Consider the following 72,089-nt stretch of genomic DNA (forward strand, 5'->3'; position numbering starts at 1 on the left):
GAAAGGCTCCCCAAATTTCTATTTAAGGTTACATAAGTCTCATATATTTACTGGATGTTGTGTGTTGTGGGAGTACTATTGAAAAAACATATTAGCAATGTCATCAAATATTTTGATACTAGTAGGCAACCATGAAAACCATTCCATGGCTTGACCACCTAGACTTTGTGGGAATAGATGCATGAGATATGTTTTATTATGCATAAATTCCATGGACAAGGCACTGAACTCTTAGAAATGATCTTGGGGATCAGAAGTTTTGAAATATTTATCATACTTGGGTAACTCAACTCCTTTTGGAAAAGGAGGCATGTCTAAACTCTTATCAAAAGGAAATGGACAAAGAGTGTCTAAGGTGTATGTTTTTTTAGGTCTATCCTTATCACACATCATTTGGGATAACTGTTCTTGCATGATCTTTAGTTTTTTTTGCAACTTAGATGTTTTAGTTTCCTCTTTAGGTGTAATGATTGTTTCAACATTAAAGTGATGAGGTAGCTTGGCTCCCTCTTGAGTGACTTTGAGAAGGTATTTCTCTTTCTCTTCATTAAGAAATATTTTCATAATTTTTTGGAAGTATTTATCCTTATGACATATTTTGACATCATCAAGAAGTATCTCTTTGTTTTCCTCATTCTCATTAGTGAAAGGTTCTTTATGTCTTTCATTCCTTTGGTGATGTTGTTCTCTACTATGTTCTCCATTTTCTTGGTCTTGATCAGCCATGTTAGGAATATGATAAGTTTCAGTGTATGTTGGTTGAAAAGGTTTCTTGAATAAGAATTTAGTTGTGTTCTTTGGAGATGTATGACCTTTTCTAGTTTTAGGGTTTCTTGATACGAGGGATTTCTAGTTTTTTGTAAGTTAATGGAAAATGTTCTTTGAACATGAGGTGGTCTAACAGGTGAGAGAGATTGCAAAGATTCCTCACTAGATTCACTAGATGGAGACCATGTATAAACTAAGAAGTGTCCTCTACCATGATCGAAACCCATAGCTCTACCTCACGTAAGTCTATGGGGATGAAACATATTTCCACTTCTTATTGCTATAGCCATAGACAATGAAAAAAAGCAAAAGCCTAAACAAGGAACACACTAGAACATAGCCTCAAAGTGAGATAAGAGTGTTGTATACTTAGGTATGATTCATCCACATAATGGCTAGAACAACCAAGAGTTATGACTATCATGACATAGAGTATGACAAAAACAAAAGATAGAATAAGATAACTAAGTGAGGAGACTAGTTCACGTGTAGATCACAAGTTGTCAACTGAGTAAGAAGTCATTGTTTGACACTGTTTATAGATAGAGAAGTGATCAAATGTTGTAGACATAGATCAGACTTGGAGTGTAGATAAATCTAACATAATAGCTTGATAGTTTCAAGACAAGATCCCACATTAGGATTCATAGAAAACCATGCAAGAAAGTACCATGAACCAGGCAAAGTTTTAGAACAACAAAAATTGACATATTTTCTTATGTGAAGACTTGCACAGAACCACATGAGGATTTGATAGTTTGACTAAAAAGATAGAATTTTGGAATTAGTATATAGTGTTTAGAAAAATCTCATGTGCAGATTTGTAGATAGCCATTTGAGGAACTACAAAGAACCTTGCAAGGAAGTGCTGATAGAGAGTTTTCTTGCATGAAAATTTGTAGAACTGGGCACAAGAAAAGGGATAAAATAATAGCTTTTGACTAAAATTCAAGATATTTTCAATGGTTTTGATAGTTTTGAATACAAGACTAATTTTTTTTGGAAATTTTAGGTAGCTATCAACATGGTTTTCAGGTTTTGGACATCATTTTGGTTTTCAAGTAGACAACTATTTTTAGACATGGGAAGCAAGTAGTAGTTGTAAAGACTCCAATTGAGGAAAAAAAAACTTGGAGGGATGGGGGAGTATTGACCTTTTGTTTGTTTAAAATATTTGGAAAAGTTTAAAGACTAAAAAAAGACATGATTTATCCTTATAACCAAAAATAGTAGAGGAAGAAAAACCTTTGTCTCACAACTTATGTGCATGCACTTACCTTACACAGCTGTGTCACCCCACTAGAGGGCACCCATGTTCTTGGTGTCTGCTAAATGACCACCTTTGTAGCAGGGGTCAAATGCATATACCACCTTCTAATTTCAAGGTACATGCCTATGGTGAGTATCTAGAGGAGAGATTCTTCCCCCTCCTTACACAAATATTATGCCCCCTTTTAGAGGCAAACTAGGTAGCAACTAACTAAGAGGTTTTTAATTGGTTTCCATTCATATTAACCCCCATTGGCTTAACGAATGAAGTTGATGCCAACAACCCACACTAGTATTTGTAAGTGCACACACTTGACTAGCAAGATTGGGGCCAACACTATCTAGTGCAATATACAAAGCCTCTTCTTGATATATGATATTAGAATGAAGAAGAGGGGATTAACATGGCTTTGGAATCTTTCACTCAATAAAGCTTCTTCATTATAGTGAGTTGGAATCTCCAATGAAAGGAGTGTGCTCACTTGGGTTGTTCTTGGAGGTTGGATCAATTTGGCAGGCCCTTTAAAGGTTGACTCAGACTAGTGTTTTAGATCTAAGGGTCCAAGTTTCTAATCTACCACAAGGGGAAAGAGCATACTCCTCTACCTCATCACCTTGCTCAAACATGTAGAACATGTTCATTAATGAGTTAGCTTATCGATCCCAACTTGTCCATAGCTTATCAATCCCAACTTGTCCTATTCCAAGACTTTGATCATCTCTTCATCAAAGGCTTTTCTTGGGAGAAAAAATAACTCTCTTACCTCTCTTAGGTACCATCTTCCAAAGGCTTCTAGGTTTTTGATTTACTCTTTGGCATCACTTCCAAGTAGAAAAGAGAATACTCCCCTATTCCTTTGTCTAGAGCCCTACAAAGTTCACAAGCCCTATTAAACTATGTGTAAGAAATGAGTAAAGAAGACACGATGTTTTAGTGGGTTTAAATATATTCTTTGGCATGCGTATCTTTGAAAAATATCTTGCAATCAATCCATCAATATTTTTTAAGAGTTTGCAATAAGGTGTCTTTGAAAAGTATTCTGTGAACCACTATTAAGCTGTTGAAAATAAAAAATCAAACATGAAATGCTTTAGAAATAATTGTTAGTTAAACCATCATGATAAAAATAAACCTAAAAGTTGCATTTTGTAATTATTGATGTATAATTTTGTGCAAAATCCTACAAAGGCCCACAATGACATGTACCACATGAAAAACTATGCAATTATACACTTTTTCATGCAAGGAAGTGCAATACAAGGAGAAAAATCTTAGTTTCTTCATGCGAGAATGAGATTTTTTGCATGAGAAAATGTAGTACTATATAGAGGATAGTGACAAAAGAGTAAAACAATGTAGAATAAAAGAACAAATGAGGCTAGCAACTTGATTTCTTGGCCCCATGGTGGGTGCTAGAAATGTATGTGTGAAATATGGGCCTCTTTATTCACACACACTTCAACATGATCATTATATGTAGAATCATCCTAGAATGAACATTGGGTTGTTCATCTAAAATAACTTGGCAAGCTGATCTGTTGTCTCCTAACTAGAATGATTATGCTATTGCTCTCAGATTGAGAAGCTAGAAACCAAACATTTAGAATGAAGGATTTGTAAAGCTATATGATGTGCAAGATTAATCTAGATGAATGCAATATTAATCTAGAAATAAAGGAAACATTTTTAATCTAAATGGATGCATTTAAACTAAAATGAGATCACTATGCAAGACTAGAAAAGCTTATGAGTATAAGAGAAATGAGTATTTAATCCAACATAAGTTCGATACTATCAATTGTTAACCTCTATAATGAGGATTTGAAGGCTTCTTAAATAGAATCCAAGAAGTTGATCAATAGTTGAGATCAAATTGAATGAACAATTGAGATTTGAAGAAGATTCAGTTAGAATGGATAGTTTCCTTATGAAAAGTGACTTAACTAATTTTCTCTTATGTGGAATAAGGAGTTAATTGATTTAATTCATTTTTTGATTTTAGTTCATTCAGAGTTTCCATTGTCTAAACTAAAGAGAAGATTTGGAGAATATATTTAATTTAATAAAATAGAATATGACCTTATAAATGGATATTCTTAATTAATTGAATAATTAAACTCAATAATTAAAATGAGGATATGTCTTATTAAATCAAATACATTTAATTCCTTAATATGTATTTTAGCAAAAGGGGTAGATTTAATTTAGCCAAAGTGCTAGGACTCATAATTAAATTAAATTGATTTATAGGTTTGCCTTTTCTAATCTGATTAGACTTAGGAATTAAATAGATTATGCAATTAATGCAGATTAGGGATTTTTTGCATTTGACACTAATATTGAGTAGAGATTATCAGAATCAGAATTGCCTAGTAAAATAGGACTTAGAATTGATTAAATAGATCATAATTTTTTTAGCATGGCAATGTGCCAATTTTGGGGCATTTCATCTAGAAGGAGACAGATCTAGGCCCTATCCATGAGAGAGGAGGAGAGTGAGGATGAGGAGTAGGAGTAGGAGGAGGAGTATCCATTGAGATGCAAGAGGGTAGAGTGAGCAGAGCCATGATAGGAGAAGTTTCTTGGTAGAGATGGAGAGGATGATCAAGATGCTTAGATTTGGGATTTAGAGGCAAAGATACAAGGGTTGAGGATGACCATAGTGGTTAGAGACTAGTAACTAGTGGATGCCTGAGAAGAGGTGGAAGGGTGAGAGTGGTTGTTAAGAGACTAGGGTGGCCCACTACCACAGGATTTATATTATTGCAATTTCTATCGATAGATGGGTACCTATGTACTCAGAGTGAGATGGTAGGTCATCTTAGCTAATAGTGAAAGAACTAGTGCCTCCTCCTTACGAACATCCTACTGATGAGGGAGGAAGCCAATATTAGGTCTAGGACTAGGTCTAGGATAATGTCCTTGTGACATATTATTGTATCATATGTATTTTGAGACATATTTTATATGTACTTTGACACATTTTATATATATGAGACACTGAATTCATTTGATGTAGTTGTGTACTAATCTCATTTATGCCATTTTATGTTCTTGTGTTTGATGTTGTATATGGATGTTTTAACATTTGAGTTTATGTGATGTTTCAACTTTTTCTCATGTTTATGTATGCTCAAGTTTGTGTTCATGTTTATATGCTCATGGATCTCCCTCATGGATAGTTTAGCTCTCAAGTTTGTGATGTAGAATAATGTTTTGAAAATGTGATACCTGGATAGATTAGGTATGATGTTTTAGATTAACCCCTTGTGATGACATGATAGGAAAGAGGTGATATGAAAAATCAAGAAAATGAAAAGACATGATTGAGAAGAAAGTGAATAAAATATGAAAGTAATTAGTTGACATGTCTGTGAAAGATGAAGAGAGAGCTCTCCCCATATGGAAAATGCAAGACTAAGCTAGAATGAAGCTATAATGCAATCTACTATTCAAAATGGTTTGCTTGCAAGGGACACAAAATATTTAGACTCTAATTTCATCATTGAGCATTTATTAGTAACAATGCAAGATCATACAATCATCATTAGTATAACTATGAGGATATGAATATAATCTATTACAAATAAAAATGTGGGAATCCAACCTAAGAATCAAAGACATGTAAGTCAAGATTACTATTTTAGTTATATTCTCTAAGTTTGATGTAGCAAGATTACACCTGTATCAAAGTATAAGTGCAAGGATAACCTCTAAGTGTGGTCTTGTGAAAATATACAAGGAAAATACATTGTAGGTTTAAAGTGTCAATTAGGACAAGCATGAATGATCAAAACACTTTTAGACTAAAAAAGTATACCCAAAAATAAAAAGAAACTAAAAAATGCCCCATGCCCCTAGTCTTCTAGACCATGACATCCTCAAAAGACTATTAGGGAGGGAACACTCAACAAATAAATCAACAGAGACAATACAAAAAGAAGATAGAGTTGACCATAGCTCAACAAGTTTAATGTTTAAGTACATGTGTGTATGTCACATGGCCATTTTGTTCAAGACTTGAATTTGATGGTGACAAATATTGTAACATCCTAGATTGTAGATAAGGTATGCAAAAAGTGTTGAGAAACACTCGATGTCAAGGGGGTAGTGTTGAGAAATACTATTTTGCATGAGTTGCCAAAGAAACCCTAATGCACAAGGAGACTCAGATAAAGCAAGCATCATTCCCCTAAGACAAGGATTAGAGATAATTCCAAGCTAGGAAATGTGTTGTGGTTTGAATGAGTGAGTCTAATAGATGTAGGTACAAGGGTTTCAAGTAGCGTCTATTTCTAGGTTTTCATTACTTGGCAGATTTTTCAGAACCTTTTTCAAATTTTTTTTTTTGTGTGATACATCAAAGCACCTATTGCTAGGTTTTCACTAAGATGATCATTTTTCAAGACATTTTCTAATTTTTAGGATTTTTTCAAGATCAATAGATACATATAGATAGTTGAGCTATGAAAATTAAGCATATAATTTCTTCGAATGTAGAATGTTGATAGGCTCAACAAGTTCTCTTTTAGGAGTAGAAAGTTGATAGGCACCAAATCCAAATGTTGCTATGAAAATGTAAGGACCCAACTAGTTAGGCTCAAATTTCCCTTTATGTTCCCTATTTTATTGATTTTTGGGGTTTTTTCCAAGCACAAGCTCACCCACTTGGAGTTCATAGGGGTGGACCTTTTTGTTGTAGGTAGTGGATATCATTTTTTGATAAGCCCTAATGTGATCAAAAGTAGTATTGTGGAAGTCATTGAGGGTTTCTAGCTCTTGTATCCTCAGAGCCCTACAATCTTCATCAATTTTCAACCCATGTATGGAGACTCATAGTAAGGGAAGCTCAAATTCTAAGGGTAAGACAACCTTAGAACCATAGACTAATGAAAAAGGTGTAGCCCCTATAGGAGTGCATATAATGGTCCTATAGGCCTAGAGTGTTGGTTTGATTTGCAGGTGCCAATCTCTACTTGATTTATGGACCATTCTATGTAGGATTTTGAGCAATGTCTTATTAGAGGCCTCAACTTGACCATTCCCTTGGGGATAGTATATTTAGGACCAGTGCCATTTGATCTTGAATTTCTTACAAAGTGTTTTTAGGTCCTTATTTTTGAACTATCCTCCAATATTAGTAATGATAGAGGATGCGATGCCATAGTGAAAAATAATGTGGTTGACAATAAATAAGGCATTTTTCTTGCCTATTGCAATAGATAAAGGTACAACTTCAACCCATTTTGTAAATTATTCAGTCATTATAAAAATGAATTTGTGGCCACTAGATGATCTTGGATGAATCTTTACCACCAAATCAAAGGTCCACTTTTAAAAAAGCTAATATATAATGGAGGGTATAAGCTCACATCCAGGAGCATGAATCAAGTTACCATGTAGTTGACATTGCTTACAAAATTTAGCATATCTAACAATGTTAGCCTACATAGTTGGCCAATAGTAACCCACCCTAAGTGTACACTATAAATGTCTCACACTCTAAACCCTTTTATCCAAGTGATTCCATGAGATCAAAATGCTTGGATTAGAGTGCAAGAAAGTATATTTGAGTGTGTGAGGGCTCTTAGTTGAGCCTTAGAATTATGTTTGTTTCTAGTAAACCATGAAAGGTGAGGTTTTCTTAGAGACAAGATGCAAGAATGAAAATGTCCACAAAGAATGCCTCAATAATGTAATAAAAATTTAGACTAAACTAGAATGAATGTGCAAAATGCAGCTATGTTAACAAGAATGAGAGTGTTACAAATCCAACTATTTACAGTATGTGATCTTAGATTATAGTAAAGGAAATTAAGATATCATGCAACTGCACTAAAATTCCATGGTATGAGAGAATGTAGACAGGAAAATGGAAGTTCTCCACAAAAGCTCTTAAGGATTCAAATGGTAAACTTACAACATAATAGTACTCAAGAGTGTGGATCCTTTGAGGGGGAAAGCTCTCTCTTTTAAAGCTATAAAAATGGTGGAGATCAAGATCAAGGTGATGGAAGATCAAGGGTGGAGTTTGAAAATGAGATTGGTCCATGCGCATGCACAAGTCAACCAATAAACAAAGAGTTGACTTTGCATATGAGACAAAAGGAGTCTCTTCTTTTAATTTGCAAAATAGAAATAATGCTTTATGTTTGTACATTGAGTGGGATAGAAGAAAGGGGGATTTTATTTAATTAAAAGAGGAATTTTTCTTTTAATAAAATAACGATCTTAGGATAGTATGGTCAAACTATAGGTTATAATCAAATTAATTAATTTTTAGCAATTTGGTCCGGCAAATGATTAAATAATTTATTCAAAATGTTGAGAAGGGGGTTGATAGTCTAGAAGACCATTTTTAGGTGATTAAATTTTCCCCTCTTTGACTAATATGTGATCGATCTAGGAACACATTATGTCAAAGAAAATAGAAGCTAAGTAGGCATCGATATAGATATCTAATTCTAAAGAACAAAATGCAAAAAGAGATAGAAAATATTTAATGTATAGCCTGATAGCAGTAGAAATGAACAATTAGGAAAGAGACGATTTTAAAAATAAGAATGCTAACACTAAGAAAAGTAGATAGACTGAGAGAAAATGAAAAGATCAAACATATGCTCCTGTGAAATATATAACTATAGTAAGCTATGATAGAGTATTTCTGCCCCCTCAAGATCAAAATTGAATGAGGTATGGGGGATGTAGAAATGAGCTATAAATGAGTAAATTGAGATATATCAAAGTCCATGATGATATATAGATGATTAGAACCAAAGAGTAGCCATAAGGAAATGATAGAATGCCCCAGTTTGACCAAAGTTGACTGTGAAGGATAACATATGAAAATTAGGTTAAATCAAGTAAAAAGGTGATTTAGACATGAACATGTGAATTGAAGTAGATATAAAGTGTAAAAATGATGAAGACATGAAGAAATGAAGATGCCCCAGTGAAGATTCAAGGATTAGATTGCTAGAGGCCAACTAATTGCATAGAAGAAGGTAGAATTTTAATATGCAATTTTGACTATCAAGATGAACTCAAATTTTTATTTTGATCCCAAAAATGTATCCAAGACATCAAAATTAGCTAGGGGTGCAATTTTTGTAGAATTTTGAGGAGTTTGAAAAATGAACTAAAATTAGGTTAGGAGGCTATATAAGGGGTCCAAGTGTCATTTTCAAATCATTTTGTCTTTTGTGAAGTTGGAGAGCTTAGAGTGGTCTAGAGAGAGAAAACATGGCATTATCAAACATTGCAATCCTCAAACACTATTTCAAGCGCAACTAGTTGCATAACTGGCCTCCCAGTTACAAGGCACCGATAAGTCAACAAGATTTTGTCACTTTTCATGCATTTATGAGCTTTTTCACATGTTTTAGGGTTTGAAATACTTAATATCACATGATATTTCAAAAGTATCACATGGGTACTTTAAGAAATATCACACGATATTTCAAATGCAAAATTGTATCACATCCTCTTGAAAACTTTATCGTATGGGCTATACTCAAATCTCATGTGAACCGATGCAAAATATTGCCTAGGAAAAAAATTATTGCTTGGGTACTATAAAATGTATCACACAATATTCAGAAAACAAAAAGTATCACCTGCACATAAGAAAAAGAATCACACGACCTAATTTTTATATTTTTTGGTTGAAGTTTGAAGGTTTGAGCATTGTTTTATCATGTTACTAATGTTTCTTTGTCATTATTTTGTAGATGGTGTTTCCTACATTGCTTATCAAGGCCCCTAAATTTGTGGGGTTTTGTGTCTTAGATTTTCTTATTGATGACAAGAAGGCCATCGTATCAAGTATGGTGCTGAAGTGGGTTACATGGATGCCCTAGATATGGGTGAACTATAGGTTGTTGACTATGCTAGCTAAGTAGTGGCATAGCGAGCATAATACCTTTCACCTTCCTATAGGAGAGGCAATGATCACTTTGGAGGATGTATATCACATCCTTTAAGTACCATGCTATGGTGATTTAATGAGTTCTTTGTTTGATTGCTCTTTTGCATTTTCAGGTGTTGATATCCATGTGAGGAATACTGATGCAAGGTTTGTTATATGTCATAGGTTTATTATGATTAGACCCCAATAGAGGGGCAAGCAACCATATAGGAAATGTTCCATGATGTTACCTTTTTAGATCACCATTTGAGCTAGGAGTGACTTATAGACGAGTATGGTGATGAGTATTCACTATAGTGTCTAATTTTTTCTTTAGCTGCTCAAGCTCTAGTTACCAATAAGGGGCCAAAAGGGATTCCTATTAAGATGGGGGAGCTTAGTAGTAGATTTGATTGGGCAGCATAGAGGATGGCATACGGATTGGTGATCCTCGTAGATATATTTTATCAGCTGTACAAGGTTATATATCATGACATGTATTCTAGGGAATTCGAGGTAGTGCTAGCTCAAACATGGGCATGGGAGCACATTGCTATTATTTGACCATGAGTTCAGCCATGAGAGCATAGCCAACCTTACATATTTAGATATAGAGGTTATGTACCATAGACACATAGTGGATATTTGACATATCATTGGTGGATTTTGGATGAGCTCATATCCTTTGTATAGTGGTCATATCGACAGTTCCATAGATGGTCTCACTCTTGGGAACTAGAGTATATGTGTTACAACTAGCCCCTAGTCGATAGACATGCAAATATTGTTAAGCAATTTATGATCTGTCGAGTATGGTGGTAGTTTTTAGAGTGGCAAGTGGTTTCAATGGAGATGACCACTTATGCGTGGTACCATGGAGAGGAAGCATAGGGTTGGCTTCCTATGATGGACTATCACACAACCCTCTAGGAGATAACAACATTAGTGTGAGAGCTAGAGGATGGCATGGGGATTGGTGATCCTCACAGATATATTTCATGAGCTACACAAGGTTATATATCATGATAGGCATTCTTAGGCATGCAAGGCAGTGATAGCTTAGATATGGGTGTGGGAGAGTATTTTCATTATTTGACTATGAGTTCAGCCATGAGAGCATAACCAACCTTACATATTCAGATATAAAGGTTTTGTACCAAAGACACATAGTGGAGATCTAACATATCATCAGTGGGTTTCATATAAGTTCATATCCTTTGTATGGCTGCCATACCAATAGTGCTATAGATGGTCTGACTCTTGAGAGTTAGAGTATATGCATTATAGCCAACTCCTAGTCAGTGGGCATGCAGATATTGTTGAGAAATTTGTGATCAATCAAGTATGGTGAAAATTTGTGGAGTGATAGGTGGTTTTAGTGGATACAATCACTTATGCATTGTACCATAGAGGAGAGACATAAGGTTAGCTTCCTATGCTAGACTATCACACAATTCTCTAGGAGACAAAAATATTAGTGCAAGAGCCTTAGGATTATAGGCCAGAGATAGAAAATGTAGGTGCAAATCCAACATATCTATATGAGGGGAAAAGGCATCCATTCCCATGATTCACTTAGGTGGATATGGGGGAGATCATGGTGAAGGAAGAGGGAGACAAATGGAGGTTGAGGGCAGTTTCCAAGTGGGGAGGAGGTGGATGTGGGCCTAAGATACAAGGGAGGAGGAGGAGGAGGAGCAACCACTAAGACAACAGAGAGTGGAGTGAGTGGACGTGTAGGTGGAGTAGCCAACTAGATATGATGATGAGTGAGATGCTAGGCTATGGGATATGGAGGTAGAGTTGTAGGAAGCTTGAGTGACTATTACTGTGCAAGACCAATAGCTAGTGGATGCATGGGTACAGGCAAATAGGCAAGGGCAACCTTAGAGAGATGATTTAATAGAGGCTTGGTGAGAGCCTACTACCATGGGGTATACATTGCTACCATTTCTAAAGATTGATGGGTACCTATATACTTGGAGAGGATTGGTAGATCAGATCAACCAACATTGAGGACACCAATGGATCCTCCCCAGGTACAACCAACTCATGAGGGGGGAATTCATTCTTAGGTCTAGGTTGATGTTTTATGACAATTTTTGATTGTACCCCATGTATTTTGAGACTGATATCTAGATTTTGGATCTCACATTGTATTTATATAATGACACATTTTGATATATATATATATATATATATATATATACATATGTACATGAGATACTAGATTTGATCGATAGCATTGTGTACTTGTCTCATTTTGATGGATGTTTCAATACTTTAAGTTTCCATGTGATGTTTTAGTTTCTTGCTTATGTATGTGTTTTTTATGTTCATGAATCTCTATCATGCTCAATGTTTAGCTCTCACATGTATGATGTAGACTTACATTCTTAAAAAATTTAACACTTGGATAAATTAGATGCAATTTTTAGATTAAACCCTTGTGATGAAAGGATAGCAAAGAGGTGAAGCAAAAGATCAAGAAGATGAAAAGACATGATTAAGAAGAAAGAAAAGAAGGAATGAAAGTAGTTAACTGACATGTTTGAAAAATATGAAGAGAGAGCTCTCCCCATGTACAAAAATGCAAAACTGAGCTAGAAAATGAACCTAAAATGCAAACTAATGTGCAAACTGGTTTAGTAAAAAGAGACACCTATCATTTAGACTCTAATTTCATCATTGATTTTTTATTATGGACATCATGAGATCATACAACCATCACTAGTAAAAATTTGAGGATATGAATATGATTGATATTAGATAGCAATGTGGAAATCCAACATAAGCATTGAAGACATTTAAGTCAAGATGGTGATGTGATTAGATTCCCTAAGTTTTAATATAGAAAGGTTACACTTGTATCAAGGCATTAGCATGATAACCCTTGAGTGCGGTCTTGCAAAAACAATCAACAATGATACATTTGTGAGTCAAAGTGTCAAGTAGGACAAACATGAATGCTCTAAACACTGTGGATAAACAAAGTATACTCACAAGTAGAACAAAAGAAAAGATACCCCATGCCCCCACTCTTCTATTCTATCACATCCTTGAAAGACTATTTGGGAGGAAACACATAGCAAAGAAATCATCATAGACAACACACAAAGTAGATAAAGTTTATCGTTTCTTAGCCATTTAAATGTTTAAGTTTGTTCGTGTAAGTGACTTGGCCATTTCTTCAAGACTTGATTATGATAGTGAGAAATATCATGATATTAGAGACTATAGGAAAACTATCTAAAAAGTGTTGAGAAACACTTGATGTCAAGGGGGGTAGTGTTGGGAAACACTATTTTGTGACCTCATGCACAAGGAGACCTCAACAGACTAAGAAGTTGTGGCACCAAGATGGGGACAAGGAACAATTCCAAGCTAGGAAAATATGTTCGAGAGTGGGTGATTGAGATCAATAGACATAGGTGTGAGGGTCTCAAGTAGAACCTATTTCTAGGTTTATTTTTGTATTTTTGTATTTTTTTTGGTGATACATCAAAGTGACTATTGCTAAATTTTCACTAAGATGATCATTTTTTCAGGACATTTTATGATTTTTTCAGGATCAATAAGAATGTACAAAGAACTGATTAGTGAGCCTTTAAGCATAGAAATTTTTTTAGATGTAGGACATTGATAGGCTTTATTGGTTGTTTCCCTTTCAGAGTAGAAAGCTAATAAGCACCAAACCCAAATGTTTCTATGGTAATATAAGGGCCCAACCAATTAGGTTCAAACTTCCCTTTCTATTCTTGATTTTATTGATTTTTAGGGTTTTCTCTAAGCATAAGTTTACCCTTTTGAAACTCATGGGGATAAATTTTCTTATTATACTAAGTAGACATGTGCTTTTGATAAGCCCTCATGTTACCAAAAGTAGCCTTGCAATGTTCATCAAGAGTTTCTAGTTCCTATACTTGCATAGATGTATGGTCTTCATCAGTTATCAACCCATGTAAGGAGACTCACAATGAGGGAATCTCAACTTCTTAGGGAAGGATAACCTTAGAGCCATAGACTAAAGAAAAGGGTGTGGCCCCTATAGGAGTATGCATGGTGGTTTTGTAGGCCCATAGTGCTGGATTTGTCTACAAGTGGTAGTCCTTCTGAGATTTGTGAACTATTTGGAGCAAGATTTTCAGCAATATTTTGTTGTTGGACTCAAATTGGCCATTCCGTTGAGGTTAGTAGATGGAGGACCAATGTTGTTTGATTCTAAATTTCTTGCACATTTGTTTAAGGTCCTTGTTCTTGAATTTTCCTCCATTATTAGTAACAATGGAGGAAGGAATGCCATAATGAAAAATTTTGTGGTTTAATATAAACAAGGCAACATGTTTGCCTATAGCAACAAATAGTGGCACAACCTCAACCCAGTTGGTGAAATACTCAGTTGCTATAATGATGAACTTGTGTCCACTAGATGAATCTGGATGAATTTTTCCTACAAAATCAAAGACCCATTGCTAAAATGGAAAATATGTCACAAAGGGAATAAACTCATATCTAGGAGCATGAATTAAGTTTCCATGAAGTTGACATTTCTTATAGGACTTAGGATAATCAACATTTTTAGCTTGCATGGTTGGCCAGTAATAACCCATCCTAAGTAATTTTAAGCAAGTGTGAGGCCATTGGAATGTGGCCCACAAATGCTATCATGGACTTCAATGAGTACCTTTTTAGACTCTTCTAGCTCTAAACACCTAAGAAACATTCCATCTAAACTCTTCCTATACAAGTCACCAGAGACCAAAGTGTAATGTGAAGCATTGCAGAGGAGTTGGCATTTTTGGTTACATGTGATGGTTTCAAAAATTACCTACTCACATAGGTAAGAGAAGATAGTCACATAGAGGGAGGAATTTTGACCTACAATAGTGCAAATCACATGGTTATCCAAGGAATCTTAAGCAATATGATGTAGTTGTTCTACCAAGAACTCAAATCATAATTTATGTTCTTGCAACTAGAGGATAGATGCTAGAGTAGCCATAGCATTGACAACCTTATCTTTTGCTCTAGGAATTTGTTGGAATGTCACAAAAGTGAAATAGTTCCTTAGAACATCAATCAACTTCTTGTAGGGTATCAAATTCTCATCCCTTATTTGATATGCATTGTTCACTTGATTTATTAAAATTTGGGAATCTCCATAGATATGCAATTTGGTGATTCTCCATTCAAGAGCCATTTTCATGCTATTTGTTAATACATCATATTCTGCAATATTTTTTGTGCAAGGGAATAGGAGTTTGAAGGATTTTGGGATTGTATAATCATGAGGTGAAATAAATAAGACACTTGATCCAACCCCATTCTATGTATGAGAGCTTTCAAGAAATATTTTCCAAGTTCTCTCAGTGATGTACATAATTGAGGCATCTGAAAAGTCAATTTGCATAGGCATTGTATCCTCTATTGGAAAATCAGCCAATATGGTAGCTATAGCCTATCCCTTGATAGATTTTCATTCAACATACTGAATGTCAAATTTTGAAAGAATCATCATCCATTTAGCCAAATGGCCAATAAGTGCAACTTTACTTAACAAGTATTTTGTGGGATCAATTTTAGCAATTAGGTGAACTATATGTGCCAACATGTAATGTCTAAATTTTTGATAAGAAAAGGCCACTACAAGGCAACCCTTATCAATGTTGCTATATTTTATCTCATAAGCCACCAAAGTGCGATTGATGTAGTATATGGCAGATTCTTTTCCAATCTCATCATTCTGTGAAAATAATCCTCCTAGAGAAGAAGTTGTAGTTGAAATAAACAAAATCAAAGGTTTTCCTAGTATAGGTGGCATTAATATGGGAGGTTTATCCAAGTATCCTTTAATTTGGTCTAGACTTTGTTGACAATCTTTGTTCTAGATATGGGTAGAGCCTTTATGCATGTTCTTTTAAAAAGATTGAGCTTTATCAGCCAATTGAGAAATGAATCATCTAATGGATTGCATACATCTTTGTAGACTGTTGAGTTGACTGATATTTCTTGGAGGAGGAATTTCCATGATTGCTTGTACATTTTTAGGATCAACCTCTACCTTTTTTTGATATAATGTAGCCTAGCAATTTTCCAGATGTGACACCAAAGGCACAATTTTTAGATTTAGTCAAAGTTAAAATTGTTCCATGCAATCCAATATCAAAGTAAGGTCCTCAAGATGTGTTTCTCATTTTTTAGATTTTTCTAGTGTGTCATCAACATAATCTTCCTTATTTTTATGCATCGTATCGTGGAAGATGTGTTGAACCCTTGGTATTTGGCCTTTGATTGTTGTCATTGATGTCAATAATGAGCATATTATATGGCTAACATAATGAGTATATGGTATTGTTAACATCATGTAATTATCTTATTTGATGTCCTTTAATATTGTTCAAAACATATTCAAGACAAATACATAAGTGTTATACAATTAACACTTAATGATCACATTGTTTTTGAAAATGGATATAAAAAAAAAGTTTTGGTCTATTAAAAATTTGAAAAGCTTTTTTATCCAATAAATGACAACTATCATACCTTTTTGGAAAGGCCTTGGAGTTAACTAAAATGGGTTTTTGTTAGTTTTTGCATAACATGTGTGGAAAGAGAAAAAAGTCTGTTTATCAGAAACAAGTACCAAATTGTAATGATAGTTTTGGCAATTTTGAGTGGTTTTGGTCTAATGGAAGTTTGGGTTATGTAACTACCTCCAAAATTTTGACTTTCTTAGTTTATAAGTAGAGGATACATTCCTCTAAAACATCCAATAGGTGGTTTTGATAGAAGTTGCAAAATTGGTATGGAATTCCTTATAGACCAAATAGTTTGTAGGTAGATTTTTAACAGCAAAGAAGAGGGTAATGCTTTATGTTTCTATTTTCACATTTGTGATTTTATTTTTATTGAAGAAGTTTATTAGAGGTAGAAAAAGGGTTATATATTGCTACTTCATTCATTCATATCAGTATTTGATCAGATCTTTTAATGGAAAAAGAAAATATATTCGGATATTGGATGTTTTGAGGAGAATAGAAGTATATCATGCATTATGTTTTTAACAAGAAGTTGAAACTAGTGATTCATGATTTGTGTTTTAATTAAGATGAACCTCTAATTCTATATTTCATTTTTTTTATTTTTGAAGTTGGTGCTTCAAGTGTAAGGGATTGGTGTTCCTTGAAATTGGTGTTTCAAAAATAGGGTGTTGGTGCTTCCCAGAGTTGTAGCTCTAAATGATTTTCCCAAGAGGCCAAAAAAATTTCACATTCAAAGTGATTTTTTATCCTAAGGGGTTTTCCATGTTAAAATATTGTCACTTTGTTATTCATTAACTATCCTGCTCATGTGTTAAATTTTTATAACTTGTAATTGTTTCAAGTTTTTAAAAGTATTTTAAACCACTAATTCACCCCCATTCTCAGTGGTGTTTGTATTCTAACAAGTGGTATCAGAGCAAGGTTCCCTATATCAAGTTTAACAACATTGGATAAATTTTTATTGAGTGGAATACTTATCTTTTGTGGCTCAAGATGGTTCTTCAAAGGTTATTATATTTGATGGATCATATTATGCTTTTTGGGAAGTAATGATGCAAACATATTTGTTATCTATTCATGTTGATGTTTGGGATTCAATTGTTAATGTTTATAAAGTTCCTGATATGTTGCCTACAAATCCTAATGAAAAGAGGAAGTCTAAAACTAATATGAAAACTAAATTTGCTATACTTAACAATTTATCTAAAGATGTTTTTGTTAAGGTAATGCATTGTAGTTCTTCTAAAGAAGTATGGGACTAATTGAAAAAAACATATCATGGTAATGATAGAATTAAACAAGCCAAGATGTAACATTTGAAATCAAGATTTGAAGACCTTAAGATGGGTAATGATGAAAAGGTAGAAGACTATATCCTTAAGATAGATGAAATTGTAAATGGCATAAGAGGACTTGGTGAAAAAATTGATGATATTGATGTTGTAAAGAAAGTTTTGAGATCTCTTCCTGATAAAATTGATTCTAAGATATGTTTTATAGAATAAACTAGAGATATTAACAAGTATACAATGGAAGATATTCATAGAGCACTTGTAGCTTATGAAATGAGAAAGTTTGGCAAATAGGAATCCATAAGAAAAGAAGTAGCATTCAAGGTGGAAAAGAAAGTGAAGCAAGTCTCTTTAGAATCATAAGATCTTGACGTTCTTGAAGCACATTTATCAAGGAAATAAAATAAAGGAGTAGGAAAATACAAAGGTAAACTTCCTTTCAAATTCTTTAATTTTGTAAAATAGGACACTTTGCATCTAAATATCCTTATAATAGTCACGATGAAGTAGATGATGAGAAAGAGAAATCAAGTAAAAATAAATTCTATAACAAAAAGAAGTTCTTAAAGAAGAAAGAAGAAGAGTTTGATTGCTGATGTATCAAATAGTGACTTTAGTAGTTTTGAATGTGATGAAAATGAAGTTTCATTCATGGCTATAGAAACTACTTTTCAAGAATCAGATAGTGATGATGATGTTGAACTTGTTGAGGCTGATTTAGAATGTGAATTTCTTTATGCACTTAAAAAGATCAAGAAATTAAAAAGGAATTTAAGTGTTTAAGATTATCAATTCTTAAAAGAAAAAGAGAACTTTGAAAAAGAAACTAAGGACTTAAATCAACAAGTTATAGAATTGAAATTACAAGTTGAGGAACAAAAGAGAATTGTCTTTGTCACTAAGGAAGAGCTAAGTTATAAAGATTGGGAATGTACAAGGTTAATGAATGAAGTAGTATCACATAGAAGAAAGTTAGAAAAATATGAGAATGATACTTTGGATGATATGTTAAGGAAACAAAGAAGAACTAATGATCTAACAAGAATTGGTTTTGAACTTCGACAATGTTCTAGTGATAAGAAAGATAAATCTTTATTTGAGAAATTTAAATATGAAAGTAAGGATACAAATAAAAAATGCTACCACATCAAATGTAGGTAACAATGCAGATTTTGATCAAATTTCTAATTATAAAAATTAGGTTACATCAAGCACTTCATTTATAGGTAAACGATAGTTAAATAGGTTCACTTCTTTCTTTGATGGGTATTACTTCATGTGTCATAAATATGGACATAAAATAAGTAATTGCAGATACATGTGAAGGAGGTATTCAAAGTTTCATTTTGGTTATTCCTTTCCTAAAATGAATAGTCTAAGATGTTACAAATGCAATCTCTTTGGTCATGTTATGAGTAATTGCAAAACTAAGTCTATTCAGAATGATCAATCTTATGCTAGTCTAGAAGTTGATAAAGAATTTGATACTAAAATATCTAAGAGGTGGAGGCCTAAGATTAATAAGTCTATGTTTGTTCAAATGGCTCTACATTACGAAGAAAAGGATTTTTGGATAATTTGATAGTGGTTGTTCTAGACACATGATAGGAGATAGAATGAAGTTTGACAAATTGATTAATGATAAAGGTGGCAATGTTAGTTTCGGTGATGATTCTTCAAGGCAAATTAAAGGTTTAGGTTCTTTGATGCTTAGTGACAAAATGTCCATTAATGATGTGTATTATGTTGATGGATTAAAGTACAATATTCTAAGTGTTATTCAAATTTGTGATCATGGATATGAAGTTGTTTTTGATGACCATGGTTGCCAAATCAAATTAAAATCTAGATAGTTGGTTGCATTAGGTAAAAGATCTAAAGGGAATATATATTATTTAAAAGATATCACAAATACTAACAATCATGGAGATGTTTGTCTTATGGGATAGGTGAATGAAGGTTGGTTATGGCACAAAAGGCTTGGGCACTTGAATTTTGACAACTTGGTAAAAGTTAGTAAGCATCATAAAGTAAGAGGTATGTCATGTATAAGTAAGCAAAAGAATGTTATTTGTGAAGAGTGTCAACATGGTAAACAAACAAAGGCATCTTTTCCTTCAAAAGAATATTTTGCTTCTAAACCATTGCAATTAGTACATATTGATTTATGTGGTCCTACAAGGACAATGCCATTAAATGGTGAAAAGTATTTCATGCTTTTTATAGATGATTGTAAAAGAATGACATGGGTAACATTTTTACAGCATAAATCAAAGGCATTTAAAAAGTTTAAGATTTTTAGGAAAATGGTTGAAAATGAGTCAGACATGAAGATTAAGTGCTTATGATTAGATAAAGGTGGTGAGTTTACTTCAGATGAATTTGTTGATTATTGTGAAAAACATGGCATCAAAAGACAATATGCAAGATCTAGGACACCTCAAAAAAATGGAATTGTTGAGAGAAAGAATCAAATGGTGAAAGAAATGGAAAGGACTATGTTAGATGAATCTAAAGTACCAAATAGGTATTGGAAAGAAGTATTTCAAACAATAATATATATTTTAAATAGGGCACAACTCAGGGTAAAAACTAAGTACACTCCTTATGAGTTATGGTATGGACATCCTACATCTATTAAGAATTTTATAATTTTTAGAAGTAGATGCTTCATTAAGAATTTTGATGATAAAATAGGAAGATTTGATTCAAGATGTGATGAAGGAATATTTTTAGGATATTCTTCTCAAAGTAAAGCTTACAAATGTTTTAATAATAGGTTGAATAAACTTGTTGAAACTATACATGTGAAAGTTGATGAAGTTGTGCAGGCTAAAAAGGATCTAAGAATGGATAATACTTTTCTACAAGATAGTGATAAAGAATTGAAAGAAGCAGATAATAAATTTGTTGAAGTTGAAGAAGAGATAAAAGATCAAATAGAAACACCAGAACCCATAGGTACAGAGGCTATAGGAACAAGATTGAAGAAGTATCATCCTCAAGAATATATTATAGGGGATAAACATGCAAGTATTCAAACAAGAATAAGAACTACATCTAGTGAATGTGCTAATCTCTATTTGTTATCTCAAATCGAACCTAAATCATATAAAGAAGCTAGTATGGACGATTTTTGGGTTAATGCTATGAAAGAGGAACTAAGTCAAATTGAAAAAAATAAAACTTGAGAATTAGTGCTTAGACCTAAAGATAAAAATGTAATAGGTGCTAAATGAGTCTTTAGAAATAAACTTGATGAAAATGGAAAGATATCAAGGAACAAGGCTAAAATGGTTTGTAAGGATTATGCACAAATACAAGGTGTGGACTTTGATGAAACTTTTGCATGGTGGCTATAATTGAAGCAATAAGAATCTTTCTTGCATATTCAACTTTCAAGGGCTTTAGAATATACCAAATGGATGTTAAAACAACATTTCTTAATGGTTATCTTCATGAATAAGTTTATATGGATCAACCTAAAGGATTTGAAAAAACAGACTATCCTAATAATGTCTATATGTTAAAAAAGGCTTTTTATTCTTTGAAACAAGCTTCAAGGGCTTCATATTCTTGGCTGGATCAATATCTTATCAAAAATGGATTTAGAAGAGGTGGTGTTGATAGCAATTTGTACATATATGGTACATGTGATGATGATCTCATTATTCTTGTTTATGTTGATGATATAGTCTTTGGATCCAATGATGATGCTTTAAGTCAAGGTTTTTCAAAGCTTATGCAATCTGAATTTGAAATGTCCATGCTTGGGGAACTATCCTATTTTGTTGGGTTGCAAATTTCTCAGATGGAAAATGGTATATTCTTATCCCAAACTAATTATGCAAAAGAAATGTTAGTGAAATTTCATATGGAAGATTGTAAGCCTATGGGAACACCAATGATAATAGGATGTAAACTTACTAAAAATGATGATTCTCTTGATGTTGATCAAACTACTTATAGATCAATGATTGGTAGTTTACTATATCTCATAGGTTCAATGCCTAATATCATGCATGCTATATGTTTGGTTACAAGATTTCAATATTCACCTAAAGAATATCATGTTGTAGTAGTTAAAATAATTTTTAGATATATTTAGGGTACTTTGGATTATGTGATTTGGTATCTTAAACATGATGATTTCAGATTTGTTGCTTATACTGACTCAAATTGGGTAGGTTGGCTAGATGAAACAAAAAGTACTTTAGGAGCAACATTTTTCTTGGGTAATAGGCTAGTGTATTTGCATAGTAAAAAGAAAGAATCTACTACACTTTCTACTATATAGGTTGAATATATAGCCATATGTTCTTGTTGTCAATAAGTTCTTTGGATAGTTCAAACTTTATCAAATATGAAAGTAATAGTGTGTAAACTAGTTCCTATCTATTGTGATAATCATAGTGTAATCAGTATTTCTAAGAATCTAGTTATGCATTCACACACCAAGAAAATTGATGTTCATTATCATTTCATAAGGGAACATGTCTTGAATGGTAATGTTGAATTAGAATTTGTTCCTTCTTTAGATCAGCTTGCTGACATATTTACAATACCTCTCTCAATAGCCACATTTAAAGGGTTGAGAACAAGATTGGGGGTTTTATTCCTCTGTTTTCTTGCATAAGTTCATAAATGAGTGATATTTTAGGGGGAGCATATTTTGCTTATCTTTTTGTTACACTTAAACCTTGGTATATCTCCTTTGTCATTGATGTCAAAGGGGGAGGGAAATGAAGAAGATGTCTACATGATGGATATACAAGTACAAGTACACATGTATATATAGGTATATAGGTATAGATATAGGATATACAAGTACACATGGATATAAAGGTGAAAGTTGGTATTGACATCAATGCTAAAAGGGGAGTATGTTGAACCCTTGGTATTTGGTCTTTGATTGTTGTTATTGATGTCAATAATTAGCATATCATATGGATAACATAATGAGAAAATGGTATGGCTAACATCATTTAATTATCTCATTTGATGTCCTTCAATATTGTTTAAAACATATTCAAGAAAAATACATAAGCACTATACAATTAAAACTTAATGTTCACATTAATTTTGAAAACAGATTAAAAATAGTTTTGGTCTATTAGAAAGTTCATAAGCTTTTTTTATCAAATAGTCCCCAACTATCATACCTTTTTGGATAACTCTTGGAGTTAAATAAAATGGGTCTTTGTTAGTTTTTCAATAACATGTGTGGAAAGAGAAAAAGTTTATTTATCAAAAATACGTACCAAATTGTTATGATAGTTTTGGCAGTTTTGAGCAGTTTTGGTCTAATGGAAGTTTGGGGTATGTAACTACCTCCAAAATTTTGACTTTCTTGGTTTATAAGTAGAGGATAGATTCCTCTAAAACATCCAACATATGGTTTTGATAGAAGTTGCAGAATTGGTGTAGAATTCCTTATAGACCGAACAGTTTGAAGGCAGATTTTTAACAACAAAGAAGAGGGTAATGCTTTATGTTTCTATTTTCATATTTTTTATTTGATTTTTATTGAAGAAGTTTATCAAAGGTAGAAGAAGGGTTATATATTGCTGCTTCATTCATTCATATCAGTATTTGATCAGATCTTTTAATCGAAAAAGAAAATATATTTGGATATTGGATGTTTTGAGGAGAATAGAAGTATATCATGCATTGTGTTTTCAACAAGAAGTTGAAACTAGTGATTCATGATTTGTTGTAATAGATAGATGATCCTTTAATTTTATATCTCACTTATTCATTTTTGAAGTTGGTGCTTCTTGTATTCATGAGTTGGTGCTTCAGGTGTAAGGGATTGGTGTTCCTTGAAATTGGTGTTTCTAAAGCAAGGTGTTGGTGCTTCCCAGAGTTGTAGCTCTAAAAGATTTTCCCAAGTGGCCAAAATTTTTTCAAATTCAAAGTGGTTTATTACCCTAAGGGGTTTTCCACATTAAAATATTGTGTCACTTTTTTATTCATTAACTATCTTGCTCATGTGTTAAATTTTTATAACTTGTAATTATTTCAAGTTTTTAAAAGTATTTTAAACCACTGATTCACACCCCCCCCTTAGTAATGTTTGTATTACAAAAATATGGTAGTCATTTCTTATTGATATGTGGCACCAACATTTTTGAGCCCAAAGGGCATGACATTCTAGCATAAGGTGCCCCAAGCACATATAAAGGTTGTCTTTTCTTCATCAGCTAGAGCAATCTTAATTTGTATATACCCAAGAAAACCATCCATTAGGGATGAATTTTCATAACCTACTATCATATCCACTATCATGTCTATGTTGGGTAGTGGAAAATCATCCTTATAGAATGATTTATTTAGATCTCTAAAATTAGTACATACTCAAATGGACTTGTCATGTTTAGACACAGGTACAATATTGTAAATCCACTCCACATAATCAATAGCTCTAATAAAGTTTGTATTCAGGAGTTTTTCCAACCTTTCTTTGACCAAGAGGGCTACATGTTGATGCATCTTTCTCAATTTTTGTTTAACTAGTTTTACACTAGGAGAGATAGATAATTGATGCATAATTAGATCTATATCAATTCTTGACATATTTGTGTATGTCCATACACAATTTATCTTCTTGTCTTGAAATAACTTGGCAAAACTCTCCCTTTTGTAGTTGACAATGATTGAGCCACATGGATAATCTTATGAGATTCCTCTATCCCCAATTTGATAGGCTATGTAGGTTCAATGAAAACCAAAGACCTATCTTGAAAATAGTTTGGTAGACTACCAACTACCTCATCTGCAGGTGCCTTGAGGAGGTTTCCACCATTGGACATGTCTTTATTTATAATTTTTAAAGTTTAGATATGCCAACAAGTGGTTTTTTCCATTTGACCACTTTTTTCCTTTTAATTTTATAACTGAGGTACTTGATATATGATTCCATCATGTTAATTGCAAGTTCACTGGTAGAAGAAGTTACGGGTTCAATGGTGTTTAGGTTGCAAGAAATCTCATAGTCATTCTAAAAAGATGGTATTTTAGGTCTTTGATGTTGAATTGACCAATGTATGAGATCAGGGTGAATCAAGGAGATTGATGAAGAAGCTTCGAGGTTATTGATTCGAAAGGACTCATCTCTAGTGACATGCAAAGTTGAGCCTATATTAAATAGTGCAAAGGAATATAGATTAGGATTAGACCTAGAGGGACTAGTGTGGTCCACTAGAGTAGTTTGTGAACCACACTCATCTAACCCTACACTAAACTCTTTGACTACATTTAGTTGGGTTACATAGGTGTGAATGACATCCAACCCTAATTCACAAGATGCATCTAATAGGCTTTCCCATTCATACTCGTGGGAGTCTATACTCTGATCCCTAGCAATTAAGTGAGCTATATTTTGTCTAATCCATCCTCTTTTAAAGTCTTCATGGTTAGATTCATCTTGTTCCTACTCTCAAGAAGTGGAAGCCTCAACATCATTATGGTTAGTTAGCATTTCTTCTCCCCAAAGGAGAGAGGTGAGAGGCATGAAATCCTCATCTTGCAAAGTGGCCACCACAAATGAAGGATCATCCTACTCTAATTCACTAGACATGGGTACTCTTCTATCAAATGTTGGTATCTCATCTTCTAGCCCAAAACCTAGGCCAATAGATCTTGAGTGTCACAACCCTTAGTATAACTTAAAGGTTCTACTAGAGCTTTTTTGTTACCAGTTAAGGACCCATGGCCTTGATAGCCCATGTTTGTAAGAAGTTTATGTCTTTTTTTGTAGCATTTAGGAGAGATGTGAGTAGTGACCATGAATTCTTCCACATTTTCCTCTTCCCTATATATTCAATCTTTGATTTCCTTTTCTTCTTTTTCTACTTCTAGGCGAACTAAGAGTGGAACAAAGGTGCCAAAAAGAATCATTATAGAAGTTGAAGGCTTCTTTTTGGTAGAAGGTTTCCCATAAGACTGAGGGGAAATAGGTAAAGAAACAATAGAGTCCAAAGTTTACTCACCCATGCCTAGGCTCATCATTTTCAGTTTTTGTTTACACTCTATAAAGGATGGTGTTAGCTCATGAGAAGAGCGATTATGTGGAACCAATATTTCTATAGTAGATAGCATATTGATAGACATTACATTGTCACTAAGGATAACTATCATAGTACTATTAAAAGGGAACTTGATACATGAATGATATGTGGAAGGTAACACTTGCATATCATGAATCCATGGTCATCCTAACAACAAATTATATACAAGTGGTATGTTTAGGACTTGGAAAATGACATCTTTCTCAACTGGACTAACTCTAATTGGATCTCAATTAGACCTTTAGAAATCTTTTGACCTTATCATAAGCTTTGATATTGATCTTGTATGTAGGTTCAATGGAATATTTAGACATGCATAATTATTGGATCACATTGAATGAGATGATGTTCAACCTTGCACCATTATCTATCAAGACTTGGTGAACATGAGTACGAAAGATTTGGACTTCAACATAGAGGGAAAGATTATGGGGATGACTAAGAGCTCTATCATCTTCTTCAAAAAAGGTGAGGTAGTGAGGTGAAGAGATATGGCTCACCATAGCTTGGAATCATTCTACGTTGATATCAATGAGAATGTTGGAAGAACATAAAGCTTTTTCTCCTTGTGAAAAGGGGATAATTCCAACAATTTGAAGATGGAGATTTGAGCTAGGGTTCATTGTAGTTGGCTGACAAGGAAATAATTAGAGATCCTTGAGGTAGTTACTTTTTTAGATAATGAAGCATTCTTAGGATCATTAGCAACTTTTAGAATGACTTTAGATTGCCCCCTAGTGACAACATTAAGTGGTTCACTTTGTGAAGAGGAAGATTCAACCACTTAAAGTACCACCTTATGTTGGGTATTCCTATGTTATTAAGGAGCATTTCTCATTTTGAGGACAACCTTGGGTATTTCATCCTCAACATCATAGTTGGGTTGATTGTCAGACTTAGAATTCATCATGCAAATATACTCAACAGGTTCAATCATGTTTATAATGTTTTTGATAAGGTAAACAGGTTTTAAGGGGTCCTGAAACCCATAAGTTTAACAACAAGAAAGGCTAAAAATAAGCAAAAAAATGCCCAGCCAAAACATAAGCCTTACGGCTGAAAATAAGCCCAAAGGCCCAGCCCGAAACAACTGCCCACTAAAAAGGCTAGAGAACCAACCAGAAAAATAGAGACCAGACAAAAAGCCAAAGCCAAGAGAAACAAATGGCCTTGTTCATCGAGTTAAAAAGATAATATGGGAAGGAGATCTTACTGCCATGGCGAAAATGATTCAGAATCACAAAATGGTGAGTCCTAACCCTATCAAACCTGGGGTCTAGGGTTATATATTCAATGACAGCATAGAGAACATACCTCCAGAGCTTCTTTATAGTATCCGTTACAAAAAATGTCTCTTTCTTACCTAGCTTGTTCAGCTCTTCAGTGTTTTTCACAAAATCCTTGATTGCATTAGAAGACATCTTCTTGTCTCTGAAGAATTTATGCCCCTCCATCGGAATCCCCATGACTTCAGCAACCACATCCTCAGTAATTTGAAAGTAGACCCCGTTCACCTTAACCTTACCATTATTCCATGAATTCACCATGCCGTTAGTGATCTCAGGATCTGAGCCATGAAGTTTCTCGAAGAAATTAGTAACCCCACCCTTTTCCAGCTCTCTCTAAACTTTGGCCTTGTTCTTCCACTTCTGAACTTCCCCCACCGGCTCCTTTCTGCTCCTCTCACCCGTCATGTTTACCTGATCAACTTCCACAATTCTCATGAACTCTGAACTGTGCAAGTTATTTGCATTCAAAAAAATGGTGATGTTTCTTTTATGATACCTGTGAATATACCCCTTTCTGAAAATAATGGTATCGTCCTTTTGAACGTGTCAAAATGTCAGAGGAAACCCCTTTTGCTGGTGAAAATCACGATGCCAATAATGGCACTTACCATTGATTAAGCAATCTTTATTATCCATAATTGCATTGGATTTGAGCCGTCCTTCCCAAGATTTTATCTTGGTCGATAAGCAACTTTGCCTCCACCGAAAAATCTTTTCCGGCATGCCAGGTCAGATTATTGGTGGCGTTAACCCCTTTATTAGCAAACCAATCAGCGACTGGGTTTGCCTCTCTGTAAACATGAGTGACGTGGACCTTATCGAACTTTGTGAGAGTGGCACAAGTCTCAGCAATTATGTTCGCAATCATCCACGAGGGAGGGGAAATACCATTAATGGTATTAATAATGTTTTTGGAGTCACCCTCAATCTAGAGTTTAGTAATCCCGGCTTCAAAAGCCAACTTGACCACCTTACTCGCAGCTCTTGCTTCAGCCAGATGAATAGTCTGGATTCCCAGCGGGGAAGCAAAGGCAACTATTCCCTCCCCATAGCTATTTCTTATGATTCCACCGCAACCTGAAGGGCCTGGGTTACCCTTAGAAGCCTCATCAAAGTTGGCTTTTGACCAACCATCTGGGGGGAGAAGCCAGCTAGCATCCTGCCTTTTGAGGTTCCTATCTTTTTCTTTAGCTATCTTTCTATCCCCTTCTTCTTCTTCTTCCTCCTTCAGCACTTGGAGATTTTCCTTTATATTCTTCGAGACCTTCCTGCCAAGGATTATAGCTGGCTCCTCTCTGTCTCTAAATATTCTATTATTCCTTTCCTTCCAAATTCCCTAGCAAAAATGGGGTAAAATCCAGTCCGAGTGATCCTGCCGACTAGCAATCTTACAAAGACCTTTCCACTGATGGAAAAAATCCATGAGATTATTCGGTTTGCACTAGAGGGTTTCATTATCATGTGTGATGACATTCCACACCTCCCTGGCATAGTCACATAAGATGAAAATGTGATTTTCGATCTCAGCCTGATTCTTACACAAGGGACATCTACTGGGCATAACATGTCCTTGCTTCATGAGATTGTCATGAGTAAGGATTTTGTTCTGAAGAGCCAACTAGTAAAAAATGTTGATCTTTGGAGTGAGACCCAGAATCCAAGCCTCTACCCAAGGGGCCTTCTCTTTTAAGCTCCAAAGGGAATTATAGCCTGAGGCAACAGAGTATCTTCCATTGGGATTATCCCTCCAGACCAGCTCATCCCCCAAATTGATAGGAATCATGGAATTTAGCATAAGCATTATAGGAGTCAAGTCCTCAGAGATGAGGGATAGGTCACTCCATTCCTGGCCATTCCAATAATCACAAACTTTGGACCCAATTTGATCAGTACAAGCTTGCATCCATCTCTCAAAAATAGGGTTATTGATAAGTGGATCTTGGGAAAGCCATCTATCCGACCAGAACTAGATGTCCTTCCCATTTCCCAATTTCCATGATATCCTGGCCTTAGCCAAGTCCCTGGCTTTCATGATCCCATTCGAAATGTTTGATCCTTTTGGGATATCTTCATTAAAAAGGGTGAAAAGAAGAGTGGGTCTTCTAAGGTACTTGTTTACCAGGGTGTCCCTCCATTCACCGGTGCTACTGAAGATTCACCATATTTGTTTAGCTAGGAGAGCCTTATTGAGGTGGGTGATCTTTCTAATGCCCAGACCTCCGTACCTCTTAGGGAGGCAAACCTTCTCCCAAGAAACAAGAGGGTATCTTTTCTTCCCTTCATTACCATTCCAAAGGAAGTCTCTCTGGATTTTCTCCATTCTTTCAGCTATTTTCCTCGAAATTCCAAAGAGGCTCAGGGCGTAGATTGGCAGATTCTGAAGAGAAGATTTGACTAAGAGGCATTTCCCCGCTTGACTAAGAGAGACCCCTTTCCAACCAGCCATCTTCCTATTGAATCTGTCCAAAATACCATTCCAAAAAGACTTCGGGGGTGAGGATCCCAAAGGGAGACCAAGATAGGTAGAGGGGAAAGAGCCTACCCCACAACCCAGAATCCTGGCGATTTTTCTTTGTCTAACCTCAGAGGTGTTGATGAAAAAGAGCGAGCTTTTGTTCCAATTAATCAGCTGACCCGTCCCACTGGAGTAAGTATCAAGAATCTTCTTTAGGGCTCTAGCCTCTTTGACAGAAGCTTCCCCCCCCAAGATAGTATCGTCAACAAATTGCTGATGAGTGAAGGGAATGCAATTAGAGGAGGGAAGGATCCCTTTGATACAAGCCTCATGCTTTCTACAGTCTATAAACCTTCCTAAGCATTCAGCTAAAATGATGAACAAAATGGGCGAAAGGGGGTCTCCTTGTTTGAGGCCTCTGGAAGGTTTGAAAAAATTAGAAGGGACTCCATTAACCAGAATAGCCAAGGAGGAGGTGGACACCAATTGAGAGATAATTTTGCAAACTTTACTGTCAAAACCAAAAGTCGAGAGGACCTTCCCAAGGAGAGACCAGTCCACCCTGTCATAAGCTTTAGAAAGATCCAGTTTGAGAAACATACCTTCCCATTTGGATGCCTCAAGAGAGTGGATGACTTCGTGCACCATCTGGACAGAATCCAAAATTTGTCTCCCTGGAACAAAACCCGATTGATGCTGCGAGGTTATCATGGGCAAGATCTTGAGCATTCTTAAAGTGAGAACTTTAGAGATGATCTTGTAGAGTGAGTTGCACAGACTAATAGGTCTAAAGTTGTCCAACGAGTCTGCCCCAGGGGATTTAGGAATGAGAACCACAAAAGTTGAGTTTAGCTCCTTGAGAATAGATTTGGCTCCAAAGAATTCCTGGACAGCCTGAACAACCTCTCCCATGATCACCGGCCAGAACCTTTGGAAGAAAAAAGTGGGAAAACTGTCCGGGCCTGGAGCCTTGTCAGCAGGCAGAGAAAAGAGAGCCTCTCTAACTTCCAAAGCATTAGGAATAGCATAGAGCTGTTTATTATGGATAGGTTGAATGAGCTGAGGGATACAGTGTAACAAATCCTCCTGGTCCAAATTGGAAAGCATTGGGTCCTCAGAGAGAAGGCTAGAGAAAAAGGAAACAACTTCTTCCGAGATGGCAGATTCTTCAGTTAACAGCTCCTGCCCCTTTCTGATACCATAGATCCTATTACTAGCACGGTGCTTGAGGGTGGTTAGGTGAAAAAACTTAGTGTTCCGATCTCCTTCCTTTAGCCAGGTGATCCTCGATCTTTGCCTCCAAAATTTTTCTTCCTTATTAATAATGTTATGAATTTCAGACAGGGTCTTAAGCTCCGAAACCCTGTTGGTCTCAGTGTAACCTTCCTTCTGAATGCAATCTTGGATAATAGTTAGATGATCAAATAACTCTTTCTTTTCATGGAAGATATGACTAAAATTAGACTTGTTCCAAATTTTAATCATCCTCTTCACATTGCTAAGTTTTCTGGTGACTCTGAACATGGCTGAGCCCTCCACCTCTATCCCCCACCATTTCTTGATATTATCCAGGAGGTCAGGGTGAGAGGTCCACATTTTCTCAAACTTGAAAGGATGGTATCTCCTGTGTACCAGAGGGGAAACTAAAAGAGAAATGGAAGAGTGGTCCGAACCAATTTTGGGAAGCAGAGATAGTCTGCAGCTGAAGGATTGAAGCCAGTCCGAAGATATAAGAGCTCTATCCAGCCTAACCTGAATGCAATCATGGCCTTTTCTCTTGTTTGACCAGGTAAAGGATCCGCCCTTAAGCTCTACGTCCATAAGGGCCAGATTATTTATGAAGTTAGAAAGATCCTGTTTACTTTCCCAATCCGGGGGCATACCTCCCTTTTTCTTTTTATCTTCTAGCGGTGTGTTAAAGTCTCCCATGATTATACCTTTCTTAATGTCACAATCTTGCACCATATTACCAACTTTGGTCCAGAAGTTTTTTCTATCTCTCTTATTATTGGGGGCGTAAATATTCACTAAAAACCAGGAATCATTGGTGTGCAAATGTTGAACTCTGCAGAAAAGAATGTTATCTTCATCATACTCAGCTACTATATTGAAATACTTATCATTGAAAAGTAACAGCAGTCCTCCAAACGCTCCTTCAGAGTTAGAGGCTATGCCCTTCATGCTATTGTTGAACTTAATATTTTCCATCCTTTCCTTCTTCATTTTAGTTTCCTAGATTAGAAACACATCAGGCCTTTGGTCCCTTATCATATTTCTAATAACTTCTTGCTTGTGGATTCCATTGAGTCCACGAATATTCCAAGATAAGATCTTCATGATTTAACTACTGAACATGCTTCCTGGATGGTGCGCTGCGTACCATCCTTAATGTTTCTTCTGGCTTCCTCTTTCCTGATTTCATTCTTGTTTTTCCTTTCCATTGGGTTAGATTTGTGGCCGAGATCAGCCTTGGCCATGCTTCTAGTAGAAGGGGGAGATACCAGAGAAGGGTCCCTGCTATTCTTCTTCTTTCTACTCCTGACTTCTGTCTAGGGATTCTCTTCTCCCTCTAGTCCTTTGTCCAGCCAAGCATCAATTCTCGCCAAATCTTCCATTGTCGATGCAGACAACCTCTCTATGATTCTGTTTACTGTTGAAGGGGGGGGACAACACACCAGGTTAGGGTCCTGGGACATGGGTTCTCCCTCCTTTAGTTCTTCCATGGAGTTTGGTACAAAGGATAGTTTCAAGTCATCTTCCTGAGAATCCAGAGGGGGAAGAGTCATATTTTCACCTGTCTCCTCAGGTTTCTTCTCAGATTCCTTTGCATTGGGGAGAGGTGTTGAATCATCTTTCACTCCTTTCTCTTCTCCCCCTCCTACGTTTCCAGTTGCCCGAGGAGGCCCTGATTCCTCTTGGGGCGCATTAGGAGCAGTATTTGTTTTTCCTTCTGCCTCTCCATTTGCCTTGACTTGAGATGCTTTTTTCCTCCATTCTTTTTTGGGATCTAGAGAATCTTTTATCCCCCCTTGTGGACGAGCCTTTCCCACCGTACTCTTCCCTTTGAAAGGTGGGCATGATCCAGCCTTGTGGCCAGCCTTCTTACAATGGAAACAAGCAAAAGGCACACTTTCATAGTCAATCTTTTGAGATCTGTTTCCCAGAGGAGATTGTAGTTCTAAAACTTGAGGCATGTCCTGGCCTTCGATGACTCCTACATAGATTCTTGCGTAGTTCAATCTTTTCTTAGCTGCTGTGACAGGGTCAATGGAGAGGAGCTCTCCAAAGGTCCTGGCTATGCCATCAAAGACATCCTCATGCCAATATTCCAAAGGAAGTTCCGGAAGTCTTAACCAAACTGGAACCTGAGATTGGAAATCATTGTTCAAATCCAAGTTGGATGTCCATTTTTGCAATATTAGGTTGGATCTGCCCAAAGACCAGCTCCCAGCACATAGTATACGGGAAAAATCTTCCGAGCAAGAGAACTCGAAAGACATGAAGCCTTTGGCCATAGCAGTCACTTCTACATGCCCTTTAAGGTCCCATTTTCTCCTGGTAAATGTCCTCACTACATCAATATTAGGTCTTGGCCCTACAAATTTTCCTACCAGAGTGTTCGCCATGCTTAGGATATTGTGGTCAATAATTTCCCTAGGGATTTCCAGAGCAAAAATACCTTTCTCCTTATCAGATTTGTCAATGACTTTTGGGAAAGATGATTTACCTGATGGTTTTATCCTGAATAGATTCGACCAGCGTCCCCATGCCCCAGACGGCCCACTACCCACATGGGGGGGAGGGGGAATCTTCTCACCTAGATGGGGCATCATAACCCGTGGGTCCCCATCCTTTGAGGCATCCTCATCTTTCCCCTCTGTTTCCTACCCTGCACTTGCTGCATGCCTTGCTGCATGCCCTCCTACAGACGTGCTCTCCTGTCTCCTGCCTTTCTCTAGATTCGAAACAACGTGATTCGAATTGCAGTTCCCGCCCACTCCATCCCTCTCTCTCACCGTGCCCATCTCTCAAACTGATTGAGGATAATTAGGTTTATCATGTTTATAATGTTATCTATGTTAGCATACATATAGTTGATTTTGGCATCATAATTTTTCTTACAAGCCTTGGAAGATTTACCTTTCTCATATTCAAGCAGGGTTTTTTTGAAAGTTTTATGGCCATAGTTTTTAACAAGACCATCTGTGACAACTTTACTAGCCTCAATGAGATCTTGAATAACATCTTTGAGTTTAAAACAATGTTCAATGTTATGACCTTTTCTTTTGTGATAACTAGAAATATGATCTTCTCACCCTTAAGGAGGTCTAACAGGTGGGTCATAGGGCTGGGAATTGTATGGCAATGCCACCAGTTTTTTTGGAATCAAGGTCTTTAAGACCACTTCATAAGGTTCAACCATCAATGTATAAACACATCATTTTTTTAGTAAACTTGGTGTTCTTGTCATATGTTTGTGGTTTCAAACCTTCTTTTTTTTTTGTAATATAGATGGCATTGGAAAGATTAAATGCAGGTTCCTTTGTCTTAGGAGCATCCACTATTCCATCATTGACAACATATTTGTTGTTGTTCCAAGGTTTTTTTTTTTGTCCTTGCCATTTTGGTTGTCATTTTTCTCTTTGTTCACAATAATGCCACCCTTCTTGATAGCAACATCCTCAATGAGATATGCACTCTTAGCCATTGTGTTGAAGGATGTGAACAACTATTTTCTTAAGTCAGAGTATAGCTCTGGTACAAGTGTGTTGATAAAGATGTCAATTTTCTTAGCTTTCAAAACTTGTCAAGGGTACCTAGAGTATAAGGATCTCCATCTTTGAAGGTATGTTGGAAAAAGATCTCCCTATTTTTGTTTTATTTGGCACAAGTCCAACACAATTATGAGATGTTGAATGTTATAAGAGTATTTTTGGATAAAACATTGTGCAAGATTGTCAAATGTTTTGAGATGGGGAGTCAACTTTGTGAACCATTCCTGAGCTTGTCCTCTTAGACTCCTAGGAAGCAATTGCATAAGACTTGTCTTTATGCATGAAATCCATGCTAATGACATAAAACTGCCTCACATGATCATGAGGGTCACCATTTCCATCATAGTTGTCATACTTAAGAACCTCTATATCCTTAGGAAATAGTGGAATGTATAAAATGTTAACATTCGGTCAAGTTTGTTATTAGTGACAACAATTATTTAGATTTTGTATGGCTACAGAGCTCATTGAATAGTCCATAGTGTTTGCCATGTAATTCAGTAGCCATTAAGCTCTATAGTTCATACCAATCATTTCAATGGTTATCAAGTGAATTCAGTTAGTGTGAAGTGCAATAGTTTAATCCAAGAAAAATTAGGTAGTGTGAAGTCCAACAGTTCAACCCAAGCATTGCAGTGGTTGCCAAGCTTTGTAATTTCTATTGAGCTAGTAGTTCATTTGAAGAAAAGTTAGTGTTAACCGTGCTATGTAATGATTAGTGTTTACTAAGTGCAGTCATGGTAAATGAGTAATTTAGTTTCTACCAAGTTACATAGTATCTACTGAGTCAATAGTGTAGACCGAGTTTGAGACTACATTGAGATGATTAGTATGGACTGCACTTCTACTTCTACTGAATGCATGATGATGTTCGGTAGTGATAGTGGATGCTGAGTATCAAAACTTCACCAAGTCAGTCTTCAAAACCTAAGTATCTACATTTGGGTCGACTTTGTATTATTGGTGTTAACTTGTATATTGGTTGATTTGTAATTATGTAAATTGGATTGATATATGTGTAATTTATTATATCATATCCAAGGTAGTATGAAGGATATAAGCATGAGCATGTAAAAATAACGTGAAATAGAAGCATACAAATGTGAATCAACAGTAGACAAAGTGTATTGTAAGGCCATATCAGTAAAGGAGCAGTAGAGCCATATGTATGACATAAAGGTGATAAGTACTTCAAAGAATCTCTATCAACAATCCAGTTGCAAGTCAAAGATCTACTATTTCATCCTAACAGGTGAACCAGTCCAAATCCTTTAACAAGGTAGACTTAACAATCTTTTCTCAAATCTCTTAACCAAGTGCATACTTCATTGTGTATTTGTAAAACGTCTAACAAGGTGGACCTAGTAGTCCTAATTGCTCCTAACAAGGTAGATCATTAGAAGTGATCATTATAAGCCTTAACTGACCAACTTTATGTTGCAATATTGGGGTTTTGTGGGTATCATCCCCACCCCAATTTTACTTTCTATTTGGAAGGTTTCTGGGTCACCAAATTATTGTGTTCAAGTGTTATGAATGTTTTATGTTTTATGTTTCTCATGCATGTAGTTAGATCTGATTTAATGAATTAAATAGTAATTGGACTATTGTAATTAAGATCTAAATTTGGTAAAGTTTTTGAGGTTATTGATTCACCCCTCCCCTCTTAGTAGCCTAGCTAGTCTTGAATATTTCTAGCAATTGGTATCAAAGCTTTGTGGTTCTCAAGACAAGGCTTGATTGCTTGAGCAAAGATCAAGGATAATGGAGATGTTCAAACTTGATAAGGCAATTGAAAATGAAAAGCTAGATCAAGAAATGACCATTGCACAACTCAAGAAAGCTAAGGAGCAATTTTACCAATCCCTAAAAAGAAGGAAGGAACTTGCAAATCAAATAAATGATCAGTAGTACATTGAAGAAAAGATTGAAGACTTCTCCTTTTCAAGCAGTTGAAATGAAGCAAATGATGCAATCAAAGAATGCTTAGAGAAGAATGATTCCTTGCAAGAAGTAAGAAAGCTCAAAAGAGAACAAGAAATTCAGTCAGTAAGTCTATGTGAAATCTTGGAACAAAGGAACAAGATGAAAGAAGAAATGGATGGAAGAAACAATGAGATCCATAACCAATCCCTTTAGTATGCAGATCTTATGGATCAAATTTCCAATGCAAATGAAGAAATCATGAACTAAAGACAGATCAATGAAAGAATAAGAAGTGAGCCAAGATTTGAAAAGTAAATTAGTGAAAAATTGAAAAATTACCTAAACACTAAAAAGAAAATCAATGAAAGAATGATGAAATCTCATGCAGACATGAATCAACTGAATGAGAAAAATCTCTATGGAAAAAAGGTAAAGTAGGAATTGGATACAAAGAAGAAGGTGAATCTTCCAAACAAGGTGTTTAAAGGAATCAAATACCTACTTGCAATCACTGTGGTAAGATAGGTCATACATCAAATAGATGTTGGAGTAATGGTAAAGAAAAATTCAATGGTAAATGCTATAATTGCAATCAACATGGTCACAAGGATAATGAATGTAAAGAGAAACCAAAATTTGAAGGCAAGTGTCACAAATTCAAGAAACAAGGTCACAAGGCATCAGACTACAGAACCAAGTCATTCAATCTAGTAGAGAAAAATGTGAAAGCAATACTCGGTTGGGACTACAACACTTGGTGTAGATGTCATTACTATGGAGAATATGGACACATTGGCATGACTTATGTTAAACATCACATAAGGAAGAGAGATACCACCATAAGATGTTTCACTTGTATATAACTTGGTCATCTAGCCAAGAATTGCAGGAATACAAGTACAATTGAAGATGAAAAGAAAGAAAAAGTAGATAACATCAAAAAATAGATGAGCTAGCAATGGATTCCTAAATCCACCAAGGAATCTAGTTCAAGTAATGATGGTCATGTCACTCAAGAAGTGGGTGACTCCACCATTACCAACTAAGTTCTTAAGAAAGAACTGGAACTACGTTATCAAGATCACATCCAAATAGTTCCAAAATTGAAAGGAAGCAAAGATCCAAATCAATATTCAAGATTAAAAAGGGTCATCAAGTGAGATTGGCATCAGTTATCACCGAGCTACTTTCTCTACTGAGTAAGGTTAGGTCATAGACTCTACCAAGTAGGGTTGAGAGTAACAAGTCATACATAGTTGTCCAGTTATGAAGCCTTTACTGAGCAATCCGAATAGATAGTGGATGACAACCTGCCATGCATAATGATATCATCACAACTACCTACATATCAAGCATTAATGGTGAATTTTTATCAAAAAGTAGGAAATCAAATTCATTTTTTATCAAGAATTCTAAGTGTTATTGCGATCAAGTGAATTGTCGAGTGATCAAGCAACTTCGAAGCAAAATTTGCAGTAAATTTTTTCTAAGTTTTTCATAGCCTATTGAGTAGCCATGGAAACATCAAGTAGCAGTAGCAAGGCAAGGAAAGGGTCAAAAATACTAGTCCAAGGAGTCAAACGGAAAGCCCCTAATTTCAAACTTGTGCCGGCGATTGCTAAAACCCTCGATCCAAACATAGCACAATCACAAATCCCTCCTAAGGTACTACTCATTAACTATATTTGAACTCATTTTAAGTGTACAATTCAAGAAATTGTAACTGAGATATGGATGATACCCTAGGAAAATTATATGTGAATGGTGTTCTTAAACTTGAACATAAGCACCTTGAAGACAAGGGTTTAACCCACATTCCCCACCTACCCAAAGTCTCCAAATCAAATGGATCAAATACATCCTAAGACCAAGTTTGGAGATGGTTGAACTTAAAAATACTACATTGGTAGAATGATTTTTATATTGTATGCATCTCAAGCTAGCAAAGCCTTTTAGAGTATTTTTAAAATCTTGGTAGGGAAAAGGTCAAAACCCTAGGTTGGGTGGAGTTAGAAAAGAAAACCCTAGCTGAGTGGGATTGCAGAGGTATGAATATTAGTAGCATAATAGATGCAAAACTAATATTTGGCATACGTGTGATAGCTCACAAGATCTATAGTTCTATCCATCTAAATAATGTGTCATATGAAGTAGTAGACTTGGCATTCAAAGTTGTGAAGAATAATCTATCATATGATCTTGCAAATTTTTTGTTGAAGTAGTTTAACAAATACATGGAAAAATTAGAATTTTCAAGAACAACCCTTGAAAATTCAATTCATTGTTGACATGTTTATTTTTCTATGTTCAAAAGTTTTTCCCTGCAAAAGGCATGGTAGTATGGAGAAAGGATGTGCCAGTGCTATATTCGATTAATGAGTATATTGCAGAAATAGGAGAAAATTTTGTTAGTATAATGGATAATTATTTTGATGTCTTCAAGTAGAAAATGAATAATAGATTTAGGATTCCCAAGAAATTGTTTCAAGATTACAAAGATGATGTTTGTTTCATGGTAGATTGTGACAAAGTCTACATTTAGGCAGTGAAACCCAGAGTTGTATGGATAAAACCTCTTCCCTATGAGGTGAACAGAGATGAAGCAAAGGATATAATTGAAGCCTTGATAAATGAACCTATTGATCCAAAGGCACCACACTTTGGAACATATGATGAGGCCAAGGCAAGAATAGAACTTGAAGTTAAGCTTCCAAAAGTGGTTAACAAAGGCAAGAGGAGGATAGTAAAACTCAAAACAAGTACACCTCTTATGTTGACTGAGGGTAAAAGAGAAGATGATGATGAAGTAGAGGATAAAGAGGAGTTAGGAAAAGAAGAAGAACTAGTGAAGAAGAGAGGCACGATGATCATCACCAAGCCATCCACTGTAGTGTTTACCAAGAGATCAAGGAAGAAAGGTAGCAAAGTTGTTTTTAGCAAACCTCCTCCCACCTTCCAAGAAAAAATGAAACAATTGGAAGAAGGTGCAGGCATAACCAACTTCAAATCATTGAAGTATGAGACTAGGATAGAGGTTGAGAAGAAACAGGTTGAAGAATTGGTGTTAACTAAGATGGGAAAATGGAAGTATTCCCTTGATCAAATAGCCTCCCAGATCTCAAATGAATTATTAGAGAAATTAAAGCCAATATGGGACTCAACTATGCAAATAGCTAAATATATCTATGCACAAACCATGAGGTATTGCTACCAAGCATACTAGATGCTGAGGTAAAAGAATCTTTAAAGAAGAATGAAGATAAGATGATTCTTAGATTTACTACTTGTTTAATTTTGGTAAAGGATATAGAACATGTGGTTAAGAATTCCAAAAGTATGTGGAAGAATGTTTATCACTTGTATAAGCAAAGTGATTTCCTAATAAAAGTCAAGGATGATGACAATGATGATGAGGAAGAAGAAACATACACTAAGCCAACACATTTTGACAATGAAGAAGTTGACGAAGATAAAGAGGAAGAAGTTACCGAAGAAGACAAAGAAGATAATGAGGAGAATGATCCTATGAAGATAGAAGTCACAATAATTGCCTCACTTCCTCACTCTCCAAGCTAACTAGCACCTACATCAAGTTCAAAGACAACTTCAACAAGTTTGACTGTGAACATAGTGGATACATCAAACATCCAATCACTCTTCACTCCCTCACAGCTCATCACTTCATTGATAGAAGTTTCTACCACTTCATCTACTGAGCTATAGCCTCCCTCTTCTTTAGCCCCCAAGTTAGCATCATCAACAATGAATACAATATGTTCTACAATTTTTTGTTCTTCAGTAGTAAGTATAGTTTTGAGTTCTACAATTTTGGATTCTATAGTTTTGTCTTCTATAGTTTTGGATACTGTTGTAAATACTTTAGTTTTAGATTCATCAAGCATTCCAATTAGTGTTCCATTAGTTGGGACTATATCAATTTTCATAGCTAGTCCTACTATCTCTACAATTGTTTCCATTCTAGATTCAAAGGCATTAAGTACAAGGACTATTGAACCTAAGGCTCAACTAAGTACAAGGATTTTGATTAGAGGAAAGGAGATACAAGAGTGTATAAACCTAGATGAGGAGATTGAGATTCCCAAATGGGATTTTGATAATACCATCGTATATCAAATGCATATAGCTGGTCAACTCCTCCAAAAGAAGGCTAATAAAAAAAAATTGAGAGAGGAGAGAGATAGAGAATATAAAATCATAGAAGATGCCAAGAATATTTTCATTGAGGTGATAGGTGTTGAAGTTGATACTTCTCAACACATTTTGTTTCAATTAGAAAGGCAGTCTAGAGGTTTAATGAGGTCTCCAATGGTCAAGATGAGTTGATTGAGAGAGTTGAAAATAAATTTGATAATAAAGTGCTTGAGCACATTGCTCAACAAATTTCCATTTAGCAAGTGGAGCTTTCCTCAATTTTGACCAATCTTGAAAACTCTTGCACAAATGTAATATCACTTTTTGGAAAGTTGTGTAATGTTACCAAGTTCACAAAGGAAATAAAGAGAAAACTAACAAAGATTGATGAAGATCTAAAGGCTAGTGCACAATAGTTGTAACTTGACCCTAGTTCAAGTTTTGTACATCATATGAAAATCATATTCTTTTCAGATATGCAAGTAGAGTTGTTGAGAGAAGAAACAAGGATCTGGTCTACACTAATAGATATTCAAAATATGATCCTTGCCATCATGGATACAATGTAGAAGCATATTGTTTATTCAAAAACATTGATCCATGACAACAACTTCTCCATTGCAAATCACATGATAAAACTATTTGTAGAAGTACAAATTACTCTACATATGTGCAAAGTTTTGCAAGAGAACTGGGATAAGACTTTAGCACTCATACTTAAGGTACATTATGATTTACTTTCTTATATTGGTGTCTCCATGTAAATAAGTTTTGAATAAATCTTTGGCATTATTATCAAAAAAGGGGAGAGACATTATGTATATATGGGGAGAGACACTTAGTATCCTATATATGGGGTGAGACAATAAAAGGGGGAGAAACACTTAATATGCCATATATAGTGAGAGTACTTGTTATACTATGTATATTGTATGGGGGAGAATCATGGAAAGAAAGAAAGCGTATATCGCAGAGAATTTGTAGATATAGTATACTGTATATACTTACAAAGACAAATTTTGAAAATTTTCAAAAAAGTAGTATACCTTACCAAGTTAGTAACACTTATTCAGATTTTGCATGGCTACTAAACTCAATGAAAAGTAGCCATCGAGCTCTATAATTCATATCAAGAATTTTAGTGGTTACCAAGTGAATTTAGTTAGTGTGAAGTGCAATAGTTTAAACTGATTAGAATCAGGCAGTGTGAAGTCCAATAGTTCAAACCAAGCATTTTAGTGGTTAACAAGCTTTGCAGTTTCTATCGAGTTAGGAGCTCATGTGAAGCTAATTTACTATTAACCAAGCTATGTGATGATTAGTGTTTACTAAGTGTAGTCATGGTAAATGAGTAATTTAGTTTCTACCAAGTAATACAATATGTACTGAACCAGTGTAGAACGAGTTTGAGACTACATTGAGATGATTAGTATGGATTGAACTCCTATTTCTACCAAATGCATGATGATGCCAAGTAGTGATAGTGGACGCCAAGTATCAGAACTTCACCAAGTTAGTCTTCAGAACTTGAGTATCTACATTTGGATTGACTTTGTATTATTGGTGTTAACTTGTATATTGGCTGACTTTGTAATTATGTAAATTGGATTGATATATATATATATATATATATATATATATATATATATATATATATATATATATATATATATATATATATATATATAAAATGTATTGTATCATATCCAAGGTAGTATGAAGGATTTAAGCATGAGCATGTAAAATAATGTGAAATAGAAGCATGAAAATATGAATCAATAGTAGACAAAGTGTATTGTAAGGCCATATCAGTAAAGGAGTAGCAGAGCCATATCTATCACATAAAGGTGATCAATACTTCAAAGAATCTCTATCAACAATCCAATTGTAAGTCAGAGATCTACTTTTTCATCCTAATAGGTGAACAAGTCCAAATTCTTTAACAAGGTAGACTTAACAGTCTTTTCTCAAATCTCTTAACCAAGTGCATACTTCATTGTGTGTTTGTAAAACCTCTAACAAGGTGGAAATAATAGTCCCAATTGCTCCTAAAAGGGTAGATCATTAGAAGTGATCATTGTAAGCCTTAACTGGCCAACTTTATGCTGCAATATTGAAGTTTTGTGGGTATCATCCCCACCCTAATTTTACTTTCTATTTAGAAGTTTCTAAGTCACCAAATTATTGTGTTCAAGTGTTATGAATGTTTTATGTTTTCAGTTTCTCATGCATGCAATTAGATCTGATTTAATGAATTAAATGGTAATTGGACTATTGTAATTAAGATCTGAATTTGGTAAAGTTTTTGAGGTTATTGATTCACCCCTTCCCTCTTAGTAACCTAGCTAGTCTTGAATATTTCCAACATAAAATCCTATCAAATGGGAGATCACATATTGATTCAACAAATGAAGTCTTAGGTGGCTCTTTAGAAGTTTGTAATTATGCATGTTGTTTCCTTAATTCTTGCATTTCTTCTCATAGGATTTCAGCCTCATTTGGTTCTCTTTTTTTGGTTATTCATTATACATCAAAATCTTGAGGGTGTTTCCATCCCTTTGTTGCGATATACTAGAATTATTGGTCCCCATTTTTCTCCAAAACCTTGAGCATTAGTTTTTGAGTGAGCTTATCTTGTTGAAATTTTATGATATCTTCTTTAGTGATCTCATCATCACTTTCATGATGTGATTGTGATTTTTTAGGTGTGGATGGACATGCTTCCATGTTGACTCTAGGAGTCCTTGGAAGTTTATGATTTTCATCATTGCCACTAAGGGGATGTTGGAATTCTTTTAGAATGACTGGGGGGGTTGAATCATTTATTCAAGGTCCAGATGTACAAACAAAACTTTTCACAATTTAGTAAACCCATAAACATTCTTAATCATGCATGCATTCATTGTGTGTTAACTAAAACTAATCTATTACTATTAAATCAATGTGTAGACATGTAAAACATAAAATGCAACATATCCATCAGCACACTTGACACAATGATTTAACATGTAAACCCACTTTGGGAAAAACCACCAATAACATGCTACTGCTTTTTCACAAAGGCCAACCCTATTAAAGTTTACAATACACACTATTAAATGTGACCCCATTAAGGGATTTCAATCACATTATTAAAAGTGAGCCTTGTTAGAGGACTTTAGGCCATTCACTTAGGATGCCATAGTGTTAAATGATTTCCCAATGACTGTTAAGTCAACCTTATCCCAAAAGATTTACCCTAGGCTGATACAATTATTAGAAAGTAACAATAGAGCATTGATTCAATACAACTTACAACCTTACTTGTAGATTATAGATCACTATTCAATCTTTAACTCTGCTTGGCTTTCAATCTTTGTAGCTCTGAGAACTTGTTCACCCTTCAAGTATTCATCTTCTTGAAGCCTTCTTTCTTAGTATGCCATTGCAGACTTCTTACTTGGGTTACTTGATGAAGCAAACCCCCTTTCCTTCTCCTTGTTATATTTTCACATCAAAACTCTCTAACCTCTCACTTCTTCGCTCCATGACTAGGCATCCCTACATATAAGAAATTAGAACACTTTTCCCACTCATTATCCATCACCAAAATTATGGTTTTCAATGGATTATTTTGGATACAATGTATCTACCCCATATCTTATCTTTTCTAGAAACTTCTCCTAGAATCCATTTAAATTTGCTTCAAAAATGGTTTACATAAAATTATGTGCCACCAGCTCATCAATCTCATCTTCCTCTTGATTCACAAGTTTCACTAAAACAAACTTGTTAGGTTTTATTTAGAAAATCTTCAATCTTTGTCATAATGTAGTAGCTCAAAATTATCAATCTTCTGATGCTCAACACATACTCTGTTACTTGGAATCTATTGTAAAATCACTCAGCATCAACTAGATTTTACTGGTGCTTAGCATCAACCTTAAATTACTTGGCATCAACTAACTTGCTCAACACCTACTAACTTTCTTGACATCCACTAGAATTTGGTTTCATTCAGCTCCAATTGAATTTTTTCTTGGCTTGCACTAAATTTTCTTGGTGCATACTATCAACTTGATCAAGCTTGGAAAATGAACTTTATTTAACCTTATTCTTCTAAACTTTCTAAGTGTAGCCAATCATTTTGCAAGCTCAAGTAGATCACCAATACATTATGTTATCACCATCTTAACTAATTCTTGCACTTCAATACATAATCATAACTCAACCTTTCCTCTAAGTACTTTTGTTACATCTCGTTGATTAAATCCTCCTCATCAATCAACTAAGTGATAGTGCTTGAAACATATAAGCCATTATCTTATTAGCATGTAGCAAATTTGACATCAGTGACAAAAAATGATTGAAACACACAATCTTCTTCAATAGTATTTCTACTCAAATGATCTTTTCAATCAGATATCAACAATCTCCCTCTTTGGCATTGATAGAAAACCAAACTAATCAACTAGTTGAACAAATGATGAACATCTTTCTTCATCAAACTAACTAGATTAAAATAGTAACGCAATACCAAAAAGAAATCTTGTGATTGAAAATTTCTCCCACCATTAGTAGCTCTCTTTTGATTAGGTCACAAAGTATAATTCCCTCTAAGTTCCTTCTTTATCATGAATCAATAGAATATTAGAATATCTCCCTCTTTTTTTTCTACTTTCTCCTACTTTATTTCTTTTGATCTTTTCATCTTCTAATGATTTACTCTCTCCATTGTTCCTCTTGCACTGACCAGTTTAATGTACTTTTTCTCTTGATTAGTTTAATGTACTTTCTCCCTCTTTGACAATGATACCAAAGACATATAATCAACACTTGGCATCTTGGTTATATGTAGCTATAGAATTTTGCAAGCTCTTTCAATTTGCTCCCTCTATCACCTTGCTTGTAACTGATTTGTAATTCCAATTCTGTAATTATTTTAGGCAATCTCTAAAGTAAGATCCTTTGCATCAATTTGTATGAAATGATGTCAGCTTATTTGATGCAAGGTACTCCCTCTATCTTTTACATAGCAATTGATAGGGGTATCATCCCTAGTTTACCTCTTAGATACTTATAAGCATCCTAAGGTAATGCTTTTTTGAAGATATTAACAATTTTCTCATTTGTGTTGATATATTTCATCTTTACCTCTTTATCTTGAACCAACTCCCTTACATAATGATACTTTATTGAAATGTGCTTTGTCTTTGTATGCATCACGAGATTCTTTGATATACTAATAGCACTTGTATTATCACAATAAAGTGTCATGCATTTAGTGATCTCTTCCTTCATTCCCTTAAGTAGCTATTTGATCCATACAATGTTTGTGCAATTAATAACAACAACAACATAGTCTACTTTAGCAGTAGATTGGAAAGTACAACTTTGCTTCTTGCTAGTCCGTGTAACAAGTCTTTTTTCTAAGAAGAATGCTTCTCCATTGGTGCTCTTTTTGTCACAATATTCTAACCCAATCAACATAAGTGTATACAATGTATTATATGTAGAAAATTTGACATATCCTCCAAAATTAGAGTTTTTGATGGATTAGGTAGGATATAATTTATCTACCCCATATCTTGTCTTTTCTAGAAACTTCTAGAATCCATTTGAATTCACCTCTAAAATGGTTTACATAAGATTTTGTGCCACTAGCTCATCAATCTTATCTTCCTCCTAATTCACAAGTTCTAAAAAAACAAACTTGTCAGCGTTTATTTGGCAAATCTTTGATCTTAGTCATAATGCAGTAGCTTGACATTATCAATCTTTTGATGCTCGACACATATTGTGCTACTCGACATCTATTATAAAATCACTTGGCATCAACTGAATTTTATTGGTGCTTGACATCAACTAAAAAGTATTTGGCATCAACTAACTTGGTCTGCACCTACTAACTTGCTTGACAGCCACTAGAATTTTCTTTCACTCAGCTCCAACTGACCTTTTTCTCAGCTTGCACTAACTTTGCTCAGCACCTACTATCTGTAATCACCTAAAAATGGTCATCTAGACTATTAGCCCCCTTTTCAACATTTTTGCTAAATTAATTTAATCACTTACCTAAGCCAAATTGCTAATAATCAATTTATTTGATTATAACCTATAGTTTGACTATGCTATCCTAAGTTCATTATTTGATTAAAAGAACATGTCCCCTTTTAATTAAATAAAACACCCCATTATTCTAACCCACTTAAAGTGCACACATAAAGTCCTTTTTCTATTTTACAATTAAAATAAAAGGCTTGTGAGACTTTTGTCTTATGTGACAAGTCAACTTATATTCTATTGGTTGACTTGTGTGTGCACATGGATCACTCCTATTTTCGAATTCCACCATTGATCATCCACCATCTTCATCTTGATCTCTACCGTCCGTATGAATTTAAAAGAGAGAGAGCTTTCCCCCTCAAAGGATCCATCCATCATTTGAATATTGTTATGCTGCAAGTTTTCTAATAGGTTTCTTTGGAGCTTTGTGGAGAACTTCTCTTTCTTGTCTACATTCTCTCATCCATGGCATTCTAGCTTAGCTTAGCTTTCATTTTTACATGTAGCTTAAATCATATAGTCTAATAGTTGGATTGAAAAAATCTCATACATGCTTAGAATAGCTACACTTTACATTTCATTCTAGCTTAATCTTCATTTGCATTGCATCCTTGAGGAACTCCTTGGGACATTTGCATTCTTGCATCTTGTCTTTGGAACCTCCCATTGCATGGTTTACTAGCAAGAAGAGTATCTCTAAGGCTCATATGAGAGCTTTCTCATTCTTGAAATATACTCTCTTTCACTCTATGGATAGGGAGCTCTAAGCCAGCATCCAAGCATTCCAAACTCATAGAATCATTTCAATAGAAGGGTTTAGAGTGTGACAAAAATCAAGTGTACATTTTTGGCGCCCACCATGGGGCATGAATCAAGTTTTTAGCTCCATTTTCTTTCATTTCTTATCTCTAATTTTTTTATAGCAGAATATTGGATCTAATCAAGTGCTTTTGTAGAATTATCACTTTGGTTTTAAGGCCAACCCATAACTAGATTGGTTTGAAGGCCAAAAATCTAGTTGGTTTAAAGATTTGATCATATCTTTCAAACTGCTTAGAGTTTGGTTATAAAATTTGTTTTGAAAATTGGGTATCTGTTAAAAATGTTTCAGTCCAATTTTTAGAGCATTTTGATGTGATTTGCAAGAGTTATGATTTTTTCTCCATTTTTCATAAAAATCCATTTTTGATTGCAAATCAATGCATTTTTCAGAAAAACTTACATTTTCAGAAATATTTTTGAATTCTAAGAGGGGTACTATCTTTGTGTTTTCATTTTAGAGGTTGTATTAGGGATCAAAAACCCAATATAATAAATTTGGCCTGATTTGACAAAATCGATCTCTAGGGAGAAAATGAAGAGATTTTTTTGAATTTCTTATATTTTTGGAAAGCTCTCTGATTTTTAGTAGGGGTCTCTTCTTTTCATTTTTATTTTTGGATCCGAAATAATAGAAAAAAAGTCTAATCTTGTTGACTAGATCAAAAGCAAAGAGTAAAAATGAGAGCATTTGTGATTAGTTTGTCCTTTCTTTGCATACACTTGATTGGAAGATAACTTGAATATTTGAGGAAACTAACCACTTTTTATTTTAGTTTTTTATGTTATTTCACACTAACTTATGGTGCTAACAAGTTGTGATTGTAGGTTGCCATCCTTGTGAAAAAAATTGAAACATTGCATAAAAAGAACGCATGTCAAAGCTTCAAATGCACAAGGGCTACTAACGATTGTTTGCAGGGCTACCCATCACAGAAAAACCTAATTTTTGTTGTTCTTTACTTTTACATGTGCGACATATACTAGTTTTTTATTTTTAGGCACATTACAACTTACAATTGGGATCTTTTGGTGATAGGAGAGTATGCTCTTCACCCTTGTGGCGAATCAAAAAACTTGACTTACCATTTGGTTTCAAAAGTAAGAGGCAACTAAATCTTCTTGGCATGTTTGGAAGAAAATAATTAGAATAGGAGAGTATTCTCTTCACACTTGTGGTGAATCAAAAATATTGACTTTGAAAAGTTGATCCACTCTTTGTGTAGTTTAGAATCCTTTAGAGGGCCTACTCTTGGACAACCTGAGAGGAACGACCCAAGTGGGGACAAGCAGATTACTTGGCTCTTCCAACCCACTATAAACTCAAGGCTATCAAGAACACAAAACCTTGGTAGATGTAGTGTTTGTCTTTGCCTAGTGTGATCACTTATGAGATTTCGACCATAGGGAGATCACTAGGCAAGAATGCTTAAGGTACTCTTGTGATCGTGAGATCGGTTACTCATTGTAAGGTGAGGTGTCCCATAATTGGGAGCAAGAGGAACACTATGAATGGAAGCCCTATCTAAACACCCTAAGTTAGTAACTACCCTTTTTTAGCCGCTCAACTTCTTGGTGCAAGGATTGATCCTAGTGGACAACTCGAATCACCCCAAGATTTTACACTCACCATATGTGTTCCCTTGGTTGTGCTTATGGCACTTCCATGACAAAGCCAATATCTCTTGTGGGAAACCACTTGGTGTGAGGCAAAGGAGCATCAAGCGTGGTCCAATTTGTTGAGTAATGAACCATGACTTCTTGGTAGATATTATTTGATGTGTTCTCGAATGTGCTAGACCTATGAAAATCTTTTGAACATACACATGATGATAGTTCTAGGGATATCTTTTGAGACCTCAGATATGCTTATATCATGCAAGGTTGCTTTGTACCTTGCTTGATTGTTTAAAGACTACTCTATGTTTCACTATCTTGCTTGGAAAGAAATTGCTTTTGAACATCAAACTTGCTATGCTATCAACTATTGTCAACCTTTGTCAACCAAGTCTCAACATTTTTCTTGTGTTGCTTGCTAAGGGGAGTCTCATCATTTGACTTTGATTTGCTATGTCTCTAGTTTTTGAACATGCTTAAAGTGACTCTTTGGTCTTGGTGCTCTTGGTCTTTCTATCTTCATGGTCTATGTCCACTTGCTAGTTATCTTTTTGCTGAAATGGTTTTCTTGATTTCTTGACTACACTCTTGGGTTGGAGAGTTGTTCACTTGTCACCCTGCTTGCTCTATCTATTAAGCTATTTGGGCATCTTGCCTAGCTATTGACTTGAGTCATTCATGTCATAAGTTTCTTGGACATATTGTTTGACAAGTCACTTTAATCTCTATCGACTATCTTCCCAAGTAAACACTCTACCTCCTATAGTTTCAACATCAAGTTATCTTCTAGGCTCTTTTATGCTTGGCTTTGCATCTACCACTATGGAATTCAAACCTTGTGCTACCAAACTTCAACCGAATCTAGATGATCATGATATCCTCCATGTCACTAAAGAGTTTCAAGATCTATATGCGCAATACAAAGAACTAGAAGAGACAAATGATCTTTCTTACCTTCATCTCTCTAAGCGCATGATAGAAATGAAGTCTAAACTTGAGAAAAGGTTAGAGGAGAAGATTGCATCATTATATGAATCTTCCTTAAGGTCTTTACATGCATGTGAGTCACCTTCTTTGAGGTCATCCTCTTCTTCTAGGTCTACATGCTCTACTTCAAGACATCAAATGTCTTCATCTTCTAGATCTAAAGACCTCTTTAGAGGACAAGCAAGTGATACCTACTTTGAGCCTATTCCAAAATTTCATGATGGACCTATCTTTGACCAAGATAATGATGAAGACATGAATGCATTCTATTCACTTGAGAAACAACAAGAAGATCCTAGACATACTTCTAATAGAAATTTTGCTCCCTTGGAAGATTCTTATGATGACACTTTGTAAAAACTTCTTAGCAATAAGATCATCATGTTACCAAAGTCTAGCTCATATGGAAACCCATTCTTGGATATCTATTGTGCTTATCATCAACATAATGAGGATAGTACTTCAGATTGCATTGAGCTAAAACATAAAATCCAAGATCTTATTAATACCTCTAATGATTCATGCAATGAGGATACTTTTCTTGAGCAAGATTACATTAATGAACCTATGTCTAGTAGCAGCTCTATTACATCTTCCACTTCTTCCAACACTCATGCATCTCCCAACACTTCAAATCTTTCCAACATGCCTCCATCAAATAAAGAACCTAATGCTTTCCACATTGACTATGTGTATCTTCAAGGGCTATCTCTAAAAGAAACTCAAGCTAACCTTCACTTGGTTGCAAACCTTTTGCATGCTACTAATCCTAAACATCCTCAACCTTCATGCACTACTATGCCTAATCCAAGCACTACTCCACTCACTCTTCATTCTCCCTTGTCCTTAGAAGTGGCTCCATGTCAAGAGGACTCTCAAAATGAAAAAGCTATAAATGTTAAGAAAGATCAAGATCAAGCACCCTTTCATCTCCTTCAAAATGTCACTCCTCCATATCCTATGTCTTATCCACCTCCTAAGTATGATGAATATACCACTTCCATTATCTCCCTTGAGCTTACTAAAAAATATGAGAAAAGTTCTCTTCATATGCTATCCAAAGCTACTTGTCAAGATCAAAGCATCCCCTCATGTCCTACTTCTCCACATCCACTTCAAAATTGTGCTCAAGCTTCAAGTGCTTCTATTAAAAATGTTGTTCCTATGAAAGGGACTCAAGAGTCTATTGATGGCTTTGACCATGTTTCTCATTCTAAAGATGTTGATATCCCTTTCCACTATCCCTTTGCATCTTCTAAATCTATCCTTGGTCCTTATCCATCTAAGCTAAAGCATTCAAACCTTCCATCCATATTGGGGCCTTATGTTCCTCAATCTCCTACATTCACTCATAGCTCATTCCCTAGCTCTCCTATAATACCTCAAGATCAACAAAGACACTCATCCTTGATGACTTTTCACCCATCTATACATCTAAACTAGTCATATCATCCTTATTCATCCACAAATCCCAAGTCCTTTGGAAGTGAGAATAAACATAAGAATCCATTGAAAAAGAAAGATCACTATGTCCCATCTAATTGACATGTGAATGCTAAGAAGGAGAATGCACAAAACAGACTGCAAAGGTCCACTACTCAAAGAGCTAAACCAAAGAAAATATGGGTTCCTAAATACATCATTATACAAATGCACTCTGAAGCACCCAAAGAGCGAGGAAAATATAAAGCTATGTGGATTCCCAAGTCTCTTTTAAAAGACTTGAATATTGAAAATATTTCAAAGTTGACATTCAAGCTTCCAAAGGCTTCCATTCCATATTCTTCCAAAAATCTTCCTAAAATTATTCCAAAGCCTTCCACTCCACTTTTTTCCAAATCTCTTATACCACTTCATACATCTAAACCTCAAGCTACTTCATCTATGATTCCTCCATCATTCCAATACCCTTCAAGGTGTGTGTCAATGTTGATCTTGTACAATATTTCAACTACCCTCATGAAATCCTCTAAAGCTTACACTAACTTTCTATACATGAACTATTATCCTCCATATACTCTTCCTACTACCATTTCTCTTTCATCACCCTATCAACATCTTTGAGCATACCTTTCTATGGTCTCGGCTTATCATGAATTTTCTTTTCTATAGGAGCACTATCTACAAATAGCTTGAGCTCTTTCTAAAAATTCAAAAAAAAAATGAAAAAAAAAAAAATGAAAATGTGCCTTAGTGAAAACCACATCTTGTGGCACCTTGGTAGCAAAAGTAAAGAGAAATAAATTTATCCTATGGTGAAAACTACTTCTTGTGGCACCTTAGATAAGTACCATGATGAAAACCTAGCAAACAGGCATCATGCGTAATTCTTCCATCATCCATCTATCCCCTCTTCTCTCTTTGATCTTGACAATGTTGAGCTATCTTTGCATATTGGCTATCTTATCCACTAGATTTTCTATTGTGCTCTCCCATTCACTCATAGCCTCTATCTTGAGCTTTATTCTTATTGCTCTATCCCATTGCTATACTATCTAGTTGACCCCTTGGTCTTGATCACAATAAATAAAAAATGGTTCTTAGGTCTCTTGACATGTCTACTCTCTTGGATCGCACGCTTTCATGCTATCTCTCTCATTGGCTTCCATTGCTTATCCTACATGCTATCTTACTCATTGGCTTCCATTGCTTATCTTATATGCTATCGCACTTGTTGGTTTCATTGCTTATCCTACATGCTATCTTTCTCATTACTTCATTGCTTATCCAAAACATGCTTCATATGACTATTTCACCTCTTTCCCTAGCTTGGGTACTCTTGAGGAGTCAGTCCTTGAGGATCACTTTTACTTGCTTCATACTCCTTTCTTATCCATCTCTGCTGATCTACTGGCTTGTTTCTCCATTGTATCCTATACCTTGCTAGACATTGGGAGAAAATCATGTGATCTTGCTTGAGAACTAGTGATCTCTAAATTATTCTAAAAAAATCCAAAAAATCACATATGATCCTTAAAAAAATCCTAAAAATCAGAAAATGTCCTGAAAAAAAGATCTTCTTAGTGAAAACCTAGAAATAGGCACTTTGGTGTATCACCAAAAAAATAAAAAATACAAAAATACTAAAAAATTGAAAAAAGTCCTGAAAAAATCTGTCAAGTGGTGAAAATTTGGAAACAGGTGCTACTTGAGACCCTTGCACCTCTGTCTATTAGTCTCAATCACCTATTTTGCTACACATTTCCTAGCTTGGAATTGTTTCTTGTCTTCATCTTGGGGGCACATCTGCTTAGCCCATTGAGGTATTCTTGTGCATTAGGGTTTCTTGGACAACTCACAAAATAGTGTTTCTCAACACTTCCCCCACCTTGACATCAAGTGTTTTTCAACACTTTTTAGATAGTTTACCTACGGTCTCCGATGTCATGATATTTCTCACTATCAGAATCAAGTCTTGAAGAAATGGCCAAGTGACTTACACACACGCACTTTAAACACTTAAACGACTAAGCTATGCTAACCTTTATCTACTTTTTGTGTTTTCTATGATGATTTCTTTGCAATGTGTTCCCTCCCTAATAGTCTTTCGAGGATGTCATTGACTAGAAGACTAGGGGCATGGGATATATTTTCTTGATTTCTACTTGTGGGTATACTTTGTTTGTCTATAGTGTTGTAAGCATTTATGCTTGTCCTATTCAACATTTTGACTTACAAATGTATCATCCTTGATTGTTCCACACGATCACACTTGGGGTTTATCCTGATGCTTATGCCTTGATACAGGTGTAATCTTGCTAAATTAAACTTAGGGAATCTAATCACGTAGTTATCTTGACTTACATGTCTATGATGCTTAGATTGGATTTCCACATACCTATCTGATATCGATCATATTTATATCCTCATAGTTATACTAGTGATGGTTCTATGATCTCATGATGTCCCTAATAAATGCTCAATGATGAAATTAAGAGTCTTAATGTTATGCGCTTCTTGCTGGTAAACCACTTTACATATTAGCTTGCATTTTAGGTTCATTTTCTAGCTTAGTCTTGCATCCTTGCATATGGGGAGAGCTCTCTCTTCATTTTTTGCAGACATATTGGCTAACTTCTTTCATATATTTCTTTACTTTCTTCTTGTTCATGTCTTTTCACCTTCTTAATCTTTCACTTCATCTCTTTTCTATCTTATCATCACATTATATAAAGTTTTGACCTCTTAAATAATTTTGACGTCTTAGATTCATTTTTGAGATCGAAATCAAAATACGAGTTCATCTTGATAGTCAAAATTGTCTTTTAAAATTCTACTTTCTTCTGAGCAATTAGCTAACTATTTGAGGTCTAATCTTTGAATTATCGTTGGGGCATCTTCATTTCTTCATGTCTTCATCATTTCTATGCTTTATATCTACTTCTAGTCACCTTTTCACATCTAAATCATCTTTCTACTAGATTTGACCTAATTTTACACTGTGTCCTTCATGGTCAACTCTAAGTCAAACTGGGGCATTTAATCCCTTTTTTATAGTCATTCTTGGGCTCTAATCATCTATCTATCATCTTGGACATTGCTATATTCTAATTTTCTCATGTCTAGCTAGTTTCTGCATCCTCTTACCTCATTTCGATTTTGATCCCGAGGGGGCAAAAATACTCTATGGCTGATTGTTACAGCTATTTATTTCTTAGGAGCATTTGTTTGACCTTATCACTTTCTCTCAATCTATTCGCTTTTCTATTTCTTAGAATTATTTTCGGATCCTAACATCATCTTTCTAGTGTTCAGTACTATTGCTATCAGGCTGTGCATTTAGGACTTGCTAGCTATTTTTGCATTTCATTCTTTGAAATCAGATATCTATATCTATCATTGCCTACTTGGCTTTCTATTTTCTTTGACATAATGTGTTCCCAGATCAATCATGCATTAGTCAAAGAGGGGCAAATGTAATCACCTAAAAATGGTCATCTAGACTATTAGCCCCCTTTTCAACATTTTGGCTAAATTAATTTAATCACTTACCTAAGCCAAATTGCTAATAATCAATTTATTTGATTATAACCTATAGTTTGACTATGCTATCCTAAGTTCATTATTTGATTAAAAGAACATTTCCCCTTTTAATTAAATAAAACACCCCATTCTTCTAACCCACTTAAAGTGCACACTTAAAGTCCTTTTTCTATTTTACAATTAAAAGTAAAGGCTTGTGAGACTTTTGTCTTATGTGACAAGTCAACTTACATTCTATTGGTTGACTTGTGTGTGCAAATGGATCACTCCTATTTTTGAATTCCACCATTGATCATACACCATCTTCATCTTGATCTCTACTCTCCGTATGACTTTAAAAGGGAGAGAGATTTCCCCCTCAAAGGATCCATCCATCATTTGAATATTGTTATGCTGCAGATTTTCTAACAGGTTTCTTTGGAGCTTTGTGGAGAACTTCTCTTTCTTGTCTACATTCTCTCATCCATGGCATTCTAGCTTATCTTAGCTTTCATTTTTACATGTAGCTTAAATCATATAGTCTAATAGTTGGATTGAAACACTCTCATACATGCTTAGCATAGCTACACTTTACATTTCATTCTAGCTTAATCTTTATTTGCATTGCATCCTTGAGGAACTCCTTGAGACATTTGCATTCTTGCATCTTGTCTTTAGAACCTCCCATTGCATGGTTTACTAGCAAGAAGAGTATCTCTAAGGCTCATATGAGAGGTTTCTCATTATTGAAATATAATCTCTTGCACTCCATGGATAGGGAGCTCTAAGTTGGCATCCAATCATTCCAAACTCATAGAATCGTTTGGATAGAAGGGTTGAAAGTGTGACACAAATCAAGTGTACACTATCAACTTGGTCAAGCTTGGAAAATGAATTTTGTTTAACCTTATTCTTTTGAACTTTCTAAGTGTAGCCAATCATTTTGTAACCTCAAGTATATTATTAATACATTATGTTATCACTGTCTTAACTAATTCCTGCACTTCAATACATAATCATAACTCGACCTTTACTGTAGGTACTTTTGTTACATCTTGTTGATCAAATCCTCCTCATCAATCAACTAAGTGGTAGTGCTTGAAACATATAAGAAATTGTCTTATCAACATGTAGTAGTTTTGAAATTAGTGACAAAACAATGATTGAAACACACAATCTTCTTCAATAGTCTTTCTACTTAAATGATCTTTTCAATTAGATATCAACAAGGGAAAGTGTTCAAATGGATTGTGATAATATCATCTTCTAGTTTCCTCATTGTGTGTATGAGTGTCAGGCTCAACTTGTTGATCCACTCTTTCTTCCATAATGGAGGGGGCATCCCCCCAACCTTCCCCCTCTTCCATAATGGATAGGTAGGATACATGGGGTAGCCATAATGGATAGGTAGGATACGTGGGGTAGCCATAATGGATAGGTAGGATACATAGCCATCCCTACCTTCCCCCTCTTCCACCATCCCTCATCCGTCATCCATACGTTCACCATCATCCATCCTCCCCATACCATACCCCTCATGCATCATCCCCTACCTTCCCTCTCTTCCATATAAAATACCTATTCCATATAAAATACCATATTGGAATATGGGCATAGATGATTTCCATAAGCCTTTCATTTTCACGTGCTTAATCTTCTTAGCAACATTTTATTTCTTTAGGATGCATGTTGGTCAAAATGTTTTCACCCATGGGTGTATTAAAGGTTGTTCCAAATGGGTTTTCAAATTTTTTAAGTGGATTGTGCTAGGTGTTGGCTATTTTCATTTGATTAGAATTTGGATCTTCCACACAAGGTTGTCCATGAGGGCACCTAGGTGGGGTTTCTAGTTGTGCAAAAATGAAAGAGGGATAACTACAATTACCAACTTGGAACCGACTTGTGATGAACATGTAAGGACATGTATTTTCTTAATAGGATGAGAGAAGTGTTTTAGATTTGAAGCTTGTATCATCAATAATAATCACTTGTTAAAGAAAAATAGATGGCTTCCCAAGAGTGTTCAAGATTTACAACACTAGTGACTCAAGTCAAGAGAGTGAGGAAGAAACTTAATAGCAAGTAACTAGCATAGAATAGTAACTAGATTTTGACAAGTGACAATCAATGATATTTTGAGACTTACATCTAATGGACTAAACTCATCTTTTCAACTTTGGACAACACCTGACATGCAAATTTGAGAATAGGCCCAAGAGGGAATGAAGTGACAAGATCCTAGATTAGTTAAAATGCACTACAGACTCTATTTTGATAGAAAAATGACCCAAGCGATATTCTTCCAGGAACCAAGTGATAGTAGGACATCAATTTGTATAATACAAAAAAGTTTATAGTAACTGGGTGATACTTTTCTCTTGGATGAAATTTTTTCTTAAGTAGGGCAATAAAACACAATATAACTAGGCGATACTTTTTTGGACAAAAAGTGTTGCATAATATTTCTCTATATACCATGCAATATTTTACTAGTGAACTGTGAAAAGAGATAGTTTTGACTCAATTTTTTTTGTTTTAGTTGGTCAATCAAATAGCTTTTAGAGCAGATAGTTTAAGACAGTTTATATCAAAGAATAACAAGTTTTAAAAATAGTAAGGTATTTTAACATGTCTCAAACAATTGAACAAGGGTCAAGACAACCTTTCCAATAAGCATTTGTGATATTAGCCTAGAAATTTTACCAAGATATTTGATTTGTGAGAACATTTACATAGGTTAGAACATTCGAAAACACTTGCCAAGAAATCTACCTAAAAGTCACAATTCATTACTCAACAACTTAGCCCATACTAAGTGCTCCTTCACCTCACACCAACTGGTTACCCACAAGAGATATTTTCTTTGTCATGGAAGTTCCATAAGCACAACCAAGAGAACACATATGGTGAGTGTAAAATCTTGGGGTGATCCAGGTAGTCCACTAGGATCAATCCCTACACCAAGAAGCTAACTTAGAGTGTTTAAAAAGGGTTCCATTCATAATGTTCCTCTTCCACCCAATTATGGGACACCCCACTTTGTGGAAGGTAACAAACCTTGTAGCCACAAGAGCACCTTAAGCATCCTTGCTTAGAATTTTCCTCATGGTCCCAATCCTGCAAGTAATCACACTAAGTGAAGACAAACAATAAGTTTATCAAGGTTTTGTGTTCTTGATAGCCTTGAGTTTATAGTGGGTCAGAATAGTTGGGTTTTCTTGTCCCCACTTGGGTCATTCCTCTTGGTTGCCCAAGAGTAGGCCCTCTGAAGTATTCTAACTAAAAAAAATTGGATTCATTTTCAGGAGTCAAGATTTTTGATTCACCACAAGGCTGAAGAGCATACTCTCCTATTTTGATCAATTCTCCCAAATGTACCAAGAAGCTTCAATTACACCCTTTCTTTCAAAATCTAAAGGCAAGTCAAGATTTCTAATTGACCATAAGGTTAAAGAGCATACTCTCCTATCACCAAAGAATCCCAATCACATGTTCAATGTGCCTATGAAATATAAAAAACTAGTAGAATGCCACACATGGAATAAAAGAAAATAAGAAATTTTAGTTTTTATGCTTTGGGAAGCCCTAAAAACAAGTGTTAGTATCCCTCACATACTTGAAGATTTGACATGCGTTCTTTTAAAGGAAATTATGCAAGTGTTTCAAGGAAATTACCTACAAGCACAACCATTAGTCCCAAAATAACATAAAATTTCCAAGATAAATCTCTATCAAATAGTCATGGACCTATAAAATCTAACAAATAGCAAGAAACGATTGAGAATTTGGCCAAATCACCCAAAGAGAAATTAAAACTAGGTGATATTTTTGCTATAAGAATATTGTACAATACTTCTTAGTATACCCGTGCATCAATTTTCCTTTGTGCACTATTTCTACTTAAGCCAGGCAATAAAACTTACTATGCCAAGGTGATAAAGTTCAATAAGAGCATGTGGTACTTGTTATCTATTTTTGCCTCCCACCAAAAATTTGAAATTCAAACATTTAAGCCCACCCAACTGCCACTTCCCATCTTTAATATTATTTAAATGCCCTAGAAATACAAAAAATAAAATGATTAAAACTTTATGGTACTTCTTTTATTTCCTAATTTGTTTCCACTGGCTTGCAACTTTCTATGCAGTCAGATCTTTTGTGATCTACAGTGGGCACTTTCTTGCATTCTCAAAATGCACTACCTTTCCATAATGTAGGGAAGCCCCTTTATGACATGTGGCAGGTGAGGCAAATGTTCTTGTGTGGGCCGTAGAAAGGAAGGAATGTCAGTCCAGCTAGCATTTTGATTAGCGCCTACTTTCCCTCATTCTATCTTTTTTCAGACTTCCTAACAATGTGGGAAAGCACCCTAGTGACACATGTTCTAACAATGTCATAGAGGATATTCACTTAGGTTCAAAGGGTATGGGTTATATACACCATCTGATGCAATGAGATCGAGGGCTGGCACTTCCTTGCATTATGAATGTGCAAGGGAGATTAAGGAATGTGGGCAAGCACCTTGTTGCTACATTTCCTTGTGGGGTTAAGTTATTATGAAGCTGCAAGGTGATGCCAAGGTGGTGCCAAGTCATGCTGAAGTGTATGCTGAATGGTTCATGGGCCCAAAAGTATTAAGGGCAGGCATAGTGTAATAAGGATCTTTCACGATCATTGATCTTTCAGAGATCAACAATCAGCTCTTTCCCACATTATGAAGATGTGAGGAAATTAAACAATGCGAGGAAGCACTTGAAGGACACGTGTCCTAGTGAGCCCAGCTAAGGAAATTAACTAAAAGGCAACATAGTTAAGGCTACTACTTATGTGACCACCATGGTCAGGGTTTTGAGGAGGTGGCATAGTTAGTTGGTTTGGTGGTCAAACTTAGGAAGGCCTTGTAGGGTGGCAAAATGAAATGAGACTATTGGCCCATGTGGCCCATTTTGGTTGTAGGATTCAGTTGACCTACTGACTTTGCTAACTAATGAGCCAAAAATGAAGGAAATCAAGTTTTCTTGCACAATTTGATCCTTATGATCAATTCCAACCACTCTCAAATGAATGCTAAACCTAGTAAATAGTAGGAGAACACTCCACCACCCTAGTTTATCCATCTATTTGGTCAAAATGGTTTAATAGCATCATTTTTGTTAGGGCCCTATTTCAACAAAATATCAGATTTCATTGTATCTGAATCTATGCCTAGATTAGATTTTCTCTAGATCTCTAAAGAGACTTAATGGCAGTGGTTGTGGAGTAACTTCAGTCAGAGAACATCTTAGTTATGCCTAAGCTATAAAGGCAATTTTTGTATATTTTGTTAAGGTCGACCCTTCTCTATTTTCTCTGATATTGCTCTGTAATTTCACTATAAATCCTCTTTATCTTTGAATTGTATGACATTCTTATCTCCTTCAACCATTGATGTGAAGTGCAAGAACTATTTGCCTCTCATTAGTGTATTGTAGATATCTGTAATCTCGCATGACTGTATCTCTTTTGGCCTATGAATGGTATATAAGTGAATCCTCTCTATCCTTGTGTCATTCATTTGGGTTTTTTCTACTGTACTTGTGATTGTTAGATTAAAGAAAGTCTACATGTGTATATCTTTTGGTGTCATGATGGTTCAATAGTGCATGTATGGGTAGAGATTGGTTTGAAATCTCTATTTTTGGTGCATCATCCCCCTTAGGTTAGAATAGGTAGATTTTCTTCTATGCATTCCTTCTCCCTTTTCCTCTCAAAGAGTAGTTAGGTGCACCCTAATATTAAGGGAAGCCAGCCTTCTCTAGAGACTCAACCTCACAGTTCAAGTCGCATGGCTTGGAGGTTGTTTCTATGTTTCACAAGGTTGTCCTTAGGTAAAAACTTTGGACAAGGGTGTAAACTTTTGTGACAACAATTTTTGGCATGCCTGGTGGGACTATATTCAAAAAATTTCAATTCTACTGGTGTCAAAAGGAAGATTTCAAGATTAATACTGAGGAGATAGTACTAGCTTTGGTCTTCAAGCCTTTAAGGGATTTATTCTTCAAGTACTTGGCAACTCTAAGCTTCAAATACATTTGGTTCCAGAACAAAGTTGCAGTAATTCATGCCCAAAGCTAAAACAAGGGCATCTTCTTGAGGTAAATTTTAGTACCAAGAGTTTTTATTTTCAAATCCTAGAAGAAGGTGGACTAGAGTATCTTTATCACTAGTTAAGAGTGCAATAGTAACAAATACACCTGCAAGATCCATCTCTACTCCTCCTGCTATTAGATCTCAACCTACATTGCCATCAACACATATCAATAGATCACTTGTCTATATGGAAAAGCCTAGAGCTCATGCTTTTCCCACCTTTAATGGTGGAAGTCCTCTTTTATTGGCCCAAAGACATGACATACCAATAGCTGCACTCAAAAGTATACCATAATTTATTGGTGAAACTTGTATCTCTCCATTAGAACACATTCAAGAAGTTTCAAATATCTACAATATCCATGGTATTATAGAAGATGATGTTGCAGATCCTTGATAGGAAAAACACTACAATGGTATAGAGGTTTGGCTCATGGTTTTATAGCAGATTGGGATGGATTACAAGTAGGACTGTGCAAACACTTTGAGGACAAAAGTGACCATTTTTCACTTTTATAATAGTTGACTATTATAAAAAGAGCCCCTCATGAATGTATGACTGATTTCAACTATAGATTTCAAAAGACATGGGATAGAATACCTACTTCAATAAAACCTACCCCTAGTAATGCCTTCTTGCATTACCTCAGATATTTTAATAGTGATATTGCCACTACAATCCAAACTATGGGAGGAGATACCTTGCCTAATGCTTATGACATAGCAATAAAGTCAAAAAACATCCTAATACAAGGAGTTAAACTAGCTCCAAGGCCTCCTATGCCTTTCTTCCCTAATGTTCCAAATCACCAACCATCAATGGCTCCTCTTCCCACAACTTCCACATCACAATCCCTTGTTCTAGTCACTCAAGCTTCCACATCTTCAAAGGGAATAGATGAAATCAAGAAGATGATGCAATCTATGATGCTAAACATAGAGAACGTAGATAAAAGATTGCAGGGCCAAGAGAAGAAGCTAGAGGATAGCTTCTTTGTGATGTAGAAAGTGAGCAACAAGGTGGTGACTTTAGAGAGACAACAAGCTCAAGGTAGTAAGGCTCATCAATGGAAATATAAATCTCTAAACAATGTTAGGCCTCCAAATCATAATCATGGGAACAATTCTTTTGATCAGAATAGGTAGAATACCCATGCTTCAACATCAAATGTAAACCAAAGCAGGGCCATAGTTCCTCAAAAAAACATGGCCCAAGATCAGGATTTTTTCCCTCTTGTAACTACTCCTATGCCCATTTCATGTGTCAAAAGGCTGAATCTTATTTGGATTTGACTATCCAAGAGCGTATAGCAGGATAATCATATAAGGAGGACCAATTTAGAGATGCCTCCTATATGTAAGGACAAGGTGATTGCTCCTTTATGAATCATCAAGTGGAGGAACATTGTAATGTAAACTAGGATTCCATTGCTCACAAAACTAGGAGCAAAAGAAGAGCTATTTAAGATGCTAACCCACCTCCTCCCAATCATGCATCATCTTCAAATGTAATACCTCATTGAAAAGTAGTAAATGATCAATCAAATAACTTTCAGCAGCAAAGGTAAAATAATGGCAGAAAGGATGTAAGTGATCCTTAGGTTGTTCCATCTCAACCTCCTACAAATGCAGCTCCTAAGGATTCTACCAAAGTCCCTACTATGCCATTCAGTGTGGTAGAACAAATGAAGAAGACAAATGTGAAATTTCCATGTGGGATGCTATTGCTTCTATACCCATGCAAAAGAAGTTGCTACAACAAGAATTGGAAAGTATTGAACCAAAGGGTCAGCCACCCAACATGGAAAGTGCCACAAGCCTAGTAAAACCATCAAAGGAGGTAGAAATAAGTAAAAATGTTAGACCCCCTCCATTTTATGCTTCTCTAATTATAGGGGGGTAAACTAGTCCAAAATTGCATGATTGATTCAGGGACTAGTAGTTCAACGATGCCTAGGTGTGTTGTTGATGTTTTGGAAATGAAATATGAGCCCATTGTTAGAGATGTATTATAGTTGGATGGTAGTACTATCCAAATTGTAGGGATCCTTAGGAATGTGGAAATGGCCCTACATGCATGCCCTAGTTATACTGTAGCTAAAGATATATCCGTTACTGAAGTCAAGCCACATTTTACCATCTGTCTGTCAAGAGACTTCATTGCCCAAATAGGGGGTTACATATCTTTTGATTGGTCATATATGCCTTTTAGAACAAGATATAGGACCAAAGTTTCAATCAGAGCAGAGCCTCTAGCCCTCCATCATAAAAAAACCTACACTCCTAATCTCATCAACATGAATTGCACTATCCTAGAAATGGATGAGAATGACATAATGAATGAGCCTACTACTTCCCTAGTAGAGATACCTAATTTTCTCTTAGATGAATGGGCTAATGCATATCAATTTGATCCTATGTCAAAAACCCTTGAGATAGGCATTAGTACATATTGTATGTCAGAGAAGGATGCCCTAGTTCCCAATCTTGTGGAGACTAAAGAAGATGTGAGTGAGATATGGAGTATGTACTTTGATAGATCAAGGAATAAGAATGGATCAGGGGCTGGTGTGATGTTTATTTCTCCTACACAAGTAAGGTACTACTTCTCCTTTAGGCTCTAGTTTAGTTGCACTAATAATACAATTGAGTATGAATCCTTGATTCAGGATCTCCTACTTGCTCATAAAAGAGGAATTCAAGCCTTAAGTGTATATGGAGATAGTGAGTTGGTGGTTAATCAAGTGAGAAATTAGAATATCACCAAGAATGGTTTGCTCAAGTCTTATAAACATATGGTATGGGATTTTCTTGAGGGTTTTGATGCATTTAATATTCAAAGCATCCCTAGAAAAAAAAATAGATATCCTTATAGACTTGCATCAATAGTTGCATCTCATGATGTGCCAAGGAATCTTATGGAGAAGAAGAAGCAACATATCAAAATGGTAGTAAGGCCTACCATCCCTGAAAACAACATCCATTGGCAAGTGTTTGAATTTGATGAACAAATTGTAAGCTTCTTGTAGAATGAAGTAGAATTTATAGATAGAAACCAGTTGAGACTGTAGGATCAGTATGGTGATCAAATCATTAATCATAGTTCCAACAAATTTCCTATGGGTCTCATTACCTTAGAGAGTGTTTTAAATCCTGATGACCAAGCAAGAGGCTGAGACATGAACCTAGATACTGACAAAGATGATCACACCTTAGTCATGGTTGCTAATGGAAAAACCTTAAACATGAGGAAGGTATGTTCTGAGATTGAGCAAGAAATTTTTATTCATCTATGTACAGAATTTAATGATGTATTTGCTTGGATGTATGATTATTTGAAGGGTTTTGACCCAAGGTTGTTTTAGGATACCATAGATATAATTGATAATGTCAAACCAGTAAGACAAAAACAAAGGCCAGTGAATCCCAAAATTGAGCCCTTAATGAGAATAGAGCTATCTAAATTGATTGAGGCTAATATAATTTTCCCCATCAAGCACTCATCATGGGTAGCAAACTTTGTCCCTGTTAGGAAGAAGAATGGAGAAATTAGATTTTGTGCGGACTTTAGGGACCTTAATGTAGATTCCCTTAAAGATCACCATCCTCTCCATTCCATGGAGCAAATTTTGTACAAGGTTAGTGGTTCAAAGAGGTTTTCATTTCTTGATGGATTTTTTGGCTACAATCAAGTGCTAGTCAAAGAGTCTGATAGGTACAAGACTGCATTTACCACCAAATGGGGTACCTATGCTTATTTTAAGATGCCATTTGGACTAACCAATGTAGGTGCTACATTTAAGAAGGCAATGGAGATGGCCTTCAAAGGCATGATTGAAAAGTTTGTATTAGTTTACCTTGATGATATCATAGTGTATTAAAAGAATATAGAAGATCATTTTGATCATTTGAGATAGGTGTTCTTAAGGTGTAGAGAGTTTTTGGTATCCCTTAACCCAAGAAAGTGTGTCTTTGCTACCAATCAAGGAAAATTATTAGGACACATTTTATCTAAGGATAGTTTAACCATTGACCCAGAAAGAACAAAAGCAATACTTGCTCTCTCTCTTCCTAAACATAAGAAATGGTTGCAAAGTTTCCTTGGTAAGATAAATTTTGTGAGAAGATTTATCCCTAATCTTGCTACCAGGGTAAAACCCCTTATGACTATGCTCAAGAAAAGTATGGTCTTTGCATGGACCAAGGAAGGGAAGGAAAGTTTTGAAGAGATCAAGGTAGCCATAGCCTCAACCCCTACTCTCATTAATCCAAATTTTGAAAAGGATTTCATCCTTTATGCCCTAGGTGGTGAGTCAAGCATTTTCACTATCTCAACTCAAACAAATGATAAAGATGAAGAGCATCCCATAGCATTTTTTAGTGAAAGGCTTAAAGAGTATGAAGACAAATATAGCTATGTAGAGAAGCAATCCCTCACAATCATTAGAGCTTTAAAGAAATTTAGTCACCTCTTGTCTCATAATAAAATTCATTTGTTAGTACCCCATGTGAGTGTGAAGGATTTCCTTTTGAGCAAAGATATTAGTGAGAAGAGAGTTAGTTGGATTACTAAGGTAATGGAATATGATGTTGACATTCAAGTCACCAAGCTGGTAAGAGGGAGGGGTTGTGTAAATAGATGATATCATATCAGGAATCTAATGAGGAAGTCACTATGATACTAATAGAATGACAAGAGATAAGAAATGATGACCCAAGGAATTGGATGGATTACATGAGGAATTTCTTATTAGGCAACATATATCCTCAAGGATTAGATAGAACTAAAAGGAGATAGTATAGATTACAGTCAATTCCTTATGTCATAGTTGATGGTATCCTTTTTAGAAAAGATTTTAATGGAGCCCTATTAAGATGCATTGACATAGACCAAGCTAAAAGAATGATCAAAGAGCTTCATGATGGTCCTGATGGTGGTCACTTCTTAGAAAGGACAATTGCAATGAAGATCATGAGGGCTAGTTACTATTGGCCATCTCTATTCTATGATTTTCATAGGTTTGTGAGGAAGTTTGAAAGATGTGCCTTCTTCTCTGGTAAGTAAAAACTTGCAGCCCTTCCTCTTCATCCTATTCAGGTGGACCAGCCTTTTGCTCAATGGGGATTGGATTTCATAGGCCCTATCAATCCTTCTTCTAGTTCTGGTCACAAATGGATTTTAGCTACTACAGATTACTTCACCAAATGGACAGAGGTAGTTGCATTGAAGAACACCACAAAATCTTTAGTTGTTGAGTTCCTTGATGGAATTATGACTAGGTTTGGTGCCCCTTCAACCATTATTTCAGATAATGCAAAAAAAATTGTAGGAGCTCAAATTTGTGCATGGGTAGTTGACCATAATATCTATTTGAGCACATCCTCAAACTACTATCCTCAAGGCAATGGTTTGGCGAAGTCATCCACCAAAAACTTGATTAGGATTATGAAAAGAAATATAGAGGATAACCAGAGGTGTTGGCATCAAAAGTTGAGGATTGCACTGTGGGCTAATAGAATAACACCTAAGAGGTCAATAGGAAATTTTACATTTATGTTGGTATATGGCAGAGAAGCAAGGCTTTCAATTTCATTAGAATTTCCATCCCTAGAACTAGTTCATCAGCTAGAGCTAATTGAAGATGATGCCATGATAGTGAGAATGGTCAGAGCTAATGGAGCTAGAAGAGAAAAGAAGTCAGGCCATTCAGACCCTAGAAACACATCACCAGTAGGTGAAAGGGAGCTTTGACAAGAAGGCTAGGGTCATAATCTTTAGAGAAGGTGATTTGGTTTTGAAATGGGATACAGATGGGGAAAAGCTAGGAAGACACTCAAAATTTGATGCACTATGGCTTGCTTCCTATGTGATTGTCAGTTGCAAGCAGGCTAATGCTTTTCAATTAAGAAAGCCTGGTGGTGAAATTTTGCCTATCCCAGTCAATGGGATCTATCTCAAACCATGTTTTTGAAAGGGGTTGAGGTTTCATGTACATAGGTAGCTTAGTTTTCTTCCTATTGGTTTTCAACTTTCCAAGAAGTGCACGAGCACATGTGTTTTGCTAAGTTTACAGAGGAGAAAAGATAGAACTTTCAGTGTTTTACTACCATAGAGGTAGGGTTAGGGTTTCATAATGCACAAGATCCACCTTTTTTACAACTCTATGGCCTAATGGATGCATAAGGTAATTGGTCATATGCATAGCTGGCTTGCATCCCCTTTGAGTTTCCAAAAATGTTACCTATTTTTGCCTCCTACCAAAAATTTGAAATTCAAACACTTGAGCCCACCCAATGACCACTTCCCATCTTTAATATTATTTAAATTCCCTAGAAATACAAAAAAAAAATGATTAAAACTTAATGGTATTTCTTTTATTTCCTAATTTGTTTCCATTGGCCCGCAACTTTTTGTGTTGTTAGATCTTTTGTGATCTATGGTGGGCGCTTTCTTGCATTCTCAAAATGCACTACCTTTACATAATGTAGGGAAGCCCCTTTGTGATGTGTGGCAAGTGAGGCAAATGTTCTTGTGTGGGCCGTAGAAAGGAAGGAATGTCAGTTCGGCTGGCATTTTGATTGGCGCTTGCTTTTTCGCATTCTATCTTTTGTCAAACTTCCTAACAATGTAGACAAGTGCCCTGGTGACACATGCCCTAATGATGTCATGGAGGATATTCATGTAGGTTCAAAGGGTATGGGTTATGTACACCATCTGATGCAATTAGATCGAGGGCTGGCGCTTCCCTGTATTATGAATATTCAAGGAGATTAAGGAATGCGGGCAAGCGCCTTGTTGCCACATGTCCTTTTGGGGTCAGGTTATTATGAAGCCACAGGGTGATGCTAAGGTGGTACCAGGTCATGCTAAAGTGTATGCTAAATGGTTCATGGGCCCATAATTATTAAGGGCAAGCAGAGTGTAATGAGGATCCTTCACGATTGTTGATCTTACAGAGATCAATGATTAGTGCTTTCCCGCATTATGAAGATGTGAGGAAATTAAACAGTGTGGGGAAGCACCTAAAGGACACATGTCCTAGCAAGCCTGGCTAAGGAAATTAATAAAAAGGTAGCATAGTTAAGGATGGCAGTTATGTGACTGCTATGGTCAGGGTTTTGAGGAGGTGGCATTGTTAGTTGGTTTGGTGGTCAAACTTAGGAAGACCTTGCAGGGTGGCAAAATAAAATGAGACTATTGGCCCATGTGGCCCATTTTGGTTGTAAGATTCAGTTGACTTGCTAACTTTTTTAATTGATGAGCCATAAATGAAGGAAATTGAGTTTTCTTGCACAATTTGATCCTCATGATCAATTCTAACCACTCTCAAATGAATACTAAATCTAGTAAACAATAGGAGAACACTCCACCACCCCAGTTTATCCATCTACTTAATCAGAATGGTTTAATAGCGTGGTTTCTATCAGGGCAATGTTTCAACAAAATATCAAATTTCATTGTATCTAAATTTGTGCCTAGATTAGGTTTTCTCCAGATCTCTAAAGAGACTTAATGGTAGTGGTTGAGAAGTAACTTCAATCAGAGAAAATCTCAGTTATGCCTAAGCTATAAAGGCAATTTTTGTAGATTTTGTTAAGGTCAGCCCTTCTTTATTTTCTCTGATATTGCTCTGCAATTTCACTATAGGTCCTCTTTGCCTCTAAATTATATGACATTCTTATCTCCTTTAGCCATTGATGTGAATTGCAAGAACTATTTGTTGGCATTATGATACATTTTTGTCATTAGTTACAACACTTATTGGATTCTGAATGCTTACCGAGCTCTCACCGGACATTCCTTTGTAAGCCAAGCTTTACCTAGTTCTCAGTGTTTACCGAGTGATCGAGGTGAACAAAGCAGTTAGTGTTTACCGAGTGATCGAGGTGAACAAAGCATTCAGTGTTTATCGAGTGTTCAAGGTAAAGAAAGGAATCAATTTTGACCGAGTGAAGATGTACTTAGTATTGACCGAGAACTTCGTGATAACCGAGCTCCTAAAGTTATCAAGGAAATTAATTTTACTGAGCTCAGACGGTTATCAAGGAAACTAACTATCACCGAGTCACAAGGTTCTATCGAGTGTTTCCTTTGATCACCGAGCTACAGTTCAGATAGAAGTGTTCACCGAGTGACATCTCTTCTACTGAGTCTCCAGTGGTTACCAAGTTCAGAACTACTCGAAGTGTTTAGTATGGACCGTGCCTTCACTTCTACCAAGTGCATGACGATGCCGAGTAACGCAGTGGACGCCGAGTATCAGAAGGACACCGAATCAGTTCAGTGAACCCGAGTTTTTACCTTGGGCCGACTTTGTATAGAGATTTGCACTTGTTGTTTTGGCCGACCTTGCATGTATTGTTTATTTGGATGGTATATATATATGCAATGTATTGTATCATTAAAATGAGAAAAATAGTAATGGTAATGAATGAAAATGCAAAAGTGTGAAAGAAATACATGCGTGCAAAAGTATGTGTGCTAAGTTGTGAAGGTATTCAGCAAGGTCAAGTTTTGGAGCAGAAAAGTTTTATCTATCACATCAAGGTGAATCAGAGCATAGCGGATCTTATCAGCAATCAGTTGTAATCAGATCCACTATTTCATTCTAATAGGTGAATCAGTTTTTCTAAATCCTTTAACAAGGTAGACTTAACAGTCTTTTGTAAATCTCCTAACAGAGTGCATACTTTATTGTATGTTTGTAAATCCTCTAACAAGGTGGATCTAGCAATCCTTTGTGCTCCTAACAGGGCAGATCACCAGAAGTGGTCATTGTAAGCCTTAACCGGCCAACTTCATACTGCAGTAACGAAGCTTTGTGGGTTTCATCCCCACCCCAATTTTACTTTCTATTTGGAAGGTTTCTGGGTCACCAAATCTGTGTGTTCAAGTGTTGCAAATGATTTTGTTTCATGCTTACAGTAGGTTACTTTGATGAATGGTGAATATATCAGTATGCAGTTTTATTGTTTGAAATTTTAGAAGTTACTGATTCACCCCTCCCCTCTCAGTAACTTGTCATATCTTGAATATTTCCAACAATTGGTATCAGAGCAATAAGGTTCTCAAGATAAAAGTTTCACAGCTTGAGCAAAGATCAAGGACAATGGAGATATTCAGACTTGACAAAACTATTGAGAATGAAAAGCTAGATCTGAAAATGGCCATGGCTCAACTCAATGAAGCAAAAGAGCATCTTTCACAATCCTTGAAAAAAAGAAAAGAACTTGCAAGACAAATGAATGACCATCAGTATGTTGAAGAAAAGATTGAAGATCTCTCACCATCAAGTAGTTCAGATGAAGCTGACAAAGCAATCAAAGAACCTTTAGAAAAGAATGGATCTCTGCAGGAAGAAGTAAGAAAGCTCAAAAGGGAACAAGGAATCCAGTCCATCAGGCTATGTGAAATCTTGGAGCAAAGGAACAAGGTAGCTAAAGACTTAGAGGTAAGGAATAATCAATCCTCTCAGCTTGAAAATCTTGTAACTCAATTATCTAATGCAAATGAAGAAATTATGAATCTAAGATCTGAGAATGAGAATTTGAGAAATGACTTAATTACTGAAAGGCAAATCAATGCAAGCTTACAAAGTGATCTAATCTCTGAAAAACAAGTCAATGAGAGAATGGTAAAATCTCAAAAGGATAGGATCAATTGAATCTGCAAAATGAAGAAAACTTTCATAAACAAAATGGTAAAGCAGGCCTTGGATACAAGGAAGAAGGTGAATCCTCCAAACAGGGTACTCAAAAGAATCAAAGACCTACTTGCAGCCACTGTGGTAAGTTAGGTCATACATCTAACAGATGTTGGAGCAATGGAAAAGGAAAATTTAATGGAAAGTGCTACAATTGCAATCAGCATAGACACAAAGCCAATGAATGCAAAGAGAAACCGAAATTTGAAGGTAAATGTCACAAATGCCAAAAGCAAGGTCATAAGGCATCACAATGCAAATCCAAATCATTTAATCCAGCTGAACAACTTGTCAAAGCAATATTTGGTTGGGACTACAACACTTGCTGCAAATGTCATTATTGTGGAGAATATGGTCATACTGGCATAAACTGTGCAAGGCATCACCTAAGAAAAAGGGATACCACTGTAAGATGTTATACATGTACAGAACTTGGTCATATATCTAAAAATTGCATGAACATAAAAAAAGTCGAGGATGAGAAGAAAATCAAAGTAGACAATATTCGGAAGCAAATGAAGCAGCAATGGATTCCTAAGTCTATCGAGCCAGATAATTCAAGTGATGGAATGGTCACTCAAGAAGTGAGTGACTCTACCATTTCCAATTAAGACTTATCAGGATAAGACCAGGACTGTATCTACAAAGCAATATCCTAAGCAGTCCTAGAATGAAAATATGATCAAATCAGTATTTCAGATACATCAGGATCATGGTCGGTACATGACCTTACCGAGCTCAGTCGGGTGCAATAAGGCTTCTTTCACCAAGTTGCACTTACCGAGCACGGTTGGTTCTTCTCTTACCAAGTTAAGGTTGGTTTAACCTATTTTCTTTTGGTCACCGAGTTGCGAAGTTTAAGCCGAGCTAGTGGATGATAGTCTATCAATCACAGCTACCTCCGTACTGAACATTAATGGTGAATTTTTCATCAAAAGGGCAGATTTCGACCTCATTTTTCACCGCAAATTCAAGATTTACACAGAAAACAAAAAAAAAGGGCTTTCAAGCGAGTTCAAGCGATTTGAAGAGATTTTACAGTGAAGTATTCTTACGAAACCTTTTCACTCACCGAGCAGCAATGGCATCCGCAAGCACCAGCAGCAACAAAGCGAAGAAGGGTTCCAAAATGCTTGTGAAGGGAACAGAATGGAAGGCACCTACGTTCAAGCTCGTTCCTGTCATCGCTGAATCGCTCGATCCCAATGGAGCTCAATCAAAGATTCCACCCAAGGTACTCCTCGTGAATGACATTCACACTCATTTTAAGTGTGCTATTCAAGAAATAGGGACATTGGACATGGATAATGCCCTAGCGAAGTTATGTGTAAATGGTTCTCTCAAAATTGAGCACAAATATTTGGAAACTAAAGGTTTGAATC

Source organism: Cupressus sempervirens, chromosome 6 (genome assembly GCF_028749045.1).
Source record: "Cupressus sempervirens isolate cs-2001-9-10 chromosome 6, ASM2874904v1, whole genome shotgun sequence".
Lineage (NCBI taxonomy): Eukaryota > Viridiplantae > Streptophyta > Pinopsida > Cupressales > Cupressaceae > Cupressus > Cupressus sempervirens.